This window comes from Trichogramma pretiosum, unplaced genomic scaffold (genome assembly GCF_000599845.2).
Source record: "Trichogramma pretiosum strain Unisexual culture from Peru unplaced genomic scaffold, Tpre_2.0 scaffold48, whole genome shotgun sequence".
Classification (NCBI taxonomy): Eukaryota; Metazoa; Arthropoda; class Insecta; order Hymenoptera; family Trichogrammatidae; genus Trichogramma; species Trichogramma pretiosum.
The window spans coordinates 596,478-668,566 of NW_019641228.1; the positions used below are offsets into that span (position 1 = coordinate 596,478).

General features: G+C 41.3%; 2 protein-coding genes across 2 annotated transcripts; both read right to left on the bottom strand.

Annotated features, from left to right (window-relative positions):
• Window positions 1–1,076: 1,076 nt before the first annotated feature.
• Window positions 1,077–6,447, bottom strand: LOC106648297 (pro-resilin-like). The gene is made up of 4 exons (XM_014365066.1): window positions 6,360–6,447; window positions 5,765–6,133; window positions 2,535–2,805; window positions 1,077–1,861 (listed from the first exon to the last, which is right to left on the bottom strand). The coding sequence occupies exons 1-4, from the start codon at window positions 6,372–6,374 to the stop codon at window positions 1,758–1,760; spliced, it is 759 nt and encodes a 252-aa protein (XP_014220552.1). The 5' UTR covers window positions 6,375–6,447; the 3' UTR covers window positions 1,077–1,757.
• Window positions 6,448–19,933: 13,486 nt separating this feature from the next.
• Window positions 19,934–28,508, bottom strand: LOC106648125 (pro-resilin-like). The gene is made up of 4 exons (XM_023458323.1): window positions 28,423–28,508; window positions 23,972–24,241; window positions 20,206–20,590; window positions 19,934–20,097 (listed from the first exon to the last, which is right to left on the bottom strand). The coding sequence occupies exons 1-4, from the start codon at window positions 28,441–28,443 to the stop codon at window positions 19,934–19,936; spliced, it is 840 nt and encodes a 279-aa protein (XP_023314091.1). The 5' UTR covers window positions 28,444–28,508.
• Between the last annotated feature and the right edge of the window lie 43,581 nt (window positions 28,509–72,089).

The following is a 72,089-nucleotide window of genomic DNA, read 5'->3' on the forward strand; positions in this document are numbered from 1 at the left end:
TGCTTTTCTTTACTCGCCAACATATTATTTATACTCGCGCTTTACTCTCTTTACAAGGCGCTCGTCGCTTGTTACCTTGTTATTTCATCTTAAATATTCTTCTAAAATGTTTTCTCTTCAATAAAGCTATTAACATGAATTACAGCATCGATGTTTAATGAGTACTTTAATATTTTTCCTCTCAGGAGCGAGCTTTTAAAAGAAGCCGAACAAATACTTGAATTATTCGTGGGTTATACTTTTGAATCGCGAGCGAAGCTCGAGCAACTGTCGAGCGACCTCATCTACGAAAGGTCTCGATGAATCCGAGTAAAAGAAATTATTTTTTTTTATCACCGAGTTCATTTCATTCCTCGAGTCGAATGCAATCTGGCGCGTTCGGGCATTTTGCCGGGAGATAGGCTTAAGTGCGTTCATTGCAGACAGCCCGTATTATGTATAGTCTTTATATACGTACTCCGTACAAGGGATAAAAGAAAGAAGTAGAGCGAGAGGTTGGTGAGATTCCCTTCGGGATCGTCGAGTGGCCGATTTCCTGCGCAGACCAGAAAAGCTCGAAGCTTCGCCGTCGATGGCTTCGGGTGTACGTGCACGTGTTTGTGCGAGCAGCCGTATTGAGCTTTCCACCTTGCTCCTTACTCTTGAGGGAGTGCACGAAACACGGTCCCTCGGGGGGCGGGCGCGCGGGGGACGAAGCCGGCTGAGGTAGGAAACGAAAAATGCTGCGACGTCCTCGGCTTTTTGCAGGCCGCGGGTCCGAGGAAGCGAGCATAAGTCCGACGTGTTTTCGAGAGCTCGCGTGTGCCAACACTCGTGAGCCGCTCGCAGCTATTATACAGTGTATAAAGAATTGCGCATAAAAAGAATCGATACAGAGGCATCCTATATAAGCAGCATCCAGTAGATACGTCGTAAACCATCGGAAGAATCGATTCGGTGTACCTCTGCTATCTCAACGGCGTAAACATACACGCATCCCTTCGATCCATATAAGAAATAAAAAGGATCAGAGAGATTTGGAAGGAAATAATAAAGATCGTGAACATTCATGAAGAGTCTTCTTCCTTGGAATTTTATTATCTATATCAATTTTAAAATTATGTAAGCATATAATTGAGAGTACATCGAATACAGATAGGTAATGTGTTACATAACTGCAGTATTTTACGTAAACTTATAATCTTAGCGCACGAAACTCTTCACAGCGACGTGTATCGATCGAACTAAATCTTGTACTACTAATTTATTTGGTTATAGACACATAAAGGCAGAGGACAGCATGTTCCAGTGGCGCAACAAGGATAGAAAGAGAGAGGAGAGAGAGAGAGAGGGGGGGGGGCGAGAGGAAGACGAGTTCTCTAATATGCATGGCAGGTCGCGTGTAGTTTGATACAACTGCAGCGCTCGTGGCTAAAATGGTAGTGGCTGCATCTGCAAAGCTTGTGTGGTATTGTCTTGGGATTTCCTTCGGGTGGGAGAGAGATGAAGAGAGAGTGGGAGAGAGAGAGAGAGATAGAAGCTGATGCTGCACACACTCACGTAATACTGCATCAAAGCAAAGCTGGTCAGCAACAGAAAGGGAGGAAGGCTTGACATTCGTGGCTGCAAACGAAGTCTCGATGGGGTTACTCTCTCTCTCTCTCTGTTCATCCTCTCTCTCCATCTCTCTGTCTACTGGTGTCTCTATACCGTATGTATGAGCGGCAACGTCCTTGTGTCAGGATCATCGTGCGCCTCCAATGAGTGTCTTATACCAATCACTTGCCGTACGTACCAGCGGGAGGCAGGTATTGATTAGCCGCCTGGAAGCCGACTCTGTTGACGTTTCCTGTGCCAGATGCTGCTACTGCCCCGTTGAAACCTGTCAACAGCGATAACCTCGTGTTTTTCATTATTTCTCGTTATTTTTTTTTCGCGTACGATGACACCAGCTCGGCAGCTTAGTCTCGTCTGCATCATCGACTTGAATGAAAGAAGAATTTGAAGAAGCCGCCTCCGCCAGCACCGCCACCGAGCTCAGCCGAGACACATTGAGATAAGACATGCAATTATGCCAGACGTGATGATATCAAACGCGACGCGGCTTTGAACTCGACGTATCGTCAAAGCAAGTACGCTACATATACTATTTTACACTTTGAATTTGGTACTGCAGGCAGTGCCGGCTTTATATACAAATGATAGCGCGCGTAGCGTTGGCAGCTGTGCCTGCTGGTCGGCAATGTTCCGTGCAAAACTGAATATTTATCGCGTAGCCGCCCTCCCCAAGTAGACGTCAGGACGTGTACGTGTTTACATGTATGCCCAAACATTTTTTCCTTACTCTTTTTTGCTGCGGTATACGTTGACATTTGACTTTTTGATAGCTCGAGTACCCTCTTCCGAGCACGATGTGTGTCAATGGTACTCATTCTTTACGAGGCAGAAAAAAGCAAAAAAAGATACGTGCATAATACAGCGTGGTGGCGCAAGGTAAAAATTTTCTTGTCTCATAGTTTCGGAGCGTTTTAAATTTCCAAAAAGTTGAGTCTTACCTTGCCGATAAGCAGAGCCAAAATCTCCAAGGAATCTGCCGCCGTTGCTGTACTGATTGGGGAAAAATTGAGCCTGGCCCTCGTATCTGACATCGGCGACGTAGCCATTAGCGTCGTCGGCCGTGTAACGGACGATCTGCGTGCGTGAATCGGGCAATAGGACTCTGTACTCGCCCCTGACGTTGCCGTTGCCGTCGCCGGATTCCTGCTGGCCGTAGTCGTTGCCCGACGCTCCATCTTTCACCTCGTACTGGAAACTGTAGGGCATCGGCTGCGCGATATATGCAACAAAAAATTATGCAAGCTTCATTTCGGGCGCAACGACCAACCTCACGTGGAGCGTTAATAATTGAAGCAAGCCTTTATGCTTTCGTTCAATTTGTTTCAATGAAAGAGAGACTCAAGACTGCGGTATGGCACTGCAGGCAAAAAGTTCAAGAGTAGGCGTTGGCCAGCGAGGATAATTAATTCTACACAGCCGCGTCATAATATAATGCCACGGCACTCTGGTCGGTCAGTCTGCTCGATCGACTGGGCGATCTCGAACAATGAGATACGAGAGCGCAATTATCTCGCGAGACTTATTGTCTCTCTCGAGTCCCTTATGTATAAGCTCTCGCTCAACTACGCAACACAGGCAATTTTAACTGTTTGATTAGCTTTCAATTCGAAGCGCTGCATTATACACAGTCACGGGAACGCACATAATAAGCAGAGGACAAATTACGTTTTTATTATTTTTTTTTTTTTCCATATAATACCCCGTCACACGACAAAAGTAAATCAGCTGACGAGATACTTTGGCCGAGCAATCGAATGAGGTTGACCCTGTGTCAATACTGCACAGATTGAGCCACGCATTCATCGGTGAAATTTTATTTTGTTCTTTAAGCTGCGACTAAAATAAATATTGCTGCTGTATGTCGAGCTGCGGATATTGCATACATCTTGTTTGCTTTATAATATGAAGCAGAAAATGAATATGTTGTATATATAGTTGGGCTAATTTGCTTCGTTTGACTCTGCAGCTTTTAAAAGGGTACAAAATCAGAAGATAAAATCATTCGAACGATTTTCATAGCTCAAAGCTCACGCAAAGACCTAATTATAATGCTTTATTACATTTTCCTATTAGTAAATTAATGCTCGAGTCGAGAAATTTCGATAAGCCTTATTATAAAATTCTTTGTTATCCCTTATATTAAAATGAGGTTAAACTCCTACTCTGACGTCCATCAGGGTATGCTAAAAAGCCCCACTTTTTAACGCACTGTTGACTGTGAGTAATATAGCCCCGATATACTATCGAAATATCGCAAGTGTCATTTGCTTTCAAAGCATTAGTTTTCAAGTTGTACCGTACGCAGGAATCGCTACCTCGCGCAAGAGCTTCTTCTGATATGACTTTACAGAGAAGCGCTGCTGACGTTTGAGCCTTACTTTGAGTCACTGCTGGGTGAATATTTGCCGTGAGCAAAGTTATATACCTCAACCGTAAGATAATTACATGTCAAAAATATGCCAGTAGCTAATTACTCATAAAGTGACCCACTAAACGTTTGTCAGCATATTTGAAGCTTCAAGTTTATGAATAAGGACAGCATGAAAATTGACGAAGTTTTGAAAAACAAATATATAACATGAATTGATTTTTCGTTCGAGGGGACTCTTAAACGCGATAACAAACGTGAGTATATGAGGTAGGTTCAAGAGGCTGAAAAAGATACAGTCATATTGGCAAGAAAGCCATAAAATCCAACAACACGCGCGCCACAAAGTGGAACTCGGATGATCAGATTAGATCGTTGGACGTCGTAGGATGTATGGGTTGTCCGGTGGCGACGTTTAGGAAGGGCTAATTTCGCGAAAAAGCCGAGCCCGAGCACAGAAGCAGCAGCAGCAGCAGCAGCAGCAGCAGCAGCAGCAGTACATACACTGTCCCAAAAAGGAGCAAAGCGAAGCTCGTAAAAAGGAGTCTACGGCTAGTGTGCGCGAGCTATACGTACAGTAACGGACGCGGAAGTTGTTAATCTTTAGGCAAGTATGCAATTAGTCGAGCTTCCCTTTCAACCCTACCCCCCGCCCATCAGCTCGACTTCATCCATCCGAGAAAATTCTCCTATGCGCTATATATAATATAGACGACGATGTGAGGGAGGAGCACTTTCGAGTGGAGTTCACGCAAAGCTGTTGGCTTTAATGGTCTCTCTCTCTCTCTCTCTCTATTTCTTGTGCACGAGCTCTATAGCATGCCTCAGTTTTTCGACTAAGTTTATTACCGTCACACAGAGACTTCTAAGATGCTCGGCTCGATTTTAGAGGCAACGAAAGCCACCGAGATACAGAGAGAAAGAGAAAGAGGGAAAAATTAGACGGGTTAAAATGTGTCTGCGGGCGGCAAGAGCTGCGCAGAATTTGAAATTGCGGTTAGCTTGTATACACAAAGTTCAAGAACACGATAAGATGATAATGACGGCATTGCCGGAGAAATTTTTGTATAATGATGCAAGCATTTTAGACTAATTCAAAGTTTGCTTATAACATTATTAGAGCGCTACTTCATTCCTGCCCAGCCGAGTGCGAGACTACACGTATAGCATCTGCCATGTATAAATATATTGAAAACCGCAACCCATGGCAACGTCGGAGTATCTCATACACCAAATTAGACTTGATGAAGATAACAGTACCTCCTTACCCTCTGTTACATTTTTTAAAATAATTATGAAAAAAACGAACATCGAAAAAACTCAGAAAAGTGCGTGAACTCTTTGAAATTAGATAACTTTTATTACTAGCAAGATTAAAATTACCATGGATCGAGAAGAGGCAGGCGTAGGAAAATTTGAATTTCGCAGTGATTTATTGAACTAATTGAGTTCAGACGTTGCACGATGTCTATTCTAGGGGTAAGCTGTTTGAAATGATCTTCGTTAACGAGATTTTCTCGAAAATGTTTTTATTTCAATTTAAAAAAAAAGTTTTTAATAAATGACACAATAATAGAATTGCAACGTCGAGACAACTAAAAAATTACCCAAAAAGAGTTTCTAAATTAATCGACAACGGCTAATTTTTGATAACAAACAAACAATTTAAAACTGTCAATAAAAACTACTCGAAGCTACGAGGAGGACTAATCTCTTTCATGCCCATGGAAAAAGAGAATTGACGTCAGTTTTAATTTTCAGCCGATAAAAATGAAAAATGAAAGAGAAAATATAACGAACCCTTGTGCCCTCGTTAGTGTTGTAACCTCGATAGGCGCCAAACCTCCCATCGTCTCTATAAGCCTGATAGCCCCGATAATTTCCTTGATAGTTTCCTCGATAGTCCGGATACTCTTGATAAGGCGATTGCTGACCCGTTGGGTAAGCAAAGCCGTTATTAATACTCGTGCCTCGAGAAAATCCAGCTCGTCCGTAATTGTTGTTGCCAGCCAAGGCATCTGGATAGTCCGGGTTGATGCGACGGCCGAAATCATTGCCGGGGAGGATTGCGGGCTTGTCGTAGATATAGCCGTTGTCGCCAGGCAATTGAGCCCCAAAAATGCCGTAATCCGACAGGACTATCAAAGATGCGATTAAACACGTCTTCACCTGCGATGGGAAATATATAAGGCATATTTGATAGAGAAAAAATGTCGAGCACAATAGTCGTTGTTTGCACAATAGCGCGCGCGGTTCGTTTCGGATATGCACTGTAGCGCGAATGAGTTTAAGCACTAAATGGTAGCTTTGTCGAGTGGAAATGAGGCTTGCTCGGGAGCGCACCTCGATACTCGCACCGAAAGACAATAAGTAGCCACTGAATAGCCTCTCTCACCTGGAGCCAATTCATATCTGAATCGTGTATGAGCTATATTGTTATGTACTGCGCAGCGGCTAGAGTTGGCTTCGCAGATTGAGAATTGCGCTACGGACAATTGGCAACTCAGGCAAAGTCGTTTGCAGCCAGTGGCTTATATATAAGCGCGACAAGTTGAGATGCGCCTTGCGCTGCAATCATCCTCGCGCATTATATTGGGGGAGAGATTATTACCGCGCGCGCGTCGGCTTCGTATGTATCCTCTCGTAGCTCCTCCGACAAGTCGACTTTACGAAAGGCCCCTCGTTATGTATAGCGATTTAATAATAGATATATTATCGTAGATGCAAATTTCTACTCTATGATCTCGCGTGTATACGAGCCGATAATCCGCGAATGCGCACTGACATAATTTTTGCACCGTACCCCCGGCAAATCCTACTTCTGCTCCCGAGAAAAGATTCGATCCATGCGCAATTACCCTTTACCGGAGATGACGATGATTGAATGCTCTTGCATATTCCCTGCATCGTACTTTCAAGGAGAGAATCTCGATTCCACGACGATATTCATCAATTTCCACGAGTTCTGCACCCTGCATTTATCTGCAAGTTCGCAATTTGCAAATATTATTTACAGAATGACACTCGGGAGCTCGCATTCTGATAATTAGGCCTACTCGGCATTGCTCGATCTCGTTCGTTTCACTTTAAATCACGTTACGTGTGAGCCTCGAAGCACGCAATTTTCTCATAACACACACGTGCGATGTTTACGCGTGCGCAGGCTAATAAAGATGATGAGTTTGAAATCGATGATCGGTGGCTCGATAGCTCATTGCCGAGGCTTATTATTACATTTGTCTTGAGCATTAGCCTTTTTCGTGCCTCGACTCGTCGTTTACTCTCCTATGATCCTGCGAGACAAACATGTATTTTCAGTAAAGTATAATGATCATTGTACCTGCATTTGCATAAACAAGATGTGGAAAGTCAAAAAGTCGCTCTTCAACGAGATTTCAATGCAGAGATGGGATTTGGATGACCATATATTTCACGAGGAGTAACGCTGATATTGTCAGCCACCCATGTGCGTAAATCTAGTACGTTTATAATGTCGATGTAACGAGCCAATGCAATAACTTACTGTTATTATTCCCCGGTACGTGTCCCAGTACAAGCTTTATGGGGGTAGTAAATGTATGTGTTTTTCAAGTTTTCAATAGCGCTCAAGCTTTGTATTGTTTAAACTCGATGGTATGTAAATAATTTTACTCATATATTTGAAAACTTACCGCGCTATTATTTTTTTTTTCAGTGTATATAGTCGAAGAAAAAGAATAAAGAAAACATTATAGATGTGAAAAATAAAAGACAAGATAATCAAACTGGAATAGGTAAAAAATTGCTGTCTTGCGATTATTAAGTAAATTTTTGATAATTCGACTTTCATAATTTACTTTGAACCAAAAACCATTCAACTGAAAATTCGTCAGAATTATTGCATACGTATTTGCACATCGTGCATCTGCCAATGAGTAATTTTACATCAAGCTATTTTTATATCCACGAACATTACATTTATAAACAGATTTGCGTGACTCAGTGACAAACAGCGATATTATCGAGCAAACTGACTCTTGCGCCAATATAGAAGAGAAAATTCATAAAGTCGACGATATTTTATCATCCTTGTCAATCACTCAATCATCATTCACATCTTGTGAATGGACACACTTAATTACTTGCGAGTTCTTGAAGTAATTGTTTTTTCATACTCGATCTATCGTGCGTGCAATTAACTATTTTTCTGTGGCACAATTCAAATCAGCAGTTATTATTGAAAAATGTTCTATTATATAATTCACGTATATTAATATTATCAATTTTACCAAATTGATATAACAAAAATATTTATTTGAATAAATGTAAAATATAAATTGCTGCAAAGTTGCTTACAAAATTGCATGTGTGTGAACTCAAGAACCCAAGAACACTGTAATAAAGATCAAGAATACGTAATAACGTGCAGAGAAAACGGAAAATTGTTCGTGATTCTTAGAGCGTAGTGCACCGTCGTCGCAATAATGCTTATACTATTTCCACTCGTTTCGATCCTGCGAGTCCTGGAAAGTGGATAATTACAATTAGCCATTTTACAGTTCATTAGCAAAAATGTCCGATGGTAATTGCACGCCATGTCGTATATCTATGTATATCCCGTAAAATGTATATGCAGAAGGAGGAATTTAATTTGATCGGAGCTTTTACGTCTTTTTACTTGCGAACGGATCGCGAAAAGTAAACCCTGTTTTCAGCGCACACGGAGGAAAAAATATTGCGCTAAAAGAGGAAAGGCCCAAGACAGCAGCGACACCTGGATGAATGATTAATCGCTTAGCGATATCATAAACCTATAGATGAGTTCGGGCAAATTAGTATTGGTGGCTAAGAGGAGCGCGTTCACGCACAAAGTTAGATCCTAATTAACGCGGCATTGTGTCGATAAGGCAGTCGAAATTACGCGCAATAATTCTCTTTTTCGCGAGCGGCTGATGATGGTTTATTCACGCTCGCTCGCTCGCTCGCGCAGAGACGAAATTGCGGCGCATTATCGTTTATGTGTGCACACGTATACACGCACACATAGACGTATGCTAGTACTTTTGACGCGAACCGCTGCTCGGTATGCGCGAGTTATAAGGGCTGACTGACTGAAAGCTTGCAGTATATACGTAAGCGCTGCAGCAATAGCGCTGCATGCATACAGCAGCAGCAGCAGCAGCCCTGGCAATAATAACAAAGCCAAAGTGTCGTGGTATGCGAGTCGCGTTCGCTCCAGCTATTGTATATACGTATACGCACACACAATAGATATTTCAGTAACATCTATTATAACAACTATCGCAGCTAGATAACTGCTCGAATCTACAATGTGCCCAAGCGTTGCGTTTATCCGAGTATTTACGTGTGTATATTTGTCTATATTACCATGAGAGGCTTCTCTGTGTGTGAATAGGCTTGTAATTGTACTTGTAGTACAACACTTTGCATTGCGAGTATCTGCAGATGTATGTTTGCACATATATAGCCATCAATGCCTCCACTGCTATTTCTGTTTCTCCTGTTGCAGCTTCTGCTGCGTTACAAATTGCTCGTAATCGACGTTACGCTCTACGACGAGACGCTTTCACGCATTTTTGTATATGCTTTTGTTGATTTACCGGGAATATTAAAAAAATAAGAATATTTTTACGCACTTTGCCAAGCTTGAAAATTTAATAAATACACGCTGAAACTTGGGCTCGAGGAAACGGATGATTATCCGCTCGGCTTTTACGCCGGATCGTTTTATATATCTGCTCGCATAAATATAGAAAGCGATCAACAACAAGAAGAACCATCAAAGACGATCGCGATGACGATAAAGTTATATATGTATATATATATATGGCCCATCCGAGCCGAGTAAGAAACTTTACGTTAGCTACACATGAGTTACGAAAATCATTTCGTCGTGTAACTACGCCTGAAGGCTTCTTAATGTAGCAGTAAATAGGCAACTATAAGTATCAATTTCCGAAGCGAGCCGAGTAACGGCCACATCTCTTTCTATCTTCGGCTTGAGCTTGCAGAAAATTCATGAGATATCGTAGAGTCGTCAAGCCAAAAAGCTCCTTACCACTTGTGCTTTATCATACTTATATAGCCGAACTTGGAAGCCTTTTTGGGTTTCACCAAGGTACATCTCTTATACTATGTATAACGGGGCTCTGATCGATTGACCTGTTTATCGCACCCACGCGTATATATATGAAATGTATATAGTAAAACGCATATAACTGGGCATAAAAACGCGCGCTTTCGTGCGAATTCTCGCGTCGCCGCACGACGAAAAAAAAAGAGCGAATCGAGCTGGGAGATAGGAAAAAATTGACGATCGTATCTTCATCGTCAGAGGCGGCGAGACCCCGAGTTACTCGTACAGCTCTTGGCTACGTTAGCCTACTTCCTTTCTCTCCGTTTTTCGATCTTATGTCGGCCTCGTTGCATTGCATTTCTTTTTTACGTCTAGATATATACGTGCTTTGGCGTTGATGGGGAATCGAAAAGCAGCAAAGGCAAAAAAAAGTCATTTGCAGTTCACAACTATGACGTCGAACGAGTATCTATCTATCTTATGATAGATGGTGAAGCATTGCAAAGATGAAAATAGTAACTTAAATTTTTTTTGCAAAAATCTTAATTTACCTCGTGACAATGTTCATTATGCAAGTGAGGGAATTGAGGAGAATTCTGATTTCCTTAAAATCTTTGGTACTGATTTTATTGACGGTGAAACAGTCATAATCCTAGCGACGTATTACCCTCAGTCAATGAGAACAGAAATAATTGAATTAATGTGAATGCAACAAAATACGGCAAGTTTAAGAAAAAGAATATTAGATGTTTAATGCCTTTTACTGCAGAGCCATTTCATCTCCGTAAAGCAATACGCAATGAGAGATTCGCGTATAGTGCAGCAAACTAAATTACAAATGATAAATCATCGGTAAGCTCGCGTTAGCAAAAAACGGCCAATAGCACTCGATGTAGATGTATGTAAGCACGCAAGTGGTACACGGCGATACTCGCAAACAAAAATGTCGCAATAGCTCATAATTCTTTGTATTGAGCCTCTCTTTCGGAGCGCACCCACGCAGTTTTTACGACTTTCGTCTGCGAAAAATCCGCGAGACAAGCACTTTCGTTCGCAGCAGCGGCTATTGCATTCGGCGCATTTCCTCTCCTACCATTCGTATATACAGTGGTGGCGCGCGGCATCACACCCCGCTTGATTTACACGTTTATGCTAATTTCCAGTCGGGACGCGTATACGTACACACGCGAGTTGAAAGAATAAATCACCCTATAAGGCAAAATATAGAATCGCTTTAGCGAGAGCAAGCCGCAAAGTACTTTTTTCGATTAATATGAAATCTATCGAGTGAAAAGTCATCTCCATAGATCCGGAGAGAAAATCTGATGGCATCATAAACATATAGATCATCGGTGAATCGGATAGCATGCTTATAGCTTAACTAAAAGGAACCTAAAAAACACAATTTTGTTTATTTGACTTTTTAGTAGGATTTTTCCTAGCCTTTTCATTGCATTTTTCAAAACTCTAAACTTTTGCGTTTTGTGGCTAAGTCATGTTTTTGGTCACTTGGTGCAAGATTCAGAGCCGACTCTTTGAGCTATAACACCAATCTTCGGAACATCAATACTTACGGACCTCACTCACTTCGCAATCACTTCGGGAGTGATCGAACTTGTAGGTTGCTCTGTACGTATGAGTGAACATGCATTTTTTAATTTTACCTAATTTGCCGAAATTTAAATCATAAATATATTGTTTGAAAGTGACGAATGAGCTCTGCTAAATCAAATAAAAACATTTTTATTTTTAGGTACCTTTTCCCCCTTAAAGATACATAAGGATTTATACGCTATTTTAGCGTCTGGAAGATCAAAGTAGTGGGTGAACTAATAATTACGAATTCACGAATTTTCGTTATGTGTTCTCGCCTGCACGGAAATTAATGAAATCAATTGATCTTGAAGTGCACGCACAAACGATGACATTTATCACGTATCCATATATTACGCCAGTGTAGCGTAATCAACACATTCTATGAGCACGTACAAGCTCTGAAGCATAATTTCAATTAAATTTTAATTCTATCCTTCGTTATATCATCGATATCTCTGATTGATTTTACGGTCATGAATCGTTTGCTTCGCAGTGCTATTTAGTTACATCGATACGAGCGTAAAGTTGAATTACAAAAAAAATAAATGAACTCGAGGATAATGACCCAGAGTTAAATGTCTCGAGTGCAGGATAGTTTTCGCCAGTAACAAAAATCTAGGCCGTCCGCAAAGAATTAAGTAAAAGAGGCCACACGAAATTTTCATTAAAGACTTCGGCCACACTAAACGTAGATATACATTCCGTGCGAATTAGCTATTAATTCATGGATGAAGCAAGCGCAGCAGCAGCAGCTGAAGTTCTGATTACAAGATAAAGCTACCAAGCCGACGGCTGCCTCGTGTGTTGTGGGTGTCGTGGCTCGAAGAAAGTGTAAGAGAGATCATTTGCAGTATGTGTCTGCATGTATTTGTGTGCAGGTACGTATGAATGTGCGGTGGCTCGATGGGCCTCAAACGTTCAATTTGCTGATCGATCGATCATCCGCTTGCGAGAGAACATTTCGACTTGGGTTATAAAAGCTCAGCTCTTTTTCGCTCCGGCAACCCTCGCAAACATACTCACACACCCACACACATACATATATGTATACATGCATACTAGTGGTGCAAGTAGCAGGAAATATGTGTGCGAGCACTAGTCGCGTTGGTGGGTATATGGAGTGTCGAGGCGCGAAAGCGTGAAATCGATTTGCTCGTGCGCAAGAGAGCCTTTTTTGCTCTCTCTCTCTCTCCGCATACGAATATATACGTCTATATACATAACAATATTTAATATTAACGCAAGTGCTACCAATATTATTTTTCGATCATTACATTGTTGACGAAGTATCTATAGAATAGAAAATACACTACGTATTTTATATATTTTTAAAAAGCTTCTTGAATTTGAACTTGTATTTTGTAGTTATTATTCAAGTTTTATTCTGTCCCTTGATTCATATTGCTGAAAAGCTATGATAAATCATTCTCAATATTTCAATATCTTTGAATTTTGTAAGACATCACAAGACAAACAGAGAAATAACTGCGGATATTTTTTTTTCGTCGTTCGTGTATATTAATATGAGGTCGAGTCAGCTATCATCATCAAGGTCCACTTTGACATAATAGGCATTCGGCATAATCGAGATTCGAGACCCCTTTTTCTTCATTCTCTCTCAGTCTTTGCCTTTCACAATTTTTCAAAAAGCCAAGAAGTCCATAGTTCTTTCGTCTTTCTCCGCAGCCCGGCTCATCATTTTACGCTTTAAGGAGCTCAGACAACAAAAAAACCATGATATATATAAATATATAAATGTGTACAGCAGGACGAGCGTGGTATAAGAAAAACGTCTTTATTCTCGTAATCAAGCCACGCTGAGTTGATGTACATAAGTTCGAAAGAAAGAGAGGCAAAAAAGGTGCCAAAGCTTTGTGTACGCGCGCGTACGAGTGAGTATTGTAATGCAGAGAGATTGAGAGACATAACATATATAGGGGGAGAGAGTGGGAGCTTTTGAGCACGGCATCGACGTTCTATAACGTGTATATACTCAGGTACATTTAACGAGAGGAAACGAAAGAAAATTAAAAGAAAAAAACGATCCGTGTGAAAACCAAGGGAGATTCGCGTCATTATATTCGCGGGGAATAGTGTATATAGAGAGAGATGGCGGGTGTACCACGCGTATACAACGCTAAATACACGGGGGTACATAATTAAAAACCTTTGAGTTTTTGACGCGCGAGAAATTATTGTTTCTTCGAGGGATAATGAAAGAGGCGCTGTAGTTTCAACGTTTTTCACTCTCCGCAGACGCGCGCGTTATTAACCGCTACCGCAACTCGACGCAGTACGCGCAGCTTGACATAAAAGCGCTGCACATAAACATAATGGCTACACGAGCCCCGCAACATTGTTTGACGTATCGTGAAAGCTCAACTGAGCGAGATAAGCTTTGATTTTTCCATAATTGCGTGTGTTTGTGTTTTCTTTCTCTCAAGATTTCATTTTCCAATTTGTGACTCTCCTTTTCGCGATAAATTAAATGCTGTCATTTTTGCGAGCGCGAATAAAGAAGACTTTTCATTTCTAGCATAAGTCGCTCTGTCGATAAACATTCAAGCCTTTCTTAACTCTCGCAAGCACTAAGAGCTTAATTAAAGTCGCTGCAGTTAGTTATATTCAATTTAGCCCAAAATTATACCGATTCGTTAACTTTTTTCATTACAAACTCGAACTGGTTATTTTTTTCCAAGAAAAATAACGTTTCACTCGTGAAGTATATACACGGATTTAGGATAATGCATGGAAACTTTATATTGCCGCGATGAAAGCTCGACCTTATCCTCCGGCTATATTTAGACTATGCAACACTTGCAACGAGGGGGAAAAAAGGTCAGACTCGAGCTGAGGTGAGACGCGATCGCGCGAAATTCTAATTTCTAGATTTTATTCGTGATCTAACACGCACGCGCTCAACATAAAATAGTCGATTTTTTAATGACTTCATTTTTTCACGTAAAGCCCCTTTGCTCGCGCAAAACGTTCATTATGTTGCTCGGATTAATATATGGCGCACGATCGGCAATTAAGTAGTTATGTATTATGCAGGTCCCCGAGCTTAAATACGCCCTCGCAGATTGGCTTGCTGTATATTTAGAGCGATTTTGCGAGATTTTTTTAGAAAAAATCGTAATAGCTTGCACGTACGGCTTTAATGATATAATGGCGCTGCTGCAAGAATAGTTTTGGGTTCGTATGATGTACATGGAATAGCGATGCATTGTGTGCATAGGTGTATTTTTTGCATGGGAAAATGTCTAAACACAAGGAAAAGTCTTGGCGAAAATTTTCTTCGACCTTAAATTCTCATATTTTTGTATAATGCGATTTTTCCAGCTGACCTTCGGTTGTAATTGGACGCAGGCAATCAGAAATGGTGATTTTGATAAATAGACTTTGGAAATGTATGCACTGATTTTACAAAAATTGTATGAGCCACAATGGTTATCTCCATTTTACGTACTCATTTACACTTACAGTTTGTAAGTTTATTACAGTTTGTAATTTTACTTATTCGAATATATTCTATTCAGAGAGCTTAGTACTGGCTAGTGAATCTTTAGCACTTATACTGAAAGTATTGGTTTACAATACTGTGAGAAATATGCAGTATGTATGAGTAACGTAAGATGCTTTTATTTATATAGAAACGATAGAGATGCCTCAACAGCGAGCGTTTGTATATGCTGTATACATTATATATCTGTACGTGCTCTGTGCGAGTGTGCAGCCAATGTCTGTGGAGCTATGTACTAATAACGGACCGTCTCTCTTGCTGCATTGTTTACTACATATCCATCTTATATGCATCAAACTCGAAACGTCTCTTGCGCATAATGCTCAAAGAGGATATCCTAAGCATATAGATATGGAATATTTCTGCGATAGCTCGCTTGTGCATGAATATAATGTCCATTTCGGTTCGATGCTGTGGCTGGCTGCTGCTGTTGCATCGTGAAAGCTGCGTATGTAGGAGCGACTCTATAGTAGGGCATCCGTAATCGGCTCTACAGCCTCTATACATACTCACATGCACGAGGCTTTGAGCGCAGCATACAAAGCGCGTGTGTAGGCTATGCGGATTAAATGCTTGGATTATCATTTCCTCTTTTATGAAATCAGAGCCAAGGATATTACTTGCTCTTGAGCCTCCGTCATACTGTCATTAGTGGGCCTTTCTTCGTTTTTTTTTGTTGTTTCTTTTTTGCTCGCTCTGATGATGGCACCGAAAAATGCTTGATTAGGTGGTTCGCTACAGTTAATTATTCAGAGACTATTTGCGAGAGTTCAAAGAGTTAATTTGGATTTATATGCTTCCTCGTTCTTTCCCAAGTAAAATTTCAACTTCCAAAGTCTCTTCGACGAAATACTGTAACGCGAGCGCTTTTCAAGACCATCCCTTTGTCCTTTTTGCCCGAATAATTCGAATCGTTAAAACTAGTTAAATCGAATTCAGCCAAGCCTCCTACCTCCTGCGAAGCCCGTGTCAAATATAATTATGCTCTTCGTTTTGCAATGGAATAATAACAATTCGGCATATTCATTGATATTCATTGAGATTTTAATATTTGGAATCGATCCAAACCGCAATTTAGACGGTTGTATGTGCGAGAGTAAGTGTGTAATATAGTTCAACAAGTGCTGCAAGAAATTTATAACACTTTACACGCACATACAACTGCGCTTGGTTTTTCTTACTTTGATTAATATATAAGATCCATTTGTCGAAAGTCACGGTTGCTGCAGAGGATTTACGGACACACGTTTGTACATGAATATTGTGTATGTGAAGCACGTTAAACATCATCCCACGATCAGTCAAGCTTTGTGCCCGAGCGTGTGGCGATGATGGCGATGATGATGTAATCCAGCTCACACCATCAAATGTTAATTTTCCTCGGTTGCAGTTGCGCGAGAAAATCATAATCCGACGTTTTTTTCCTCCTTTATATGTACGATCCTCGTAATTGCGCGATGTCTGCCGCCTTACTGGGTGCTTCGTTTTTTTCTTGCCTCGTCTCAGCTTTAAAGTTAAAAAATATCTCTTTGAGGCCAAGTTATTTTTGCAAGTTTAAGGAACTAAATAGCTTTATGAAACCGCCCAAATCTTTTCCCACGCAAGAGGCATCCATCGACAGGCATAACCAGACCTCATCCATTTGTGCTCTATGCGCGTGTGTATACGTGGCCGCACACACACACACACACACACACACACACACACACACACACACACACACACACAAATATACGTGCATATAATCTCGAATAACACGGCTATTCGGCACGCGCATCGTTCACCATTGCCGCGCGAGCAGCGGGAGAAAGTATTATATCCTAGTTACCTGTGTGCACGCGTGCCGTACCTTGAGCTGGAGATGAAGTACAAAACTCAAACTCTCGAGCAATTGATGTGAATTACTGTTACTACCGCGTAGATCGCGCGCGAGCGCAGTTATATTTATGGCTCTCAGCTTCTGTACTTTTTTCCCATTCGATATTTTTTTTCGTCGATGAATCGTTTTTTTCTTTATTTACCTAATGATAAGTTAATGATCTCTTGAGATTGATGTTATAGAAATACAAAGGAGAAGCCTCAGCTATAAGATAAAGTAAAAATATTTAATATGAAACCCCAAAGAACAGAGCTTAGAAAGACTAACTCCGGTTCTTTTATAACAAATTATGATATCTGATTTGAATTTTTCTTCAAACGTGATGATGAAAAATCTTGAAAGGTTACTAGACTCCCAAAAATTATTGTAATGTATCATGAACAAGTCATAGACCTTTTTTTCGTCTAAGCCACATTTTTCCTATCAAAACACTCAATATTATATTTAAAGTTTTCCCAGCGATTTTCCCGGGTAAAGCAGAAAATTTCGGAAAATCTGACCTCACCATCGGAAAGCTGAGGCGATTTCCCATCAAAATCATGGGTTAGTTTTTTTCTCTAGGTGCATTTTAGTACTTTTACAGCGATTCACAAATTTAGTGATTTGACTTAATACTGCCGCGCCGCGCGGCACTGGGAGAGTTGACGTGAAATACCACATATAAGATAATGCATAGCAGAAGAGAAATGATGATGCATTATCGACAAAACCGCGAGCAGTAGCACATTTTCGACGGTTTATAACACACTTTGATGGAGTTCTATCTGAGTATTTTTATTTTTAAGGAAGAATTGCGGAAAAAATCAATTAATCAATTCATTATTTTACTTAATTTTTCTTAATTCGCTGATTTGACGCACATTTGTTGCTCCCCGATTAACATAGTGATTAAGCTTTATGTTAATTCAGGTATATTGACAAAGAAAACCAATGAAAAGTATGAATAATGGTATTGAGGAAGCTATTCTTGAAGATGATCAAGCAGCTCTTATAAATTGTGTAACGATGGGTCATACATGAGGAACAGAAGGAATGTGTATATTATCACGAACAGGAAAATGCTCAACGCGTAAAACGTTTTCGTTAAAGAGCGGCCTCTACATATTATAGGAGCGCGAGTCGTGCTCCCGACGTTAAGACTCTCATAAAGTTGTCTTGCCACTGCTACAGGCCTATGATTTGGCGAATTTTCTTCGACTGATGCGTGTATCATGGAGCAGCACCCGGAATAAGTCGATATGGCTGCTCACGCCTGCTCCCCTTCTATATGTATATACCTGGTGCATTTTTAACGCCTTGTCGCGTGCGCAGGAAGAATTACTCTCTCTCTCTCTCTTTCCATTTTATCTCTCTCTATCTCTATCTCTATTCTCTCTTTCTCTCTCTTGCTTACTCTTACTCTTACTTCATTGACTTAGATTACCAAATTGCCATCTGTTGTTTCTCTGTAGAAGTGCAATAAAGACCGCAGTACCGAGAGCTCACGCGGGAGCGAGAGAGAAAGAGAGATGGGGGGAGGGGGGAAATCTCATGTCGATGCGATAATACACGGGAATTACGTGCTTAGTTCGGCGTGTGCGAGTGCAGCAGGCCGGACGTTTTTATACCTGCAACTAACTGCTGTGCCTAGCTGTATTATACACTCGAGTGCTGCTGCTACTACTACTACTACTACCGTGTACATTAAGAACACGCGTCTACCGTACTGTATTCGTGTGTGGGCATGTATAAACGTTGCTTATTTTGCCGCACTCGTGCGCGCTTCGCTTTTTTCTGCTTTTGTTCCATCAGATTTATTAATGCACATTTCGCCCCTCCAGGATTCCGTGCGACTGCAAGCCACAAATATGAAAATTAAATTAATAAACATTCAAGCTCTTCTAGGATTTAGTTGTAAATTTTTCATTTTATTCAAATCGTACAAAAATATTTTATAAAAAATACACTCTCCTGCTACTGCCGCTGCTGTTGCCACTGTTTTTTTTCTTTTTTCTTTTTTCCGTTAAAACTTACACGTTATTCTAAAATCCCATTTTCCCGATAAGCTCGATGAAAAAAAAGCATTTACTCTTGAAATCGTTCGTACACAATATAAATATTCCACGCGCAATTTTTCCCGACTGTGGAGAATTATGAATCCTTTTCAAGTCGGAAAGATTTTCGTGGAATTGCAATCACACGTCTGCGAGCAAATGTGAACGAAAATCCATTAGCACATCATCATTGTCATGGTCAAGTAGAAAGTTATACACACTGGAGTTTATCTAGACACATACACATATTATATATATGAGAATGATGCATTATCGTGCGGTTAAAAAACATGATGCACTCGCGCAGACTCTCAGGCACACTCACGCACATATCAGGCGCACTCGATTGAAGAAAGTAATCTATTGTAGAATCTTGTATGGTACACAGGTGAAGGAGTTCGTTTTTAAAAGGCAAACCACTAGGCAAATTCAATGTCACTACGGGAACAGTATATACATGCGCGCGCGATATATATGTACCGTTAATTCCGTTTCAGCTCAATGACGTAAGTGCGATGCCAAGGCTCGAAAAGAAATGATCATCAGCAAATGGAATTACTCGCGATATGGTAAAATTGCTATTTTCAGCAGAGAGAGTCAATCATCACGTCTTACAAAGATATACACAGGCATTCGTACTCAGGCACAAACAACGCAGAGAGGCAAACACGCTCGCAACGTCACACCTATAGTAGTGGCAATACTACGTATATAGACTCGATTGAGCAGACTGGCCATGTATATATAATATATACACACGTACGCGTATATGTATATATGCAAAGTATAGTTAGTTAGGATAGATATATGTATGAGCTGAGTTGAGCTTGGCAGGACGTCGTTGTACGAGAGGGCTCGAGGCTCATTTCCTGCGGTAGGGCACGCCGTAGGTCGACTGCGGCGCCGAGGGCGGCGGAGGAGGCACTGCGTCCGCGTAGCTGCTCGTGTCCAGGGAGTTGCCCCCGTTGTATCCCGATTGGTAATTGTTGTAGCCGGAATTATAATTGTTGTACGCTCCTTGATTACCTGCAAAAGACCGTTGGAGATCATCCTGCTCTTTTGTCCACGTATTATATATGCAAGCTTGTGTATATCTTAGATATGTGCGTGAGTAATCATGAGCGTTTTGCTTACCGGCGTTGTTATATCCCGAGTCGATGTTGTTGCTCGGCGGATTGTAGTCGTATCCTCCGTTGCTGCCCTGCTGCTGATTATAGTTGTATTTGTTGTTGTTATTGTAGTTGTTATTGTTGTTGTAGTTGTTGGCGTTGAGATCGTATCCTTGATTAGCTCCTCGGCCGTATCCCTGCTCGGGGTACTGGGCGACTCCTTCGTACCTGACGTCGGCGTGGAATCCGGTGCGCCAGTCGGCCGTGTAGGTGACGATCTGGGTGCGACCGTCGGGCAGCTGAACTCGGTACTCGCCCCGCACGGTCTCACCGTCGCTCGTTTCTTTGCGTCCAAAGTCGTTGCCGGACTGGGCGTCCTTCACCGCGTACCCGAACTCGTACGATTTTGGCTGTAAAGCAACACAATGATCAAAGTTCAACCCATACAACGATGACTGTGACGAAGTACTTCGTGATGAGCTAATAAAAGTTATTATTTGAAACTAAGCCGTAGGTTGGAAGAGTGTATTATATATTATTGTGTGGATGAGTTTGGAGCACGGGCTCGTCATCGTCCTCGTCGCGCGAGCTGATACGGAAAAAAGAAAAATAGACTCTGGGTGCACTGGGCCGCGTGAGCTATCAATCATCGGTGGCCATAAATTTAAAGCACAGATTAGCATGCATATTCGTTCGTAGGAGTACCTATACATATCTGTGTGCGAGAGTATATGGGTATACTTGTATGTAGTTCGCTTCTATTTCGTGAAGTCAATCTAGTACATGTGCGGTTGTATAAACACACAGAGAGGCTGGCGTCGTTGAGCCGAGGAGGTAATTACTCTCTCGCTCTGAGCCTTTGCAAAGAAAAAGGAGCAGTGTGCATTCGGCTTTTAAACCTTTACAGCTCGCAACTAGCGATGACGTAGCCTTGGCAAATTTCAACCGCCTCCTCTCGCGCAACAAGATCTCTCTCTCTCTCTCTCTCTCTCTCGCTCGCTCGCTCACTAGCAAGAAAAGGAACAAAAAGTCTCTCGACGCAAAGTCCGCTTTTGTGCCTATGCGATTTACCTTTTTGTCTCTCAATTTTTTTACGAGTACATGTGGGTGTGTGTGTATTCTATGAGGACGTCGGCGCTGATGATCGATCGCGTGCATCCTATGAGCTCTATTTCGCCACCGAGAGTCCATAATATAATGTATACGCGCAGGCCACCCTCGGCTATGTATAAACACACGATTACATTGTCATTAAAGGTGTATATGAATAAAAGTGCTGATTCGTGACTCGAAAATATTCATCTTCGTGTGGCACGCGCCGCGGCACGAGTAAAGTCATCCCTCACTTTGGGCTCATGGGCTCTGACGTAAGCGCGCAGCTGCACGTATTATATTTGTAAGACACCGAGCTATTGTAATATACGATGCACATTTACTCGCTAGACTTTCCTCGATCTTTATGTCCCACTAAAATATCAAATCAATTCTGTTTTTTGATTTATATTGTCCGCACATTGAGAACCGAGAGATGAAATATATTAAAGTTGCCAGAGTATATCGTTGAGTATATCGGGTGAGCGTAAAAAAGAAGATCGAGCAAGAAACGCGAAAGAAAAAGAGAATTACAAAATAATCAAGCGATAGAGTGAGAGAGAAAGGGAGGTATAACAGCTCTGATCAGAGATGAGTAGATAACCGTCTGTTTGCCCATAAGTACGGTCCGTTTTATTCGCATTTGACGATGTATATAACGAACAAGGAAAAAGATAGATATACATTGGAGCAGCAGCAGTGCTAGCAACCGTAGCTTGGGCTGACGCCAATTCACATACATCGAGAGATCTATATATATTTCGTGCTCCTGATTCTAGGCAGACCCTTTTTTTTCTTTTTGTTACTTCCTGGCGTTTCCACTGCTTCTTCATTAAAAGTTCGAGAGAGAGAAAGATCGACTCGGCCCATACACCGATAGTAATTGAAATTGTTTGTTCATACATCGAACCTTTAATACATTTCCGATTTTTCCCTGGCTGCAATACCGGCTGCGTTGCAATAATTAAGTAAAAAAAGTCTGCTCTTCGCATATCGCGAAATATATATTATTATTACGTGCGACGCATACATGCATGCGTCGCGCGAGGGAATTCCCATCAACGAGATATAAAACGCAACAAGAGAAGGTGCTCAGTCTGGGGCACGAGGCGCAACAATATAAGCGTATGTTTTCATCTAAATTCGGTAAACAATGCGCCGCGCGTCGCAGTTCAGCGCGCAGTGTGCTGCTCGTGCGGCGGGAATATGGGTTAAGTGACGATGAGGCTTGTGCCGTCGTGAGTACTCGTGTTCGCTTCAGCGCCCGTCCATGGATGTGTGCTGTGCGTCTGTGTATGTGTAACAAGTCGCGAAAAGCGTGAAAAACTCATGCCACAAATGGCCGATTCCCATCGTATAATACCCATGGCAATCTGCGCTACACGTGTATACTTTATACGTTATATATACGCGAGAGAGAGAGAGCACGCGCAAAACGAATGTTAATGACTCGCGCCTCTGCGATCGAGTTGCTTGCTCAACAGGACTATATGTGCGACTCTTTCGACATATCTTCGCAACTCCTTTCTCTCTCTCACGCGCGCGCATATACAGCCCGAAAATGTACATCGTGCGCTCTTAGAATCCTACCCACGCATAAATCCGAAAGAATTTTGGTCCTTTTCGCTGCCAAATAATTTACTTTTGTAATATACGCAAGCACTCGCAGCTTCCATAATTCTATTTGGTTTTGAGTAACCGATCAGCGATATAACTTTCTTCACTATTCGCGTATAATGTACCAACGTTTGTTTACAGCCGAGTATAATACGTTCGTAGAAATTGAGTTGTACGCAATGCTATTTACTCGTTTGTAAAGTTTTGCACGTGAACTCTACACACGTACAATACATATTCAATTGCTTGATGTTTTAGCGTATATACGAACTTTTGTGCAACATTATTGTCTATCAAAAATAACTACGGCAAACATGAGTGAGTAAACAAAATTTTATTTTCCGTTAATATTCGCGCACCATCTTCTTTTTTTCATGCGTTCGCGTTTACCGAGAATTAAATCAAGAGCAAGAGCGAACAAAGAGGCAACAATGCGCATTAAAGCATCAAGGACGCATGGGGCAAAAAAAACGCGTGCGTGTATGGAAGTCATTCCGCCGGATGCAGAGCACAAAACGCACAACGGGCCGAGGTGTGCGAGCTTGCGATGCTTGCGCGCCACGACGACGACGACTCGATTGTTCGTAGCCCCGCTCGTTATGAGCGCACAAACACACGCGGCGCAAGACTCGGCGCTTGCTGAATGCGCGGCTGAATGTGCTATATACGTACAAGCAAATCAACAAATGCCTCGAAACTTGGAAGGAACTTTTGCTAATTCTCATGGCGTCGCGCAGCCCCTAGAGCAAAGCACTTATTTAGGCGAGAAACCCATAATTTTCTTAACGAACAACCGTGAAAGTAAGCTCCCTTTTTTCTCTCGCGCCTCTTTTTTTTTCTACCCCGGCGCAGCTGATGCTTTCGCGAGTACGTGCAGCGACGATCATCTCGACGACGCTGGGAAATAATTACTCTTTTGCAAGTTACGTACGTATGCCGAGCCGCACAACACATGTGCCTCGAGTCGACTTTTATTTCTCATTTTCCCGCTTAAAAAAATCTCGTTAAGCCACCCAATCAATGCCAATTTAGGCCCTTATCCAGCTCCGCAACGTCATTATAACGTAGCAAAAGGAACAAACCTGACTGTCGATGTAATCTTGATGCTCGTCGTGTCCGCTGCCTCCGTGGCCGCCACCTCCGTGACCGCCGCCATGACCTTCGTCCCCGAGGGGCACCCCGTAGCTGTTAGTCAGCGAAGCTTGCGACTGTCCGTATCCCGCGTTGCCGCCGCCTAAGCTCGGAGGCCCGTAGGAATTGCTCGGTGTCACCGCTGGTACGCCGTACTGACTGCTCAAGATCGGGGGCTCGGCCAATGACAAGCCGCACATCAGGCCAAACGTCACTATGACCTGCGCAAAATCAGACGTGCATGATTGTTCATCGAATATGTATGCAGATTTAACGCCGATCATCGCGCTCCAGGCAATCCGTCACTGTGCGTATTCAGAGTCGCGCTCTAACTTCTCCTCCTTCTATAACCAAGGACGATGATATTCGATCGATTCTCGGGCGGTCGAATAATTTACGATCGTTATAAGTACAGATAAAAAACAAAATGAAACCGGAGCTTTTTGCGCCCAGCTGCATATTTATTTATTATATACATTTTTGTTAAAATAAAATGATGATTTATGCAGTTTATGTTCACTTTTATGGGTGTAAATGTAAGCCCGGTTTCACAATTCGAGGCCTATGGCTTCATCATTTCAGCCATATTGTGTCGGTAATAACACGATCCACAAACTACGGATATATTCTATATTCCATCGCGCGGCAAGAATGTAATAAAAACATCGGAGCCCGCGCAGAGATGGCACTCATTTATTTATTTATTTTCATTTTTTTTTGCAACACCTCGCACGAAAAATTTATGCAACTTTATCACGCATTCAAATTAGCCTTATTGAGTATCGATTAAATAAACATTGACGCTGCAGAAGCGCGCGCGCGACTTACATCGACAAATATGCACCATATTTCAAAATGCATAGTGCACTTCACATCTCTCGCGCAATACTTTCGAAGCGTAGAGCAAATAATAATATAACGCGCAGCCGTTACGAGAGCAAATATAGCATCGAGATCTATCGAATTGCTTTCAGACATTAGCATTCGCGTGCATAATATTACAATACGCATCGATTCGTTCGGGCTATATAATTCATATCTTCTTCAAACTCATTCGATATTACGCCACTCGAGGCTCTCTCTCTCTTGAAAGAGCAAAAAAAGGCGATATCGTCAATAGGATACAGCTGCTGTATAGAGTGCGCGAAGCGAGCTAATTAGAAAATAAATTGCTCGCTACGTAGCGGCAAATAATGTTTATTATACGTGGCATGCAGCTCGAGATATGCATTCGTTGCAATACAGGCCCGTGTAACGTGTCACACGCGTCTGCTTTCACGATTGTACGTATGTGTGACTGCTGAGCTTATATACATTATATTTGTATCGTTATAATATATAATATTCTATGCGAAGAAATCCTCCCGCTCTCGAGATTGGGATGCGAACGCGTAACCCTGTGTGCTGAATAGAACTTAATATCCCGCGCGATTCGCTAGGCGGAAACGTCGTTGTTTGCCGTGCGTGCGATATGCTCCTTTATGAATCAAGCATTTATAGCTTTTTTCCAATTCAACCGGCTGCGTGATCTCCGCAACGCATCTGATCGCTGCGCCGGAGTATCACGCGAAAAAAGTGCATCATCTTTCACCGGTGCTATATGTAATTCGCCTGGTTTTTGTTACGATTCGTTGTGTTACACATGTATAACGCGCGCGAGCTCGTTGCGCAACCTCGCAGCGATTTACTTTTCATTCTTGTACGAGCGAATTGCTTCTTTTCTCTGTCTCCCGTTCAGAGGCGAGCGATACACACGCGCATAACTAGCCATACTCGCGCTTACGATCGAGACACTGGTAATTACGGATCGCGCGCTATACAGCTATTTAATCGCTGCAAAGACACGGAGATAAAATCGATTATTTGCCATTGAATCGCGCCGCTGTCTCTGTTTGCTCTACAATATTATATTTTCTATTTCCGATGATTCTCGTGTTTCTTTATTGCGCGCGGCCAGATCGCGTTGCTGTTTAACTCCCTCCGCGCGTACAATACAGCTTGTTTATATATACGTAAAGATTAGCCAGCAGCGGCGGTAATTACTCATTTTTTTTTATCGGGCAAAGAAAAGCAATTGGCTGTTTCGGAGCCGCGGCCAAATCCGAAAAGTTAAGCCATCGCATCTATAAAATGTATGAATTCAGTCAACTATATAACGATGAGATTAAACGTGCACGCTGCTGCACTCGTATCCTACGCGCGCATGCATATACATACATATACATGCATATCGGGGGGCATTCATGCACGCGCGTGTATATAGGTACTCGCAGCTATAGAGTGGAGCTCGCTCGCTAGTGGCAGCCCCGACGAATTCGAATCAAAGGCTCCGTTCGACTGAAAACACCTCACTTTCTGACTCTATTCGACTATATGAGCAGGAACAATAAGCCCAGCTCTGGCGCACTGCAATATACACAAGCTCGACCGTACTAATCTACGTGTCACACGTCGCGTCAGCTCAAGAAATTTTACATTTATTTTTTATTCGCCCACGTCAAAATTATTTAATGAATTTATCAATATCAGCCGGGCACTCGATGAAAAATTATTACCGCCCCATGCATGTAGGTCAATTTTCGATAATCCACCTCTCTATATATCTCACTCTCTCTCTCTCTAACGGGGCGCGCTTTAATACACGCGCGTTTATGGGAGCTTGCAAATCCCATTGAACATTAGATCTTGTCTATTTAAATGCACGCCCGTGCGTACGTTTACGAATTTCAATGTGCAATCATTACGCCTGCCTCTCGACTCTGTGATTAAAGACTAGTTTCCATTGAATTTCATATAGTATAGCGACGTAGCAGCGAATTGATTAAAAAAAAAACGGAATAGCTCGTGCGTGCGACGAGAGCATCATTGGTGTCGGTTTATTGGGAAATGAAAAGGAATCGATGCTTTCCGTGTCTTTAAATTCATATTATTTCCGTGCTAGCTCTTTGGCTCTCGGTCTTTCTCTGCATATACAATACAATAGACACAAGAGCAGAAGGATTCCAATGTCTTTCTTTTCCCGATAGACAGACAGACAGACAGAGACAGAAAGAAAGAGCTACAGGCTCGAAAACAGTCCAGCCACGCGGATATTGAAATTCGCGCGCGTGTATGTGTGTGTGTGCTCGCGCTCGGGGAGTACCGACTGACTGTGTACCCATAAGAAAGAAAACAAAAGCTTGAGAGTCATTTTTTTACGAATGCAGTGCGTGCGATAATGAAAAAACAGCTTAAGCTCGAATCTTGGGTACACGTGTTTGTTTGGCCAGCTACTAGATATCTCGCGCAGAACGAAAGCTCATCAAATAGATACGAGCAAAAACGATCAGCCGTGCGCGTCTGTTACACCTTGCATTGCGGATATGAAAGATCCCACAGTAGCCCACGCGGATATTAAGTCGAGACAATAATGAAACCGAATGTTTCGCTCGATCGTACCTGGATATTAAAGTCCGGCAAAGTTTCATCCCAAAGAGAGGGAGAGAAAACTTTTCCGAGTAAGTTTCGAGGAGCAAAGACAAAGCCCGAACAATTTATGCGTATTTAAATATAAAACCCATCTCGAGCTTATGAGTTTCACCAGTATATTTATAAAATATTAAACAGGCCACGCGGCAGTCGATGCGTTGTGAGACATGTTACGATTACGCGCGTGCATTTGCAGGATACGAAACTGAATGCATGAATAGATGGAATTTAGATACTATCCGCACGTGATGCTACAGCCAGTAACGCGTTGCTGTATGCGTGTGTGTATGATACTGGGCCACTACATATCACGTCTGGCAGCGAGAGAAAGCGAGAGATTTAGAAAGATACAGGTAATCCGCCCTATATGCTTGAACATCCCTGACTGGCTCCGACTGGGGCCCTGCCTGCAGCCGCCGGTACGCTCGCAGATTAAGCTGGCATACTCAATGACTTAAGCTTGCTGGCTGTACGAGCTACCCGGCTGCTGCCGCTGCTGCTGCTGCTGCGCCGTATACTCGATCTGCCATTGTGCGCAGCCCCCTGTACTTTATAGCCTGGCCAGCTTTCGTAGTAATTAATTTTGCAATTTCGAATGTAGAATTTACGCCGGAATAATTGAACGCTCGGAAAATTAATTTGTTAATCAACGACACAATCGATGCTGGCCCAAGCAAAGGTGCAGCGTAGCTTTTTGGCACAACTTATACACATTGTACGATACCTTGTCTGATGTACGAACTAGCGATGCTTGATTTAAACGCTGCGATACTTAGCCGACTTTCCGCAGAGGCGAAAAAGCTCGAGACGAATTTCTGATACACACAGTACTCGATGCCAAGATTCTTGATGCTGGACGAATAAAACAGAGCACTCGCGAGAAAAAAAAACTGAACAGCGCGTCGACCACATTATTTCGTTTTTCGAATTTTACCTTTGCTATAGCCTTGTCCATAGCTGCGGACGATTAGATCTCTGCTGAATGTACAAACGGCAGCTGCTGCTGGCGATCTATAATCTGAGATACTACTCGGGGCGAGAGCGAGACTCGACAAGAAGAGAGAGAGAAGAGGAGAAAAAAAAGAGCGAAAAAATCCGTTGAACTGTGCTCTCTGGTCAGGTTGAACTGTTCAAGTGCAGTGATGCCCGAGGCACTGATGTACTAGTCTTATATATGCTCGAGAGTCGCTTTGAGCAGCAGCAGCAGCGGAGGCAAGCAGCAGTCGAGTCGCGGTGTGGTGGTGTGCGCGCTCACTTCCTGTGGTTTCGCATAAGCGCGTATATACCTCCAGCAGCAGCAGCAGCAGGAGAAAGAAAAGTGGAGGAAAGCATACAAATAGATTATTCGCTATCGGATGATCGATCTCTCGTGCTCCTCTCTCAAAGATTATGATGGTAGGGGGAGGTACCGTGTATTAACTTTCGACACGTTCGGTTTCAGCAAATCGACCATTTGTCCCTCTCGCTGAAGCAACACTTTTTTCGAGCCTTTTGTTCCATGTGTGTTTGTTGTGGGCTTTGTTGTCTCAAGGCGGTCGAGGTATACAATACAACGAAGTTCAATCGACTAGTTTCGCGTATCGATCATAAGGTGTTGATTAGTCACAAACAAAAAAGAAGAAGAATTCGACGCACGTGTCATGCAAATATTTTGTTCTTCAATAGTATTACGCAAGGATCGATGATCGTTACGCGTCCTATTAAAACGTTTTGACAATATAACGAGTTCAGATGAAAAGTGGACCCGGAAAAATTATTTGCTTCACTCGAAAATTGAAAGTCCGTCGGTTAGTCTGATTTAATTTAATATTCTTTAAGCATTTTCATCTACGCAAAACTGAATTATATCAAAGCAGCATCAATCAAAAAATCATTAGTATTTAAGAGGCAAATTGGACGCTGTGCGAAATACCAGCGCATTAAAATCGTATTCGAAAAAATATATGCACGCATATATTCGCGCCTACACTCGAGCCGTTAGACATTAAGCAGAGCGGCTAGCTGACAGCGCAATCGTTCATTTGCAAAATCGCAGGTAAACCTTAGCATCATCATCGCGGAGCGAGCTGCGCCAGTTGACGCACTGCTCTGGCATGGCGAAATCGTTACGACTGCGAAAAATTTTGACTGCCTAGCCCCCCCCGTTGTATACGCGTCGGGATGCCAATTTTTCCTCGCACGTCTTTCGGAAAAAATGCGCGCGCGGCCCCCGTTACCGCTGCTCGAGTGTGCATCGATTTCTCCTGCAGCTTTGATGTGCGTGAGTTCGTGCGATGTGAGGCAACGCTCACCCGGGGCACGTGCGAGCTAGGCGCAAAAAAAGAAGCTCTCGAGCGCGCATACCTCGCGGTGTTTCCGGCTCTGCGCCGTTTGATGCTCGCACCCGCGTGATATGATTCGATCCCGCGCGAGCATGACTATAGCAGTAGCTTCGTACGGCGGTGGCAGCGGCTCGAGCAGGAGCGCGCGAGAGATAGAGAGAAAGCATAGCGAGAGGCTAGCCTGGCGCAAAGCAAGCGATTACCTCATCTCGTGGGATAATCCAGGCTACTCGCGTTCAACGCTTGGCTGCTCACTGACGCTGCGCCGCCACTGCCGCCGACGCTTGGCTAATTAGGTAATTGAGACTTTGTTAGCCACGCGCAAGCAGCCTTTGTATGCGTAAATTTGGGCCTGCCTGTCTTTTTTCGCACTCGCCGCGAGTCCTTTTTTTCGTAGCTCTGCCGGGCACGGCTATGAACCAGATGAATTTTTACGAGAAAAATTCCGAGTGTCAGTGTATGCCTTTTATTTCGCGCGCGCAGAAAGTAGGTCGCGCGCGACTGCACGATGCAAATCATGTAGGTCCATTGCACGCTTATGTACTTATAGGTATATAGGTTGCTCAGCTGCTCTTACCGATGCTGTTACATTTGCATTGGGAAATTAATGATTATAGGGCTGCGATGACCCATGTTATTATGTTAAGCTATTATATAGTTTATCTCGTCCATGCAACTATGGAAAAAGATCGTGTGAAATTCGACATCGAGATTTTTATTCGTGCATGCCTTGTCTTGTATAGTTATTTTACATAAAACGAGGAGAAAAAATGCATTACTTATAGCTCGTGCGGCTGCGTCCATATTTCGTGTTAATTTATTGTTGGACACGTTTTTCTTTTCATTTGCAACGCGAACAACTATAAAGCGCGATGTTGTACGCACCAGCGTAAGAAACAATAGCTGTGAAATAAATAATTATGATGATCAAAAGTTCTCTCTGTCGCACGCGAGCTTCATTATTCTAATTTTCACGCAACATTTTGTCGGGAAATTATAACGCGCTGCTTGCCTGTGGAGCGAGTGACAATTATAACTTACATTATGAGATGCGAGCACAATTCTCATTGATGCCCAATACATTTTAATGGCTGCGCGAAACATTTCATCATGTTGATTGGACTTTTGTGAAAAATTTCATTTTTATCACTTTGAGAAAATTTCAAAATTAAATTGACAGAGATGACTGGTTGTTAGCAGACAGCTTAACCTTTTCTTCTAGAAATGATGCATCAAGGTCGCGTCACTTTCTCACCGATCATCTCGTTGTATTGTAAAGCATCGAAACAAAATCAACGGGTTTTGTGACAAACAAAGCAAACAGTCGTGACCATTGTAAATCTATATTGGGCATAAAAACACGTCAAGTCACACGCTCGGTGTGAGTTTCATACCTATACATGTGCGGATCGTCGCAGTGCATCATAGCTCAGTCGAAGACCATAACCTTGAGGAAAAAAATTCCTATGTGCCTAGAAAGCAGTCTCGAGATAATAAAAAATATTCACTGCCCTGGTTTTTTTGTCCTCGTTGTGAGATTCATTGTAAGACGAAACCCGCTGACGTTGCGAGGAAATAAAAAAAATTTCTCGCGCAGGGCTCGAAGTTATGTAGCAATGGAAGGACAATTTGCTTCTTGATTTTTAACGCGCTCGTGAAGTTGCGTATCATTCGTGTACTCCTACGGGCGGCTAGTCGTTTGTCAAAACGCATCAACGACTTGGTTTACTTGGGTATAACAGCGGCAGCGCAAGCAACAACTACAACGTCAGCTGCAACAAGCAGTGCGAACAAACAAGCAGCAGTGCGAAGCGCCGCGCGCAATTATCAAGCAAATAGGGCCAAATTTAAATGAGATCGTTATCGCACTCGTTCGTTGCGGGCCTTCTTGAAGACGCATACCTTACGCGCGCGCATGTGAAATAAGGCACACACTCGCTTGCTCGAGTGCGCGAGCAAGCAAGCTTCTTTTTCCTCTTAATTAGAGAGACAAAAGGCTTTCACTTTTTTCGACTCGTCGTTGCACTGCTCTCGAGCCCGTGTGGTTTGTGCCTCGTGTGCTTGTACGTCTATGCGGATGCACACGGCTACGCTCTTGCTGCTGCTGCTGCTGCTGCTGCTCTCTTATGAGCGAATAGTAGTGCCAGCTATTACGTGCCGTGAGGTAATAATTAAATTCGCAATCGGCCGAACGGGCCTCGCGCTGAGGGCTGTGCAAGATTTTCGCCCGACGATATCAAGGGGCCGTGAAGACGAAAAAATTCGAGTGCAGTTGCGGAGCGCCAAAGCAAATTTTGACGTTGCGCAAAATTTTTACACAAACTAGAGCTGGGTGTGCGATCTCAATTAATTGCCAACGATCGCTGCACGCATACACGGAGTGAGAGCGAGAGATGTGCAATAATAATCGATCGAGTGCCACAGAGAGTCTCGCGTTCCTTACTGTAATCTGCTTGATTATTTTTAAATTTTACATAAATTATATTTTATTATCACTTTAACATTTTTTGTCCTGAACAAAGTTGCGTGAAAATTGTTTTTGAACGAACAGGTCGAATGGCGCAATGTATGCATAAAAAAGATTTTCATAAAAGGGCTATTTCAATCTTGCTACGAATAGAACAAAATGATTGATACTGCCGTGTAATTATTATTCCAGTAGATTGAAAAGCAGTTAAGTAACTAGAAATTTCGTAATGAATATTTTTTGCATTTACTCTAGAATTTGAAAAAAATAATCGAGATTCCCTTTGAAACCTGAAGAAACTAACCAACCCCTGAAGAAACTAAAAACAATGACTGCACTATAGGTCGTTTTTAGCGTTATCTAATTGATTATATCACTCGTTACATCTTGTCTCAATGAAAATACTCGACAATCAAATGCCTGAACGTCTCGAAATGTAAAGAATCCGGTTTTCTCGTTGTCAGCCAATTCAACTATGTGATTCTAGTATAGAACTAAACAAAGATTTTAATAAGTAACCAGTGCAAATGACGAGGTTTCGGAGTACTAGCGTCCAAACGCAGTTGGGTACTCGAGCACAAAGATTTCAACGAGATTGCAGGCGAAATTGCAGTCGGTTACAGAGGCACAAATCGACCACTCGTACAACATACGTATGAGTAGTTGGAACTGCTGTACGCGCTAGTTCTTATTAATATTCGTCCTATCGGTCTCGTACAAGCTCATACAGACTCGCCTTTTCAATCAAGTCAGTTGTTTCGTCTGTCAATAAATAAAACTCAATTGTGCACACACATACGCACGTGCTAGTATACAAGGTAGTTCACAAAAGTCCGGCATAGTTAACAAAGGCCTCGCGCGCACTCGGTAATACACGAGCTCACCTTTTGTTTTCCAATTCATGTCAGTATGTGTGTAGGGTTACATGATACATAAGACTCAATAGCAAATCCCGGCTCGGCGAGTCGCGAAAATCTGTTATATCCCGGAGGAAAACTAGCCTCAGCAGGGTTATGCCGAGTAAACCTTTAAGCGCAAGTTTCCCGTCAATTAAAACTTTGTCCAGGTGTGGCAGTTCCCCGCGACCTTTTACAAATCGCGCGCGCTCGCGCAAGTTTGTGCGCGAGAGTCTGTAAATGCACTCACACGTATAGAGACGCGTAAAGAGCCAACCGAGCCGGGGCTACCTCGTGAGAGTTGAAAGCCCCGACGAAAGAGGAGCTGCAGCAGCTAGAAGGCAAGAGTGTCTACTTAACGAACAATAATTAACTTGGACGCTTAAGCTTTAATTAATCTTTCTTGTTGCTTCTGGCGCTAGGCGTTAGATCAAATCCTCGCTTTCCAGCCCCGCGTCGATCCCCCCACCTGCTGTTGGCCGTCCTCTTTCAGCTTCACCACCCGATAACGCGGATAAACTTCTTCTTGGGCGAGCGTGCGAGAAGCTGCACTGCAGTTCAGAAGTCAATATATAGCGATTAAATTGTGTGCCCAGGCGCACAGCGGCTATATTCCCTCACTATACCTATAGATATATTTATTTATTACAAGTTGAGTCAATTTCGCTTCGTCAAGTTGCATTATTTTGTCGGCCAAAGTTTCAGGCTTTATCTTCTTGTCGGGAGACACGTGTTGTTGTTTTTTCTCATCAAGATTTTTCATGAACTCACGTACGCATCGCCGATGACATTTTTCAATACTTTTCGAAACTTTCTTAGTCGCCAAATTATTAAATATATTAACGTTTGTATTTTTCAATAACACGCGAAACAAATTTTCTGCTATCAAATGTATATTCAGAAGTCAGTATGAAACGAATGACTTAAAAAAAATACCAATATCGATGTGTAATACTCCAAAACTCAATAACATAACGTGTCTACTTCGTTTAGAATTTTCTGTTACAGAGCAATATTCTACACTCTTCAATTGTCATATTTTGATGAATTTTTACTGTTAGAACAATCGCTTTTTCCTTCCTACCATGGATGCCGAGGTGGACGCGCTTGTGTGCTGACTGCTAATTACGCGCGAGAATATGACTCTACTTCAGTTTTTTTAATGGCCGCTCGGGTAGTGTGCCTGAAACTTTTCTCCGGCTCGCAAGCGGTTTTGCATCCAACGAAAGATCGAAATAAAGCCTCGCGCGGAGTGTGATAAATTCTATTCGCGTGAGAGCAATTTTATTTACTTTCGTGGGTTGCAGCGATATGTTCGTACAGTATAGATGCTTGACTTTCGCGCGGTTTACCTTAGCAGCATGCATGCTGAGAAATTTCGTAAAATCACTTGAGCTGTACAGAAATATATATGACTTATGGTGGCGAGCGCTAAGCCTTGAAAAATAAATAATTTTACACAAAACTACTTTCTCGCTTTGACAAAATAATTAAAGTGAGAGTGTTATTTTTTTCCTTTTGTAGTTTAGATGAAAAATTGTTCTCCATAATCTTTAATTGTGTGTCTGACACTGTGTCCTTCATCGCGATCTTTATAGAAAAAAAACAGAAACATTCGCAGACGCAGAATCATTCCTCACAGCTGCGACTCACAACAATGCAAGTCGAGAAATTATTCATCGAAAAAAATTTTTGATAATGCTTGCACACTTGAATTCGTTTAGCAATCTCATTTAGGAATAAGATAGGCCAAAAGCTTACGTGTTGGATCAGGGTCGTTTGAGCATGACATTCCTATAATAGTCGTCGGGCCATCTATGGCGCATCTATCGCTAGTCTATAGCGAGTCTATAGCGCAGATGGTATCGACCTTGGATGGGTCATTTGTCCGCGGTGAGTCGCTTCGTGACCCGAGTCAGTAAAGTTGCGTGATCGATTACTCTTACACACGGGTTTGAGCTAGCTGCACATACATCCCACTGCACACTCTAGCTAGCTCGCTCTCACTCTACGTTTTAGTTAATTATCCGTGGAGCGAGCTTTCGGCTTTATGTTTTTCATGGCCTGTTCGTAAGCTATACAGACTCCCGCACACACACATAAGGCCACCAAGAGAGTTTTGCAGCCGATATTAATGATGTCTCGTCGATCTCACGCTTCTCCAGCCCAATGTCAGCTTGGCTGATCTATCGTTCGTTTGTTATGAACCTTCAGCATTTGTTGCAAAAGTTCAGAATTTAAAGGGAGCTCTGAACATTTTTCAACCTACTTTATGGTTAATTTTATGCACACAATTTTTTTTACAAGATTGCTTAATAAAATATTTGTTTCGAAAAGATTTTCTTTGCTCCTCTTCAAAATCATGTTAAATAAATGTAAAACTCACGATAAGTCATCTTTTTACCTTAATAAGACGGGTTTTATCTCCTTTTGAAAATTAAATTCATAAAGCCTGTATCAAAGATTCATAAAAGCGCCCCCCTTCCTCTCCGACTTTAGCTGAAGCAGGTTATCAAGAATTTTTTACCCCGCGAACATACTCTTTTCAACGCTCCGCTCTTTTGTGTTACTGAAAAAAAAAGAAACACGCGTTTTTCATTTGAAAATGTTTTGTAAAATTTTGATAATGTATTGTAAGATGCTAATAAATTGTAAATCATGTAAACTCAAAAAGAGGCCATCTTTTGTGCGCTAGCAGCGCCAGCTCAACTGTATTGAATGATCGAAATAAACCGAGCAAGTGAGTTGTAGGTACAAGTGGTGAAACATATGTATGTATAGAAGAGTACTTCCGCATGCGAAATAATTCTCAAGGACAAACAGAAGAAGAGAGAAAAAAAATTGGCAAGTAATACCGTCAAGATATTACTCGTGTTATTACATATCTTTGATACGTTATTTTGCTATGCAAAGCTTCTGTTCACTTTCTTTTCGCTAACGTTTACTCTAAATGGCTCCGGTGGTCTCCGCTTCTTTCTTCTTATTATTTTTTATCACTCTACTGCGAGAATAAATATTCTCGAGAATAAAATCACTCTTTATTCATTTACTTCTTTCTCGATACGACACTTCAGAATTTGGCCAGTAATTAGTCAATTTTAATCGCAAACTTTCAAGGTCGTTTGTTTTAGTTCGAATGTCGTTTTTTCCATGTCTGAAATTAACAATTACAGTAATAGTGTGCACTCACTCGCTAATAGTAATTTTACGGACGCCCATTTAGCATTTACACTGGTAATTGATTTAATGGCCAACTATAATCGCCTGTTCAAATCTGTATTCAATTAATTAATGCCAATGATATCTAGGTCTGTTCAGCCTGATTATTTTTGCGATGATCAACTTCATTAACCGCTAAAAGTTTTATCCAACTGCGAAGGTTCTGTGTAAGGTCTTGGCGCAATGCAATTTCACGAGCTTCGTTATCCTCCCCATTAGTTTTGTGAACATTACACTGAAATGTCGATGCCAGTTCGGAGGAATTGAAGCGAGCGGTATAAACGCCAAAAGTCCTGTCTGTAAACAAGCAGCGCATTGCGTTCCCATGATGCTTTAGATGGAGCATCGAGTGTTAGCGCGTTTATTGGACTCGGGGTTGGAATTCTTTCCTTGGGAATTAATTTTTTTTTTGCTCACCCAGGAAACTCGCAAAAATGTATTCGCTATTGGATGCGTATTTAACAAGCCTTGAGGTTTCATTGAAACTCCCGTGAAGATTACGTAATTCTGAAGATTCGCATCCACCGGCACCTTATAATCTTCCGTTATATCAGCCCCTGACTCGCTAGTAAGACAAGTGCTTTCAATTTGTTTCAATAGATTTATATACATTTTTTCACATCGCGCAGGAACTGCAGTACGAGCAAAAAAGAGAAAAGAAAAATACTACTCCAACGACATAATAATATTCTTCGTTATTCTTTTCGCGTGGAAAAAAAGAAAAACGATACGGCGCGTCCTCGTCGTTGCTTGCTATTTGTGTGTAATAACCTCGGTAACGAAGTATGTATATATCCCAGCAGTTCCGCAGGCACACTCACACCAAGAGAGACACATACACAGAGAGCTACAGAAGGCTCGTACAAAAAAAAAGGAGAAAAGAAAACGTAAAAGTGGCGAAGCTGACAAAGAAATTAAGATAGTAATTGGTCGTTGGCCGAAACTCGACGATGACTTCCAATTAAATCGCTGCAAGTACAGCACACAGGATTTTCCGCGTCGAGCGGTCGGGCACGAGCGCTGGAGGTATAAAAAAAACAGCGCAGCTACTGGTACTACACGACACTCAAGTTTCCTATACATGTAAACCATCAAGTCTCGCTTCTCTCGCTCTCTCCCTTTCTCGTTTTATCCCCAAAATCACTGTGCTTTGAACGGGAGAGAGAAAAAGTGAGAAAGACGGAGAAGAAAAACGACTATGGGAGAGGACAAACATGGGTAAGTGTAAAAATTAAAAAAGGGACTATACAGTGTCTTTCTCTCGTCATGACCTCGTTAAGGTGCTTGCCTAGAAGCGGCGACGGCGCCTGCTATGCTCTTGTATGTAAGTGAGCAAAGAGACGTGGAGTGGGAGCCGGGAGGACTTGAACTCTCGTTGCCAGGGGAAGATAATGGAGATACCCGTGCGCGCACCTACGAGCTTTTAATAGGCGCTGGACAATGCCAGACGTCGTTATACAAGTTGAGCGCAAGCTCCCTCCCCCCGAGCAACGAAAGCTCGATAATAAGCTGAATCGGCTAAAAACCACGAAAGATCAAGCTTTCGAATAAGAGAGCCCAAGTGAATCCTTTCTTTACTTTTCCACGCGCAGCCTTTCACATGGACACTGGCTCTGTACTGCTATAGGGCTTGTAAATGCATAGCAACGACGATACGAGCGCGCGAGCTTTTTTCACAATCGGAGCATTTTAATAACCGACTTTTGGCTAAAAAATTTTTTTTAACGAGCCCACCGAAAATGAATGGCACTTCGTTTATATCAGGCATCCGAGTAGATGCGCTTTTTTTAAATGAATTTTTCAAATGTTTGCCATTGGATTTCTTTTTTTTTGTGCTGACTATTTTCTTTATCGACTTTTCAACGAGATTAAAGAGGTCTTGTCTCATATAATGTTATACCCACAAATTCATGAATATATTATATTCTTTCTTTATATGCTTTAATTGGATTTTTATTTTTTTTTGCGACCAAAAGAGCGGAAATTTACCCGGAAACCATACATATGATTCGAAAGGCAGTAAGTTAATTTTATTTTCCAATAAATGTTAAAATGCACCTTTTGATAGGAAAAAAAATATCGTGAGCTTTTTGTACAAAGCAACGACTTCGTTACCACCACTCGAGAGACATCAATAGAGCAAAACACCAATATTTATTTCAAAGAAATCCTCGTGCGCTTTTCTGGAATGCTGCAACGTAACGTCACAATGCAAACGATTAATATTTTCGATACGCGACCCGAGATTACCCATCGTGTCAACAGGCGCGCAAAACTCGAGCTTATATACTCGCAACTAACTTTTCGATTCGGAAAATCTGGAAAGTTAATAAATAGTAAATAAAAGAGTGACAAAAAAGGTCAATTCTTCGGCGATACACAAAAACGTAATAGAGTTATACATGTAAATAAGCGCGGGATAGGCTCTGCGGTTTGCTCGGGCTTCACTGCGTATATAATCTCTCTGTACGTAAGCGCATATGTTCATGGTTAAAAATGACCTTTTGCATGCAAATCCCGGGATGCACGGGGCAAAAATTTATACGCTTCCGTGCGCCTCCGCGCAGTACGCGACAATTCACAAATTCACCATAGGAGAATGTGTAACAGGATACGCGCATGTGTGTGTGTGTGTGTATATACTGCTGACCCGATACTAGGCGGGTAGTAAACTATGCGACATACGGAAGCTTCGAGCGACTACAACATGGATTATTTTTTTAGCTTTGAAAGCTCGAGCGCAGTGGTAGCCTATTTTTTCGATCAGCTGTGCGCTTATTTCTCGTCATCTATACGCTTATGCGGAATTTGTCGAGAGCAGGTTGTTCCATAAGAATCCTTTGACACACTGGCGCACTGAATTTTTTTCGTCATATTTTATAGCTGTTCGCGTCTGAGTTATTGTTCCATACACAGACGTTGCAAAATGGATCGATTCAATGGGTGGCAAAGTGCAGTTTTGCTTTGGCATGGCAACCATATAACTCGAAAATCCTGAGGCCGTAATGGCTTATGCGGATGATGCATCGTGGAGGTATGTATAGAGCATAGGTACACGTGACCCGTTCTGTCTGTCAGTCCCTCTCCCTCTCTGCCAAGCGGTGCTACTGGGGGCTATTACCTTATACCTTATAGTGCACAGGAGTGTACCCGATGTATCAGCTCGGCTGCCCGATCCTTTGTGTTGGCGACTCCAAACAGGGACATAATCGCTTTATCGCATATCCAGGATGGCCTCTCCCTCTCTCGGTTAATCTCTATATAGCTCGGCCTAAATTGAGCCTTACACTGCGCGGTGTTTTCAGCTCTCTGCGTGTACCCTAGATGCTGCGTATGGCTGTGTAGGTGTAAATTGATCAATTATCGGTATTATACATCGAGCACTTACAATAAATACGATGGGACAATAGCAGAGATCGCGACGACCGACAGTCAATTCAGAGAGTATTAGCCAATACACGCATCGATTGAAAAATAATGGCGATTCTAAACGATCAGCGAAAGGGGCACCTGTACGATAGATAAAATATTAAGGGGGTGGCAATCAATCAAGCGTATATTCATTTTAAAATACACATTTGCACGCATTCCGTCATTTTTCATAAAGAATAGACGCATCAATTATTACTCGGAGAAGTTCATCAATTGCCGATTCACGAGTGTCACTCGAGTGTAGAAAAAATACTGATTTTTTAATGGCGTCATGATCAATCGTAGTTTTTTGCCGTCGATCGATCAGGCTCGCGTCACGGGGCGATATCGCGCGAAATCTTTTACTCGAGTACATCGATCAGAGCCACCCCGTGTAAACGCACAAACGCGCCGCAGATTATTTTGTGCATTTATGCACGTGCGCATATTCCGAGGCGATCCGAGTTCCGTTTCGACGCGCCGGAGATCATACAACGCTGGTACAGAGAGCGCAGGGTCCGCTCCAAATGTAGGGAATCCGCAGATCGTCTGCTTGTATATATTTGCACGTACACAGAATCTCGCAGTGCGGCGTGGCACAGCTCTCGCGCGTTATACCATTGGTATACGCATGCATAGGAAGCGGCTCAGGCGGTTAATCATTGTTGAGCAGATGTAATCGGAAAACAATACACTTCATTACCGGCTTGAGCCCGTGTATTGGTAGCCGCGCGCGCGGGCGCAGGACTGCCGATTCGATTCGAGGGCTTTGTGTTTTAATGGCCTTTTGCTGATCGATTCTCACCCTACACTCTATCGCTATGTGTGTATAGTTAAATACGAGTTTCCTCGCTCCTCGTGTGTGTGTGTGTGTGTGTGTGGGTGTACGGGTGTGTTACCGCAAACGTACACGGGCGCGCAAACGGCGGAGGGCTTTTATTTCGCGATTGTGAGCGCGGGGGGCTCTCGATGCGAACCGAAAATCCACTGGTTTATGAATAGTCATGATGTTAGATAATACCCAACTCATTTGTGAATAATAATTGTTCGTGGCCGTTGGAGTTTGCCCGGATAATCCGCGTGGAAACGAGATGGAGGAAAAGCGCGAGAAAGAAAAAGATCCAGAGTTCGGAAAATTTTATCGAAGCGATTGAAAACTAAACGATTTTCTTTCAAACTTGTATCTGCAAATACATTCGCGCCGGGGAAATTCTGCTGGCAAACACACGGCAAAAGGTATAATGCTGGATATATATATATACATGTATATATCCAAAGTTAATCAATGAAGAAGTGCAACAAGGTTCACTGAAACGTCAGACGGGTTGGCATGTTTCACGGGGCCGAGCTAGGAGTCAGCTCTCTCGGCATCGCGAAGAAGAATCTTTCCCTCGCTGCTGCTGCCGGCGCTGCCTCAGCACTCGCTCGCTCACTCGGGCGTTCACCAAGTGGGTTGTGATTAAAGGAAATAGCTTCAATTTCTCAGCGCGAATCGACGTTTCCTGTTTTCGACGTCGACTTGCCATCAGGAGTAACTCTCGCTTCAGTTTCTCTCTTTCTCTCTCTCTCTCTCTCGCCCTCTCTCTTTCTCGCTCCGACTCGACTACTGTCGGTGCGCATGTATGCAAGCACTTGCTCACTCGCGCTATGTAGTACACATACACACAAGAGGGATGATGATGCACTACACCAATACACACGCACGCAGCCGGCGCGTAAGCTTTTTCAGGAAACTTCTGCCCTCACCCTTACATAAATCCAATACGCGTGCCTGGGAGAAAGTTAACTCGCTTTCGCACTTTTCTCGCCCTTTTGATTCGATCTCTCACAATGCGAGTGTGTGTTTGATTCGATTGGCAGACCACATGATTTTGTACTTCGATAAGATTAGAGATTGAAGATTTGTACAAATGCAAGCTCGAGAGCTTGAGAAATTACGATGGATGATCAGATTGTGCGTATGGACTCTCTTTATATCCTCATTGTGCACTTGAGCTTTTATATATTTTTCGACCTAATGCTTCAACATTTAACCGGTATAAAAGTGCTCCATCATCCGAAGAAAAATTAAGAAATTTTACTTCTCACGAACGTACAAAAGGGAGAACATTTTTCAAATCAATCTTGCACTCTCCTAGAAATCTTACATCATGCCAAACTCGCTCATTAAACATTTGTAAGCAACGCAACAAGCTCATAATAATACAAAAGTTTACGGTTCTTTTGACACAAGTTGAACTTGCTTCGCCGAGAGGGAAAAATAAACAGAGGGGTCTAAAAAATCACATGAATATAGTACGAAGAGAGTTGGAATTCGAGCGGTGGTGGCAGCAGCAAGGCAGTACTACGATGCACTTGGTAATTTATAGCTTTCGAAAGGCTTGGGTGCTTGCAGCTCGGCGCACACAATTCCACTATGGCAAGCAATCGAATTAGTGTTTCATAACAAATTACAGCGGTCTGAGTGAGTCTTAGCGGCTATGGCGCAGAGCGCTTATACCTATATACATTTATATGAGAATAGACGAGTGTGTGTGTGTGTGTGTGTGTATGTGTATATAGAGCGAGGCAAGCGAGAGCCTGGCAAAGCTCTCGCCACCTTGCGAGCTTGGTGGTAAAAGCTCGGGAGTGCGCGCGCGCGTGGCGAGTCCATCGTACCCTAGCTGCAAGACTGCAGCGCGCGCCAGCATCGCTCGAGCTCCGTGTATAGTGGCAAAGAGAAAAACGAGACTTATATAAGGTAAGGCGAGCTCTGAGAATCTTCAAGAGGTAACAGACCTTCATTAATATTTATACACACCCTCTCTGTGTGTGGTGTTCTTCGTCCTCCTCCTCCTTCTCCGCCACCTTATCCCTCCCCTGTCGTCGCCGCTGCTGCTGCTGCTTATTTCATTTGCAATGCTAATGACAGAGCGTTGGAATATCCATGCATATACGCCCGCTCGCGAGCTTTGTGAGCCGCGCTACTGTCTCCCCCGTAATAATACGCTTGTATGTTGTACGTATGTGGATATGTATACGTCGTGGCGTGCGCAGCAATATACAAGAATAAATGCAGATCTACATAAGTCGGGCGGCGTCGAAAAGAAAAAAACGTGCTCGTGCGTGGCCCTGCTATTCGCCGACCCAAGCATTGTTCCTTCGACTCGGCTCGCATGATTTTTATATTACTGCGGCACAATGGTGGGGGATCGCGTAACAATTCCATGAGCGATGCGGCCGTCACGATCGCGCCATCCTGAAAGCCCGCCGTTAATGAGTCATTGAAGATATTCTGGCATTAAAATTGAATTTGCTTTTATTCGATTGCAATTATTCATCCCACTTTTTATATCTCTTATTTACTTGTGAAATCGTGCATTTGACTCTGAATTTTCGTGCGCCGTACTTAAGATTAAACGAATCGATCGATCAAGTCGAACCATCCACAGGAAGCCTCTCCATCTGACTTTTCTCTCTTTATTCCTCTTATCCTTTCACTATTTCAGTTTCAATCTGATCTAGGGAGAATAGTCAACAAAATTTAGCAGTTCTTGAATGCGTAAAGGGCGCGAGGAGCGCTCGAACCTGCGAAGGAAAAGACGCGGGGGAAGGTTCGACTTAATTTTGCAAGAAGAGCTTTTCGGCAAAATTATCATAAATTCTACGTCAACTTGCTTTTGCACTTACCTTTCTCTTACTTGTTCTCTCTTTAACCTTGCCAGTTCGAAACCAGGAACCTAGATCAGATATAAATTTCATCCGACTTAGATTGCAGCTTTTTGAACGGATACTTTTCTCAACCACACTTTATTCACTTCTATTCAGATATTTTCAATCATCACATTCATTTAGTTTTACTATTATAATACTTCGTCCTTTCTTCTTGGAACAATAACTTCTAAAACAAAATCTTTTTACGCATGCAATGAAAAATAACTGCAGTATTTTTAATAGTTTTTGAAATAATTGCATCCATACATCGAAATGAAAAATTTTTTATTTGACTTCTTCAAAAATCAATTGCAAACCTTGCTTGCCCTCCATATTTTTTCATGATTAATTATACGCCCGTTATCACGACAGAATTAATTGAATGTGAAGAGTGAATATCATATTAACGGGCCAGTAAATTGTTGAATTCTTAATGATATCATTCTGGGATGAAAAGTAGATTTTTTATCTCAATACATACGACTTTAAAAAGGGTTGCAAACAATAGATTTCTCACCTTTTTTCACTTCGATTCTCGCATACTTTTCTTTCCATTTTACTTTCTAGCCAACCTCATTTCTGTCGCGAAGTGAGCTAATAAGAACTGAAAGATCTATCTGTATATCAAGCGCCATTGGACTAGACAGGAGAGAAAAATATAAGAGGGGCACTTAAAGCCAAGAAATAACGTATCCCCACTAGAAACCGCAACGTGAAAAAAACGAGGAGAAAGAAAAAAGCGCTGGTGGGTAAGGTAAGGATAATGAAAAAAAGACAGTTGTTTTTTTTCAGCCTCACGACGTTAATTGTACCAAGAAAGAAGAATAAAAAGAAGTGCTGGACGACGCTAGAAGGAAGAAGCCAAGGAACGAGTGCACTATCTACGTGCGGCAAGTTTTGCATAGAATGTCGAGGCTTCTTGTCTGTAAAAAATGAAGCAATTTACACTCTCGCTAATTTCTCGTCGCCACTGCATGCTAAAGTGTCAAAATTCGCTTTTTTGAGCTCGCTAATTTATTCTCGTAAAACTTTTTGAACAACGATCCGAATTAATGAGCCTGATTATTTATATATTTCAAGATAAGAATTCTAGTTTCATTATAATTTAGACGTGTTGAATAAACTTAATGAAAGTGTCAAATTTAAATACTTTATCTGGAATAAATCTAATTATTAACGTAAATGTTAATGTTTTAAAAAGTATTTTCCACAAAATATTATATTATACATCTCCAAATTTAAAAAATCTACATCATCATATACGGATTTTGACCATTTATTGCAACTGTTAATGATAAAAAATGCTTCGTACAATGTCTATCAATAAAAATATTGAAAAAATGATGATTTTAACCTAAATTTTTAGGCACTTTCAAATTAATTTCATTGATTTGGGGAGAGAGAAAAACAATCATTTTCAAACAAAATTTTTTTCCGTAGTTTAAGAGCAATAATTTCATGTGAACATTTGTTGTACTGCAGATTTTTTCATATCACTTCGATGTTTCTAATTATTAGTGACATGGGGAATGAATGACACATTTTTAAGCTATTGTTTATAATTTTAATGTTTTGAAGACACGTGTGTTTTCTTTGCGATATTTCATTACGTTTTATAAGTATCAGTGAAGATTTGTATTAGCAATATGGTGGGAAATTACAAGAAGTAGTCAAATATACTTATATACATCGAAGGTCAAAAAAAGATTTTCTCGTAACATTCGTGCTCCATAGGCTAGGCAAAAGCAGATGTCATTTTACTTCTCTATTCTTTTCTAATTAAATTTTTTATACCATAGATGTTCATTAATTAACGAAGACAGTTGATTCTCATCAGCATTGAGATTATAAATATATTTTCTAATAATTTTTTCACATTTTGGAATCAATAATTACAATTTTAGTTTACTAAATTACTACCCCAACTTCCCCTACATCGAATAATTTATTGAATTTCATAAAAGTCTATTTTTGTGTACATTTTTAAAACTTATAATATACATATTATAGAATACATTATTATATCAGGTGCATAATTAATTATATATATATATATACATATACGTATTAAATCCGTATAGATCAATATTTATACAATCGTGAATGGATTTAAATCATTATACGCAAAAATACATACTATTTAGTTAATAATATCAGTCCTTCGATTGATTTGTCTCTAGTGCAAAATGATTATTTTTTCGTTTTCTTATATGGTTGTTAAATTAAATAGATATACTTCTAAATTTTATTTTTGGAGCGTACGTTAAGATAAATTCCTAATTTAATTTCTAATCAAAGTATAGTTATTATTATATAGTAACACAGAGATCTACACCAGGGACTGACTCACTGCCGAGGAATTTTTCTCATCGAGAAAAATGCACCATTTCTAATGTAAACATCTGAGTAGTTTCTAATCGACGTTGATCTTAACTTTCGACTTTGGACGCCGTCTCTTCGTCGTACTGCACCGACGGTATCATAGGTGGTTTAAAGCCATATTCTATTTTAGATTGTCTGAAATTGCCTTGGTAAGGATACCTCGTCGGTTCTTGATTCCGAGCCTTTCTAGCCGGAGCCGTGCCTGGGAATAATTTTGACTGAAATCCAAATTGCCTTTGTGCATGGTAAAAAGGTGGTACTGGTCCTGCGTAATCGTCTCTTTCTGGTTTGCTCAGCCGATTGACAGCTGCGTGCCTTCTGATAAGTAGTGAATTTGAAATCGGATAGTTACGGGACGCATAGGAAATTTGTTGTTGCTTTTTGCCGGTCACAGTGTTTAAATAGCCACTGTTATCAATACGTAATTTATCTGCAACGAAGCTTGGCGTTGCTTCGTTGAATGCATAACCGTTGAAAGGTTTACTGTTGTTCTGATTGACATTAATTCCGGTTATGAGCTTATTCATGTAGGGTGAAAATAATCCAGGATTCTGAGGCTTCATAATTTGTTGGTAACTAACACCATATTTGACTCCATAAACTGGACTTTGTTCAGCAGCTTTCTCATGTTTTGAAATCTGATACGAAGTGATATGCACTGTATTAGGTACTTTGCGATCAACTCCCTTGTCCAGGGGAATTGGAATAGGCTTATACAAAGAAGTAGGATATTGAGATAATTTGTGTACTTTTTGATCCACATATTTCTTCATCGAATAAATATTCGGATTGATTAGGGTATTAACAGGATTCGTGGCGAACTTGTAGGGATTACTTTTCTGCGGTGGTAAGGGTTCGATGATGTAAGTCGCTGGTGGAACGATATAAACAGGCTGATTAGAACCAAGATTACTGTTAGACACAGTATCACTGCGGGTATGAATCGTCTGTTTCAAGCTCAAGTCATTCGAAGGAGGATACAGTGGCTTCGGCTGATCGGTTTTAAGAATTTGAGTCATGTCAGGGTGTCTTTCTACCAATTTCGTTCCAACTTTGGCAGCAGGCAAATTCTGGTAAACTTCGACCGATTTCTGGATCTGCACGTCTGGATTGGTTTGAGATTTGACTACGCCTCCAAAGGCTGGATTAATGGAAACGTAATTGCCATCCTGTGGACCGATGCTATTCAATAAGTGTATCGATGTCTGTTCAGCCTGCGGTGTATCATCGACCTCCTCGATGACCGGAGCCGGCCTCTCGGTGTTCCCAATCACATGATTACTCTCGCCCGAGTTCACGAGCGATACTCCAGCTTGAATGGAGTTGAGTATTTGTGAGGCCGTTGTGTCGGCAAACTGATTCTTGATAGAGGCTAAAGGATCAGGTGTGCTGGAGTACACCACGTCATCTTCACACTTGAAAGTCGTGCTATACTGGAATGGGATTTCTTTCGAAGGCTTGGCAGCGGTGTCCGGCACAACAATGGGCTTAGCGAACACGTATTCGGTCTTCTTTTGGAAAGAAGGCAGCGTCGTGATCCTCGAAACGGTCGACAAAACACCTTGCGAGGCATAATTAATAAGAAGTGGATTCGGCGTCGTCACGTAGACGCTGCCCGATACGGTATTTTCCGAGCTGGAATAAGCCTGAGAGCCGGAGCTGACAAGGACGCCGGTGCGCGCGCGATGCTCTGCTCCGCTGGCCTCGAATTCGATCGAATTGCCGGTGACGCCTTGAGCGGGAGCCGGGCTCGACGAGTAGACTAGCCCCAATCCCGGTTTTGTGCCTCGTAAGTACGTCTTAAGAAGTTTTGGACGCGCCGAGTATTGCTTGTCTCGAGAGGTGCTCGACGAGTAAGTCAACGATTGTTGTTGACCATTGCGAATCGGCAGTATCGCGCGAGAAGTCGTGCTGACCGTCGTTGCGTAGGCCGCTGTGTCGTCGTTCTCGTCGTCGCTTTGGCCGCCGAGTCGCTGACCGAAGCTTCCCGAGTTTTCGACGATCAGCTGATCATCGTTGTTTGTCCCACTCACCGATGAGTCGTCCTCGTCGTCGTCGTTGGCGTAGTTTTCATCGTCGCCATTGCCGACAACGACCAAAGAAGAAGCAGCTACTTCAAAATCTGATTCCTTTATCGAGGGCGAGGACTCGTATTGCTTTTGCTCGTCCGAGATTTCTTTGTTCGAAGCCGGTATAGCTTCGACGATACGTTGATCCGGTGGAAGCGTCACGTAATTCACGTTTAAAGAGTTTGCCGTATTCAATTTAGCTCTGTGCAATGAGATCTTTGAGCTCGACGTTCTATTGCTATCGAGTTCACGATCGATGTTTTTTTCAGCAACATTTAGCTGCCGCTGCTGCTGTTGCTGCTTCTGCTGTCGAGATGCATCTTGCGTTTGGATTATTTGCACGGACTTTGTCTTCTCCTTTCCCTGTGAGTAATTTGAAATTGATTGTCCAACCTGCGACAAGAGATAATCGAGTAAATCAAATCGAATCAAATTGTGTAAAATGTCGAGAGCGAAAAAAAGGGAATATTTTTAGGAAAACTAAGCACTCACGTTGAAATCGTCGATTGCCTTGCCAACTGCGAGAAGACCCGCCGAAAGGCTGCTTGGCTCGTCCGACGCATCGTGCTTGACGAGCGACTGATATCCTTGTTTGTCGACTATGTAATTGACATCCGTTGAAGCCTGCTTGGATTTCACGAAATATCGATCACGAGTGTCCTCGCCGTCGTCGCGCGATTCGATTTTACTATAATTGTTGTCAGTCTTGTCATCGACCTCATATTTGTACTGATATGTTCCATTCTGCAAAGAAAAAAATATTCACTGAAAAGCGCATACGTAGAGAGAGAGAAAAATTCCTGAGTGTACTAAAAATTATGTTTTTTAAACGAGTTTTATGGACAAACCACAGTTCTACGGCAATGACGAAAAAAAAAGTTACAAAATATAATTCGTGGCGAGGATCGAATAAACAGAGAAATTCTATAACGGGTTATCGACGACCAATTACGCTCGAAAAACACGCTCCCGCATTCAAGAGTCAAGAAGAAATATTTTACTGACGGTGAAAATATCAAGAGCGAGGGGATAAAAAAAAAAGAAAAAAAACCAGTCGTTTCGAGTGATATACGTATACATCTGTACATATGTATGCTACTAAGCCACGGCCGACAGATTTCTCGTAAAAATACTCGATACGAGTTTCTCATACGTAAAATCAATTGTGAAAATTCGTGAAAATATCGATATTTAGTTACAAAAGAGCACCTGGCGCTCGTTCGTCTAATTTTGACACTACTGCAGCGGGATGGACTGCGATGCTCAGTTGCACGCACGCAGTCGATCAAAAAGCCTCGCTAAAACTCGTGAAAGTGCGCGACAAGCCGTAGGCGCGCGTTAGCTGGTACATATTATACGGGGCAGCTATATGTGTGTGGCCGCATGTCGTCGTCCACGCACGCATCGACGCTGTATATGCAGCGGCGGGAGCGCGTGTATCGGATGCGCCAAGCGCAGCAACGCCCGTGCCTCGGGCTCGTTATTTCTAGGGCAACGCGTCTCCGAACTGCGAGATGAATGGAAAGTCGGCTGGCGCTGATGCTGCTACATATAATATACGACGAGCAGGTCCACGTGCGGTGCGCTTACAAGCGAGCGCAAAAAGAGATATCGCGATGTCGTTCGCTCGCTCGTTCGTTTACTTAATGGATTCTGCTGTTGGTGGCGTCGATGTTTTCGCTGATATATTTAAGCACCTATACGTATGTGCCGTGCGCAGGTGAGGCCTATTAGAGACGCGTGAAATCAAAAACTTATTAGTCGTCGCGTGTTTAACATTACAGACAATCTTGTACGTACGAGCTGATTTGCGTTAAAAAACTTTTTTCTTATCTTCAGGAAATTTATCAGTTTGAAAGTACGCTTTCGTGCAGCCGATTCACACGAGGCTCAGTGGTGGCGCGCTTCACTTTTTTCTCACTTGGTAAAGCTCGCCCCTCGCAATTAGCGCCGATTACAGCATTCCGATCCCAAGTTTCAAGCATAAGTATTAAATCGATAAAATCGCAAAAATCATAAATTGACTGTCTTGGACGTAACAAAGGGCACACAACAGTTTGTCACTCGATTCTTTATGGGCGCGAGAAAAGGATAAAACAAGGAAAAACGTTTTGTCTCGGATCACTTATCACGGCGATACTTTTTCCTCGAAGAAAATTAGGATGAGCTCAGCTTCTACGGTAATGTCTGTAGAGAGGAAGTTGTGCGAGCCGAGGCAACCGCGGCGACTCGAGCAAAAGCAAAAGCCATTCTGTACGTATGTGCGTGGTTATGGATACATATAAGGATGGCTGCGCACGAGGTATACACATACTCGCGCATTATATAGGTATTATATATGTAGGTAGAGCCATTGCAGGCGCACACACGAAGACGGCGGCGCGGGGCAGGATCGAGGCAGTGGCAGATAGTAAGCGAGGCCCGTTAATAATATCTCATAAGTGTGCTATTAATCCTGAGGCGCGCGCGCCAGTGTCGCTATAAATTTTCACAGCCACTGCGATGCTTCATAAATGCGGTCTATATCCTCGTCTGCTCCGTTATTTCGTTCTCTCCCTCCGCCTCTCCTGCTCTCCTTTCCTTCGGGGCTCGCTTGCATAGTCGCTTCTTCTTCACTCCGCGCTACCAAAGTGTGATTCTTGACCTCATCTTCCTACTCTTTATACCCATCAGGTCGTTGCCTCTCCTCCTGCTCCTCCTTTTCTTGCGCGCGCGCGCCCGCTCGCTCGCTCCGTAATAAAAGCCTCGATATAATAAAAGTTCGCCGAACTTTCTAATAGATAAAATTCAATGAGCTTTTTTGGAAGCTCCAATGCAGAACTGCCAGCTAGTAGCGCCGCAGCGTGCTTGCGAGGCGACCGAGTGCACGCTCCATTTAACGATTTTAACGTCGTCGTCACTGTTGCACACATACCCACATATTTGGCCGAGGGTCCTTGGATTTTGGCGGTATTATCAGGGTGACTTCGCCTAAAGACTTACTACATATACGTATGTACAATATAGGATAATCTCTATAAATTTCAACGGCAACGGCCCTGGGAAATAAAAGAGGATTAAACGCGTGGTAGCGCGCGAAAATGTCGTTTACTTGACTGAGCTGTGTGCATGTGCGTATGCTCGTCTGTGTGTGTGTGTGTGTGTGTGTGGCTTCTTTCGAAGCTCAAAACCGAACGATATTGACGCAAATTTATGCGAGCTTCGCATTTCTCAATTAATGAGATGTACTCATGAAAATTGATTCGTTATTTACTGCCGCGCTTTAATCGAGAGCCGTGTAAGAATGTAACTTATATACAGGCAAAAGTTTCCAAGCGATTTAACATTCGCTTGAAGCTAATGATCAAAAGCACGTATACAGCTGCATGTTGCCCATACATGAGCGTAAAATCGCTCTAAAAGCCTGCCGCCGCTCGTCAGAAGAATTATTTTCGTATACAAACTTTCTCGATAAACTAAATTAGTATTTTCCCATTTCACCGTCTCACGCAAAATATCACTGTGCCTAATTGGTCCCGAAAAATTCATTCGATGTTTGATATGTATCCTTCAACACTCACGCGTGACTCAGGGATCAACTTTCAAACTGCCACTCGTCGTATTAAATCAGTACTCTGCCAAAAGCTACCAACAATATGTAACAGTAATTTTTTCGACGATCAAAAAAGAAAATATGTCCGCTCGCCTTAGAACTTATTTGATCTTGACAGTGCAATTAGCCAAATGCCTGTTGGCTAGGAATCATTATTCATATAGAACCGAATGAATGCACTGTTGTTGTTGAGAAAATAATTTTGTACCGAAAACTCCGGGTAAAATGCCGAAGCAGTGTCGTTAAATAAGCCCGAGTATTTCAAGAATTGAACCGAGGAAAAAAAACAAAATCGGAGGGTCATTGATGTTTTGAATCTTAATACAAGCTTTCGGGAATATATCCTCGAAAAAGTTTTTTGTCCAAGTCTAGACGATGGTGCATATAAACTAAAGTCTTTCATTTTTTTACTCAATATTTTGCTTGTGCCTTTTTGTAAATAGCCTTTGTAAGCCAAATAATGGTAATAAAAAACATGTGAAATGAGTGAAAAAACAAATGAAATCACAAGAATGCCACAACAAGGTAAATTAAGGTTCCATCTTTCAAAATACAAACAAAAAACCCGTTACCTAATAACATGCACATGTTATGCCCAGAAATTAGTCAGAACTACACCTAAAAAGATCTTTATTTTGTGTTTAAAGACTCATAGATACCTAAAAAATTGTTATCAGATACCTATAAGTTCTTTATATATGGGTAAGGCTCAGAATTTTTTAAATAAACCTGCGCTCGTATGTCACCGATCTTGACGCGCTTTTGGTATGTTATAGTACATGGTAAAAAAGACCCAAAACCAAAATTTTAGACCCCCTCCCCCCTCCTACCCCCCACTTCCGGTATAAACGTCCATTTTCTATCTATATTTTTTCTGAAGGCCTGAAGCAATTAAAAAATCTGAAAAAATTCACAAAAATACTTTTCAACAATCCAAACAACCTTGAATTTTTTCAGATTTTTTGAGTGCTTCAGGCCTTCAGAAAAAATTATTGAAAATTTTGAAAATTCATATACGGCGCTACGATGCAATACAAAGCCCGATCTTTTTTTCCACTTATTTTTGACATCAAAATACATAACCTCAAATTTTTTCAGATTTTTTCAGACAGAGCGCTGGCGGTTTTTAGCCGAAAAACGCCCTTTTTTTACGAAAATAATTTTTTTAGGGCGATATGAAGCTTTAAAAAATCTGGAAAAATTTTTTTCTTGTTTTTCAGGTCAAAATACATAACCTTGAATTTTTTCAAATTTTTTAATTGAAGGCGATAGCATCTATGGCTAAAAAACGCTATTTTTATGAAAAACGGTTCCTGGAACCCAGAGGTTCCGGTAAAAAAATTTGAAAAAATTTTTTTCGAATTCCTTGTCAAATTTTAATAAATTTTGACCGTCGCAAAATTTCGATTGGAGCTTCCTAGCTCATTCTAGAGCATAACAAAGATTCGAGCGAAATTCTGAAGAAATTTGAAAAATAATGTAATTGTGATGAACGTCTTCAGAATTTCGCTCGAATCTTTGTTATGCTCTAGAATGAGCTAGGAAGCTCCAATCGAAATTTTGCGACGGTCAAAATTTATTAAAATTTGACAAGGAATTCGAAAAAAATTTTTTCAAATTTTTTTACCGGAACCTCTGGGTTCCAGGAACCGTTTTTCATAAAAATAGCGTTTTTTAGCCATAGATGCTATCGCCTTCAATTAAAAAATTTGAAAAAATTCAAGGTTATGTATTTTGACCTGAAAAACAAGAAAAAAATTTTTCCAGATTTTTTAAAGCTTCATATCGCCCTAAAAAAATTATTTTCGTAAAAAAAGGGCGTTTTTCGGCTAAAAACCGCCAGCGCTCTGTCTGAAAAAATCTGAAAAAATTTGAGGTTATGTATTTTGATGTCAAAAATAAGTGGAAAAAAAGATCGGGCTTTGTATTGCATCGTAGCGCCGTATATGAATTTTCAAAATTTTCAATAATTTTTTCTGAAGGCCTGAAGCACTCAAAAAATCTGAAAAAATTCAAGGTTGTTTGGATTGTTGAAAAGTATTTTTGTGAATTTTTTCAGATTTTTTAATTGCTTCAGGCCTTCAGAAAAAATATAGATAGAAAATGGACGTTTATACCGGAAGTGGGGGGTAGGAGGGGGGAGGGGGTCTAAAATTTTGGTTTTGGGTCTTTTTTACCATGTACTATAACATACCAAAAGCGCGTCAAGATCGGTGACATACGAGCGCAGGTTTATTTAAAAAATTCTGAGCCTTACCCATATATATTTTTCTAATATTGCATTCAAATCCAAGTACACTACTATAATATGTCTTAATTACACCTTGCCGCTTAAATAGTTAGTATTGAACTTGTCGCAAAGTTTATTGTATAAGGAAGTATAAAACAATTTTTTTCAATAGACCCAAGCGGTTACTTCAAGTTTTTAAAAATGATTTGTTACACATCTGCAATCTTTTTTTATAAAAAAATATTCAAGAGGGAAAGATCAAAAACGAAATTAAATTAAAATCAATTAAAAAACACCGCAGAATAATGTGTACTAAATATTCATCCGTATAAGGACGCGTTTATATGTGAGCCAGTTTACGTTTCAACATAGTTTAATACCATTACAAGTTAAAAACTTTTAGTTATTTTTTACCCGCAAAAAAGTAGTGGTGAAATTACCCGCTCTACGCTGTTATTTTTCTGAGTTGGTTTTTTTTGTGCACTAATGAAACTGGAATATTAGATCCACCTCGCGTCTACAGTCAAGACAGAATATTCTATGCAAAAAGCTAAAATAGCACTTTTCATCTGCGTATTTGCTGTAATCAAATTTATTTAATGCCGTCCCTGCAGAGCGACGAAAATTTCATAAAGTAAATATTTTAATATTTTGCAGCTGAAGATCGACGCTACCCGTGGTCGAGACGTCACTCGAGTGCTATATGCATTTGTGTATCTGTTCAGTACGTGAAAGAAGCGAAGCACGAAATAAAAAAATTGTACACTTTCTCCCCGCTCGCACTGAAGTTTTAAAAATATGGAGCAACAAATTGCGAGTATTAAATTTATGTTGTCTGCCTGAATTATATCGCATATTTTCGAAGCATTGCCCATGTGTTCATAATATATGCATTATTGCAGTGAAAATGCAGATCAGCTCGTACATACAATATACGCGAGCTCGTGCGTTAGTTATGGCTATTATAGAAAGCTACACTGGGCCATTACGGCTCACGCGCGTGCGTATTATACGTCTCATTGGTTATGCATGTACGTGTATATTAGGATGTCCCTTATTTACCGATTTGAAATTTTTTGGTATAGGAAAACTAAGATTATTAGTATGTTATAAAAAATAAAGTCAAGGACGCCCTTGTATAGAGTAAAAATAAATATCAAACTGTCAAACAATAAATTCATGATTTGAAAAATCCTATGAAAATTCTTGAAAAATTCACACGTTACTTTTGACTTATTATTTTATTCATTGTTTGTCTAAAATTTTTTCTTTTTGAGATATAGACTTACAAAGCTTAAAAAACTAGCTGTTTTAAATTTTTTACCATTGAGTTTATTTATTTTTCGGAAATTTTTATTCGATCGGTTTTTCTAAGGATTGAATTGGTTTTTTGGAATACTTTTTTACGTAAAGTTTAACTAGGAATTCAATTTTTGGTTTGTAACCTGTCTTTGAATATGAGTAAATAATATAAAAGTTCAAAATAAAGTTGTTCAACTCTTTTGGATAGGCCAATATTGTAATATACTTTTTCAAATACCTGAATTAAACATTGTCTTATTTACTCTCATAAAAACCATGTATTTTTCTTTTGAGTGCAGTATGATTTTGGTATAAAATTTGAAATTCTCATCTAATTTTACATCAAACTTTTATTATTTAAATATTTTTTCGCAGACAACTCATTAATAACAATTAGAATGGAAATCCAAGTTTAAGCCTTTATGAATCCACAAGAAATGAACTCTCAATGTATTCTTTTCAGCAACTTCTTACTTTCAATATCATTTTTTGAAGTATTACGTTTGATATAGCTTAGCTCATATGCACACAGCGCGGCAGAAGAATAAAACGCTTGATCCGATAATGCCGTAAAACGTGACGAAAGCATATAGTTCGGCGATGCATCATCAATCAGTATGTTAGAAGCGTATCGATTATTGCATCGATAATAATCGCAAAAACGAAGTGTCTAATTTTTCCTTTCGCTTTTCTTTCTCACTGCCATCGTTTTTTCCGTAAACAACACGTGTTTAACGTCGTGATAAATGGACTCGCAGATCTGGTGAGTAACGTTGATCTGTACCAAACATTGCGACATTTATAACATGTATAAACACGAACACACACCTACATACTCGCAGGTGCGTATACACAAGACTGCAAGACAGCTCGATTAACGTCGAGCATCGCGCGCTCACTCGCGGCGAACATTGTTATGTACACAGACATACATAATAGGAGGTACGACAGGCGATCGACATCCGTCCCAAGCCCATTGAAAATAAATTGAACTTCTCTCCTGGCAGCATCCATTTTTCTCATATACCCGTGCTCACGAGTACACTGTGCGTAGTGAGTGCTAGTGCACGTACTGCGCTATCTCTCTCGCTCCTAGTATCTCTTTACAAGTGTAAGCGCGCTTCGATTTATACTAGTTTACTCGGCAGAAAAGAGCGTGATCGACGCTAAAAAGACTAGATAGATAAGAGTAAATAAATGTAAGCAAGAAAATACGATTGCTTGTAAAATTGACAGATTCTCGGCTGGATGACAATTATATTTATTTGTATCAAGAATTAATATTATTTAATTATTTCATGCATCATCTTTGTTTAAATGAACCCTTGATTAACAAACCGTTTCCTTAATAAAAAGGTAGTTACTTGAAATATTGATAAAAAAGTTCAAAATATATGAACGTGGATTTTCAATATCTTACGCGTAACCGCGGGAATTTCAAACTGAGATCTACGAATAAATTCGAATTTTTCAACAAAAGTAATGAGCGCTCATTTCATCGGAACAAAACAGGTTGACTTCCTTCAAATTTCTTGATTCATCCACGAGATCGATCTGTACAAAGGCTTGAGAACGAGGTAGCTTATCGCTTACTGTTTCATGAATTTTTTCGCGTGATCCCGTTACACTTAAAGTGTACAGCTTATGCAAACTCGGCACAAGAAATGGCATTATAAAACGGCAGGAAGCTTATAAATATGAAAATTTCGTGTCCGTCATAAAGCCGCTGCAAATACGTAGGTATTGTACAAAGTCGGTGGATCGATTATAAAAGTTGCATGTACGATTGTGCGCTGGAGCTGGTATGGAACTCGTGTGGGGGCCGCGACGAGTGGTCGGCTGCACACGATGCCGCGGTGCATCGAGGCGATTGTGTACCTACACAGACGAGCTCGCACTCGCAGACACACAAGTGCTTTCGCGCTGACACTTGATTGGCATTCCGTGCACTTTTTTTGCCCGTTCGCATACATACATATATATTTTCTCGCTCTTCTATTTTCGTCGGCTCCTCGCGCTGGATATTCACGCAAGCTCAAATCCGCGTACAGCAGAAACGTTGGATATTTTTATACAGTGTGCAGTGGCACACGAGGTTTTGGCTTTGGCTCGCGCGCGCGCGCGCCTTTTCTCTTATTTCCAGTAGGAAACGTCGCTCGTTCTGGACGATGGCAATGCTATGATAAAGAGTAGAAAACAAGTTTGCGCTCGACCCGATATTCCGTAAGACTCGCGCGCTCTGCGAGAGCAGCACCAAGATTGCTAATCTTGCGGCTCGCTTAATGCGAAAAGCTTTTGCTCGCTCGGGCTGCGCCACAGCCGCCGCCGACGATGACATGCATTTGCCCGCGGTATAGAGATGTGAACGATGAAAGAGACGAGGAAATTATAAGCTTTTTCTTTGGCGGTGGCTGCTGTTGTATTGTCGCGCCGCGCGAAGACGAAGAACGCGAAGTCGGACGTCGCAAAAGCGCCGACCTCAAATTCATCTATTATTATTCGGTAATCACGCTCCAAGTCCATTCTGATAGGCTTTTTCCTCCGGTGGTCTATTTCAATTTCGTCGTTCAACTAACTTCAAATGAGAATGAAAAAATGCAATATGAAACTTCGGTGGTGTTTAAATTGCATGTGTTTGCCCAACGCTATTAAATATCTTAATGATCGATAAGACCTGAAAAAATCAATGAATGATTCTATATTTTGGATCGTAATCATTTACGATCTTCAAAGTAATTGATTTATTTGTCACTGTTCTTCTCTTTAATTAAGATGCATAGCGAAAACACATTAATATTATATTAAGTCATTGTACGAACTACTTTCAACAGCTTGCATTAATATATAATTTCAGCTTATTGTGCATAAGTTAATAACACATTCTGTGCACTTTCACATTGACGTCTTGGATAATCAATTAAAATAATTATGATAGAACAGGGTAAGAAATTTAATCAAAAGCGTTGATGGTACCGATGTTTCATGCATAAACGTAATCAATGCACTCGACTATAGTAAGCTGAGATAAGCCCCCATGAAAAATTTAAGCATCATTTTTCCGATCGAAACTTCATAAAATAAGAAAAATGTAGAAACTTTTTCAATGATTACAGTTAGTAAAGATCGTTAAAATCTCGATGAGAATTCTTTTATGCCACGAGTAAGATGTAAATTATTTTTAAGCTTGAACTCACCTCGTTATCGAGTTTTAGTACGTGATCAGGAGCTGGAGTTGCAGTGGTCAGTACCAGCACTACAGTTGCAACCACCTGGAAAAGAAAAAAAGACGTGATATTTATGAAAATAAATTAATTCAAGAGTAACGCCCGATCATTAAATTGTCATTGTGCGATACCAAATAATATGAAAAACAAGAGCAATTAATTCGAAACAGAGAAAAAGCCGCCGAGGCGAGAGTCATGAAATATAGTAAGACGAAGCGAGGGATCAAGTTTTATTGTGACTCGGATAAACAGGGTGCGTAAAATCTTTAGCTTCCCTCGAGTTTTTGCCCACACATTATGCATCGCGCTGAAAGCCCGACGTTAAAGTCGTCGTCACCGTCTTATACAGCCAAATAGTACTCGGCGCGACGACGACGACGACGACGAAAGGAACGAATGATATCGCCCAGCCTTAATGCCGCTGTGCGTGCATAAACCCACTCAGCGTGAAGCAGTCGCGTATACATTATAAACAAGCTCACCCCGAGTTTGGCTGGGGCTCTCCTTAATTAGAGTCACGCTGTGTGCGGCACCTCCCACGTTTCCGTGGTTAAATTCCTTAATCGTCGTCTTATCTCGAAGGAGCACGCACGTGGTGGCAGCGGCGGCGGCGGCGGCCTTTGGAGCTCGGCGACCGACCCTCTCGCTCTCGAGCCGGCTGATGATGATTGGAGCGGGTCCGACCTAATCATCCGCTCGCGAAACATCTTCATAAGTGCGTTTAACATATAAACAACTTAGAAACATATAGACTCGAGTCGGCCCCTCCCTGTCGTTTGCCTCGAGATGCTAAGCAAAAGAAAGTTTTCGGGGCAGGAAAACGAAAGCCGCGTCGGGATGGAGGCGAGATGAGCAGCGCTCGACGAAGTAGAGCCGTTTCCCAGCGCGTAGACTAGAACGACTTTTTCTCGGTGATGACCCAACTCTCTATATCGCAAGCAAGTGGCCACGACCTAACTTTTTTAATGCGATATACTCGCTCTCGTGCGCCGATGACAAAAGTTATATCTTCCATGCGCGCCTCTCGCATATACACGCCCGTACACACATACACGTGTACGAGGCTGGCCGCACTTCATTTCTCTCTGTCTCTCTTTCTCATGCGCTTGTCAGCGGCTTGATGGAGCTGTCACTCTCGCTTTTTTTTACCTGCCTTCGCATTTAATTTCACACTTTTTTATTCCAGGGGGTTGGGCGAGTTGCCTACTCTGCCTCTGCCGCCGCCACCGACAGCCTTCGCGTGCAATGAGCTCTTTTTTCATCATCGTCGTCGTCATCAACATTTTGTTGTTTATCCTAGACTACAAGCCGAGTGCCACAGGGGAGCACTCGTGCAAGCTCGACTCAGTGGCTCTCACTTTTAGCTCTCCTCGCCTATATAGACCTTATAATAAGAAACTTTCATACGGCAGATCTTCGTATATATTTCACACACACACGTATATATAAAATTGAGCTCTAAAACTCATATGAGGTTTTTCGACTTGTTACATTTTTTATGGCTCTGTACATGCCAACTGGCCACATTTATTGCAATAATACCGCGTACAGCGAGCTGAATTTACTTTCCAAAAATATTGAAAAGTCTCCTGGAGTTTCTATGTCGCTCGTAAGTACACGGGAGTTAATCAAATGCTGCAATTATCGTAATTCTTACTCGTTCAGCTGCTAGACCTTGTTAATAATCCTGGGCCATTTGGTAAAATGCACAATGCATCGATGTATTATCGACGTTGAGGACACGCAATTACGCTGACACGTATTAGCAAGATACCATTCATCCGTTAAAATAATTAACGAATGATTTCATAATGTACTTGTAGGCGGGTTATGTAGATTTTTAGGTGTTGCGCCTGAAAGTGCAAGGCTCTTAACCGGAATCTTTGTTCGACGAATTATTGGCGATGTGAAAGGATTTAGAGTGCCATTATTATCACTCTCAGTTCGGAGGGATTAAGTTCGTTTCTCTCGCATTTATTAAGATTCATATGGTCTTTGATCCGGTAAAAAAATCACTCGAAACATTTGCTAAAAATCTCGAATGGAGAAATTTTCTCCCCCCAATTAAAATAAACGTACATGGAAAGAGTAGGTTGATGATTCGACCGGTGATCTTGGCCCCTCGTATCAAAGCTTGTGTTATATAGCTAAGAGTTACTCCGAAAGGCACGGTGGCATTATTAACGCATCAATTATCACACAATCGAAATCTCAAGTACCTGGGTGAACTAATTAGTTACTCGTCGAGCTCTTCATCAAACTTACTCTCTGTTTTCCCATCGGCGACGTGCATAGTGCGGCGGAGCCTTTTCCATTGGCCCTCGCTCTCTGCCATCGAATCCTCAAAGCACAATCATCGCGTCATCGCGTGTATAGGCATCAAAGTTGAGCAAAGAAGAGACTCGAATTCTCGTATATAGGTATGAAGTTATAGCGTTGGGCGGCGCATTCACCTACATCGGCGCGCACACCACTCGAAATAACCACTCGTCTTCTTATCCCACGGCTTTATCTCGCTTTTAGAAATATACACACACGCGCGAAATTCCAGACGGGATAAAGCTCGACAAGCGCGCTAATTTATCCGCGCGAAGAAAATCTCTCAAAGCGCTTCGCTCTCCACAGACTGCATCAAAGAATCAAGCCCTCCTCTCTCCCTCCCCGGCCCTCCTTATCTCTGTATCTGGCTCCCTCCGTCGAGTTAGATCGCAAACGTGCAAGCTTCGTCCTGCAACTCTGGCTCTCTGCGCCGCTTCTTCTGCTCTCCCAGATGCGCAGCTTTCTCAGATTCAAAGACAAAGAAAGCGAGGGTAGCCAGCACCGCTGCGTCACATATCGTGGACCGAAGGAAATTGACATTCCCCACGAATACGGAACAGCGAGGCTCGATTTGCATAAGGCGGTCGCCATTACATCCCTCTTTCGCCTATTCCACCCTCCCTTCCCCTCCCTACCTTTAGCTCTTTTCCTTTTCCTTCTCTGCAAGTTAGAGTAAAATCTCTCCGCTCTCCATATACGCGATCGCGTACAAAAGGAGGCCGCTGCACGATCCGCTCGTGCGCTCGGTGTGTGTGTCTGTGTGGGTGGGTGCGTAATCCTACGAAGCTAGCTCAGTCGCGCATTGCTTTGTACGAGAAAAGCTAGCTCACGTACATCGGATATGATATTAGGCGCTCACCCCCTCGTTCTCTTTCTTAGACTCGCAGATCTCGGGCGCCCAACGCGCTCAAGGAGCGACGCACTGTTATGGAAATCTCGAAGCTATGCACCACGCTCGAAACATGGGATATTCCGCTGGTTGGATCGTTCTTTGGAATTTCGTCTGCGGGCGGCTTTTTCGAGACGCCTGCCAAGAGATTTACCTTCCGTCCCTCGCCAGTTTCTCTTGCGCTGACTCGCTTCTCTCTCCCTCTCTCGCTCCCTCGCTCCTTTTCTCTGTGTACGTTAGGACGTACCCATCCTCGCGCATACATCTATGTGCAGTATGTAATATTTTTCCTTCTTTTCCAAAGCATATACATGCATAAGTAAGCCGACATTTTCTTCGAATAAGAGTAAGAGCCGAGAGTAAGAGAGCGAGACAGAGAAACGGATATACGCGACAAGTGGTCCGATTTTCTCCCTTTTGCCTTTTTTTCGGGCTTGTTGCGAGCTCTTTATGGTACTTATAATTGGATATGGCCGTTTAGATGCTGCTTGGAATTCCAACCGAAGGTTGACGATGGATAGTGATATCACCGTATCAGTTATTCACGCTAAGACAATTTTTTATTTCAATTTGGTTTACATCATTTTGCTCGGGTCAGATTCTTTTTCATTAAATTAACTTGATATTTTCAGTATCTGCGTTCTATTTTCTCGGCTCCTACTGTACGCCTGTTGAATAACTATGGACATTGAGAAGAAAAAAATGTAATAGCAATCGAGAAAAAGAACATCGAATACGTTTTATCCGACGCGATAATAATGACAATTACCGATCGTTGCGGTGTATATAATGTCTCGCCGCGTATACATCGTTAGAAATCCGAGCCAGTGCTGAGTGCTAATCTAACTTTGTTGCTGCCAGCTAGCTAGAGCACGCGTATATAAAGAAACAAACTGTCCCTCCGTATACGTATACACGTACATAGACTTGCACGACGTTTCCGAAGCGGCATTGAGAACAAGAATAAGACGATGAAGAAAAAGAGAAGAAGCAGAGACGTCGAAAAGAAAGGCGCGTGCAGGGGCCGTATCAGAGGTAGCAGATAAACTAAGCTTCGAATTGTGCACGTAGGATAGAGCGCGCGTAGGGTTGCTTGTCGAGGTATTGCGCCTTACGAGCGAGCGTCAGGAGTAGTAGACAAGCGCGCGAATTACGTTGCAAGTTGCACTCATTCTTCTCTCGGCGCGGCTTCTTATTCTCGGCTCTCATTGCTAATAGTACACGAACTGAGTAGATTGAGGGCTGAATAATTGAGACAAGCTGCAGTAGTGGAGGCGGCTCGAGTGATATGCCTCAGTTAATCTTGACTCACTGACTGAGAGGGTTAATATCACCGAAAAAAGGCTTTTTTACTCTCCCCCCCCCCTCCCCCTTCTCCCTTTCCTCCCTGTATACGTTCATTCTTTCTGTCTATCTATATACTCGACGTTCTTTCATGAAATATCCAGCAAAATTCAAGAAAGCTCTCGAGATCCGTTACTGCATCTGATGAATATACACGAGAACGTTCAAGAGTCGAAATGAAGATTTTTTAATTTTGACAAGTGTCCTATTTGAATTTATTACAATGCTTCTGTATATACTAGAAGCTCTATATACTATTTACTATGAGAATATTCTAACCGACGAATAAAATGTTTTCATTTAGGTACATAGAGTAGAATATGATTTGGCATTGCCTGCGTACCAATGAACAAACTCTCGCATACACTCACCCATATTTGTTTTATTTTCGATGCTTTCGTAGGAAATTGCATCGATTTATGAGTTTATCATGTGATTCAATAGGACGTATAATATTCTTAAACCAACACGTACGAGAAATTTTTTTAAGATGCCAATTTCGACTACTTTCTTCACAGTTATCTAGAGAAAGAACCTATTTTGTTTTAAAAGTTTGATCACGAAAGGTCCCGAAATGATATGTTTCAATTAAATGTCTTTTGTTACTGACTTCAAAAGCTACTTTGTAACTTGTCTTTGACTATCGATTTTCCCTATAAGATTATCCACCAAGTTATTTTTTGTGATCGAGTCTTTACGTTTTCTAAGTATATTTCTGATGTTGCCTCGGTTTTTTCTGTTAGAAGTAATAGGGTCGTAAAAGTAGACAGAGAGTTAACATTCATTGTTAATTGTTATTTTATATGTTCCTGAAACAGGATTGATTGATTTTCTCCGCTTTATGTACATAAGCACATAAAAATTTTTGCAGTTGTAAATATTATAGCATATTACTTTCTCAGTTTAGACGTTTGAACCAAGTGACGACATTTTCTAATTAATGAGATTTCAGCACAAGGAAGTTTTAACCTGTTGTGTACTCTTGAGACATTCACCTTCGTGACTCATCATGCGTTAAGAGTATGCAAATGTAACGTGAATGACTGTTATAGTCACTATATTTACATACATACATACATACATATATACGTTAAGCTGGGGTCGACAATTCATTTGCAGTAGCTTGTACAATTTCAAAAATTATATCTAGTATTACATATCAAATATTGAGCGAGGATTATATGCAAATTTCAATAAATTACTTATACATATTCAAATTGGATAGAGTTTAGATAGGCATCAATCTAATACTGCCATCTATTTTTATGATCTACTCTAAATGTCCAGCATAACGTAACAATTCGGTCGTCGATTGCATTTCTCTCGTCGCCGAGACAAAAATGTAGGAATTAGAACAGTGTTTCGCGCGCCGAGAGGGAATTAGCTAGGAATTATAGTACTAAATAATCCATAAAAATCGAAAACGTTGACGCTGCTAATTTTGTATATGAACGACCCTCTCGCGGTTTCGCAATCGAGCCTCGTTTAAGTGTGTGTGCATGCGCCACTGCCATCATCGCCAAGCTGCGACGCTTTGGCTTTTGTAATATCGGTTACTAGGGCAGTGAAAATTCCATCGGCCTCAATAATTTCAACTTCACCCGCGGCGTCGCTCGTAGAACAACGTGCAACACAGCCAGTAACTTGACAAGCGATGAAAGTTATACGCACTACTCGCTCATGCGAGCATTTCTAATGCAACTCGTTCGGGGCAAAATTGCGCAACATGAAAACACCGCTGCGTGTGTGTATTTGAAAGAGAGAGAGAGAAGAGGGAGCGAAAAAATCATTATGCTCGCTCATGCATATATACTATATCGATAGTAGTGCAAGTGAATTATCATATATTATTATTTATTCATCGTATGTTTTCATAAGATGCTCTTCAAGTGCAATCATCTTGTGGACTTTGAGATATATTAAAATAATGTTTTCCAAATGCAACTTATTTATTATTATTTAAGGAGTTAATTAAAAACTATTAATAATTTTTTTTTGAAGAAACAGTTGGAAGCCCCAATAAAAAATTATTTTTTTACCCGGTGAGTCAGTTGGTTGTGATTGCTATATTAATTTGATGTTTTGTTGTCTACTGCACCTGTTCTCTTGAAAAACTCCTTTGCACTAGTTTTAAATAGGGTAAAAAAGAAAAAATAATTCCACTTGGCTACGAAAGTAAAATATTTTGAGAGAATGAAAGATTGAAAATCGCGCTGTTTATTGTATTCGTAGTTTAGATATTAATATAGCTTTATTCAGATTCAATGAAATAAATTAAGTACTTGTCCCGTCGTATTACCAAGTAAATGAAAAACGTCTGTCTTTATCTCCTCGTCATTTTGAAAGTAAAAAAGGACAAGTAGGCAGTAGTAATAGTCGGAAGTTAATCTGTAGAACATTACTCGTCTTATCTTCTCGGTTTCATTTTCTACGAGACCAAGTAAAGCTTTATCAAGTTATTTTCGTCCATTACCTCTTCTACTTTTTCGCGTCCCACATGATTTTTTTTATATCGTGCGCGTCGTACTAAAATAAGGGATTGTTACTCATGTGGTAGAAATCAATGAACTTGTAGCAACAAAATAAAAAAAAGACGATGCGAAGGCATGGCAAAAACGGAAATGAAGAAGAATTCGGATCGATTTCAAACTTGTCAAGCTTCTGCTCTTCCACATGCTAGTGAAACATAACAGGAGTTCCAAAAGCAAGGCAAAGCTCGCTTGTAAGTATACAAGAAAACTTGGCTAACTGCTGAGTTAGCAAATGGAATATGTTTCTCTCTCTCTCTCTCTCTTTCTTTTATTTTCTGATACACAATCATTCACTTCGTCCTATTCTTCACGTTGTCAACTCATTCTTTGACTGTCTCTCGGTGCTTGACAGGCAGCTTACTTTTGTGCTCAGCTGAAAAGTTGAAGTAGTTTTCATTTCTGAAATACTTTTCTCTCATGCTCGGTTGCTTATCTTGTATCAGTTCTAGATGCAACTACTTGCGTCAGCCCTGCAGCGTATAAGAAAAAGTTTTCCGCGAGCTACATTGTAATAAATCATAAAAAAATCATTTTCCCTGCGCAGAAGTTGATCAAGTAACAGCTGCATGCGCATTGCTCTGTGGCTTAATCGACTTATAATATTCGTTTATGACGCGAAAGTGTGAATCATTCAAAATAACTCGTACCGGCACCTGACCCCAATACAGATAATCGTATATTGTAATATAGCTGCTTAAAAATGATTAGATACTTTCATTGTTGCGCACAGCAGTCAACTTAGCCCGTGACAAGGCACTAAAAATAAAATGTCCTATTGGAAATAAGTGCCGACGACGTTTATACTGTCAATTATATATTTAATTATGGTCCACGCTTAGTTAGTGAAAAGTATATACTGCTTTATCGCGCGAAGAACTTTAACGTGCGATCTTTATGATTGCATACGAACGTATACATGATAAATTAGTAGGAATGGATTTCCCAAAAAAAAAGTCTTGAAACGCGAGGAAAAGCGGACGCACGAAGCTGGTAGCTTAGACTGGGATGCTAGTGGACAAAAGGCCAAGGTAGAAAGAGAAATGAGGAGCATGAAAAACGACAGAGCCGTGTCTTTTCTCCGGTAGCTCTCTGTATAGTCATCGCCAAGGCGAATCGGGTTGGACAATAGCGGGGATGACTTTCTCTTGCGCCGAGAGATGCACTCGGCGACGACAGTTGGACGCGTAATGCTCGTAAATACACGATATATACTTGCCCGCGATTAACTAGCACGCGTGAGCACATTAAAAACAAGGTGTCTATAGCTCGACTATGGATGAAAGTATGACGACTCGTGCTGGCGCGCTCGCGAACCGACCGGTTTGATTTGACTTTTCAAGGTTGGACGTGCGCTGCGTACTGCAGGCGCGAGCGAGCCGAGCCCGTGTTCGACCACGAAGAGCGACTTTGAATCCAGAGAATTATCAATCCCCTCGAGGGATACGAGCTGCCGCCACCATAGCAGCCGCAGCAGCACACATGTGGGAAAAAAGGAAGATCTCATCCGGCAATTGTGTACTATGGTAAGCTGGGCTAATCGTTGTTGCGCGCGCGCGCGCAAGAGTGTGCCTCGCGATTGCGCGAAAAAAAGTACTTTCTCTATATAGATCGGCTGAAGGCATTTTTTTGATGAATATCAAGTTCTACCGCGCTGCACTGCCGCTGACTGCGATGCACGCGGGAACCGGATCACACTTTTTTTATCTTTCCAGAGTATATCCAAGCTAATAGCATTCTCGCTAGCGTTTGGCGCTCTGCCTCTAACGAGACTATTTGACTATTTACTCGAATCCAACTACTCATTAATCGACTTAATCGGTCATAATATTGTGGACGGAAGTTCCAGGCGTTGAAGTTAATTCCGTCACGAGGACTCTGATGGAATCAAATATGTAAATACCTTTTTTCCTATAGCTTATTGAAACAGATACTTGTAATTTGATGAATTAAATCGAGATTATCCTGCGGCGCCGAATTGATCCATGCAACTCAATTTAAATCTTATATTAAATTTAAGTGTGCGGTTTTATCGATCTCGCGTCTATGGTCGAATTTGAACTATCGATTATCGAATTGATTATAGAAAATTACGAAGCGTGCTTAATGTCTCTAGTTAATCATAAAAAATATCTACTGAAAATCCTCATTATAAAGCTCGATATATTTGGCACCTGAAAGCTTCAACTATAAGCAATCAGCAAAGGTTTCGGCAGTTCGGACAAAATTCCAAAGATTTTAATGGACAAAATAAAATTCTTGCAAATAATAAAAGTATTTCCTTAAAAAAAATAATTTCATGCGATACGATTCCCTAATATATTTATTTTAAAAAATAGTTCGTAAAAATCTGGTAATCGGGTTCAAAAAGTATTAATTTTTATATTCATTTCGATACCTTTGATGCACATGTTTACATTTATATTTTATACTCTGAACACGTAACTCGTGATAGCAGATTAATAAAATGATTGAAAGTAGCAAATAATTATCGAAATTCCATAAGTTTCTGTGTATGTAATATTTTCCGGTAAGTATACATCAATCAAGCTAATCACACGAGCTTCTTATAAGCAGTCAGATTAAGAAAAATCTATATAATATGATCTTTGCTTCATTGGTGAATATACAGATTTGCAGATAGTGCAATGCAACGGTTAATCTAGCTAATCACGCGGTATTACAGTGATCGGGACTCTGAGCAGGTGTACTTAAATTTCTATCCCGCGCGAGTTTTATCTCGAAATAACTCACAGCTCGAAGAATAATTCAAAGCTTAATAAAAATTAATTGGTAGCTAATGAGATAGAAAAGAATGTTCAAAACTCACCACTGCCCGGCGCAGAAGCAGCGTCATGTCCTTAAGATTAACGCATGAACTAGCTCTATCTTCTATTCTTCTTGTAACAAGAAGCTGATCCCTTAGCAACGCTCCTGCTCTTCTTCCTGCTTGTAGAATATAGTAACTGAGAAACAACTTGTGAATCTAAAAAGTCTTGAAACAGGTTAAAATGTTGCAGCTAAACGAAAACAATCGGAAACGACGAAATTTAAAAATAAATATTTGCACAGCTCTTGAGAAAAATTCGAGTAAAAGCGCGTAAAAAGCACACACGGAGAGCAATCTTCCGAATCGGATGATGCCGCGTCGAGTGTCTGGTGCAAAGTAATAGTGCACATGGAAGTCGGTTGCAAAAGCCGGTCGAAAAGAGTATCGCGCCTATATCTCGCTGGTGGACCCCCTCTGCAGCAGCAGCAGCAGCAGCAGCAGCAGCGGTAGCAGCAATCAGAGACTTTCTTCTCTCTCGCGCGCGCGTCCATGCACGTGTCTGAGGCCTCTCCGTAAGAACGTTTCTTTCTTTCTTCTCCTTCTTTTGGGTGCAAAACGAGTGCCGATTTATAGATATATACGTACACTCGGGCACAGGTACGTGCTCGAAAGGGGCGTTACTGAGCCCGGCACGCCGGTACCGCCGCGGAGAAAGGTAAATAAAGGAGAACGCATATGTGTCGTCGGCGGAGAGAGTGTGTACATGTACTTTTATATACCTGAGCCATACAAGCTTCATGTAAGTGTGTATTTATATTTACTCTTCACGAATAGCTATATCTCGTCGTATGCACGAGAGGAAGCGCCAAACTTTACGGGAAAAGCAAAACAGTACCGAACGATCAGCGAGCGGTTGTCAGCGAGGCGACGGAAACATTTTCTGAAGGCACAATTTTGTATTCCATGCGAATAGTGAAGACAAAGCCTTTAAGAACGTTGCCAGACGATTAGCTAATGCGATTCGTCGAAAAAATTTAGATCATTAGCTAATTGCTGGTAAGTCGGTCACACGTACACTCTACATCGCATTATGTATACATAATATTCTGTCTGGACGAATTATTTTGAGTAATTCCTAAAATACTGTATACTTCTCCACCGACAACTGTGAATGCATTGAAAATCGATAGTAATGAATACATTTATTTTTTTGTTTTTCATTTTTTTTAATGCAATTCGATTAACGTCACTCAGATGTACTTATGAGCGCTACGTGCTAGCTGCGAGGAAAAAAATTTTGGAGACAGGAATCTAGATGCTTCATTCGGTAGATGAAAGGTAAGGGAGGAAATTTTAATATTCAATTAAATAGCCGTGAAATGAAATTCACATTAAAATGAGTGATAAAACGCACTGGAGAGTGAGATGGAAAAAGGTTTAATACAAAGAGGTTGCTTGGAGAAGAGCGGCAAACAAAAGAGGATTTTATCGATAAAATATCAACATTTTCAACGGGCCAACAGTAGCGAAGAAATGAGATAGAAAGATAGGAACGGATCTTAAATGAGTGAAAGATGGAAAAAGAAACCAACGGGACGGTAACTGCTATACAGATATATACGTGAGCTCCAGCGGGCTTATAGAAAAGAGCAAGGACGAAAAAATGAGAAGCGAATGAAGCGTGCGTGACAACGACTTAAAAAGTCTCAGCCGAAGAAAATCAGCTTGTCTGTGTAAACTGGCTACACACCCACGCGCTCGCATCCGAATCCTTGATGAGAACAAAAAAGTCTCAATGCATAGTAAGAAAGCCAAGTGCACAGTAGCAATGGGTGTACGCGAAATTAATTCGAAATGTTCGCTAAAAAGAACTGCAGTACTTACACTCTCGGAACGTGTGTGTTTATTTTATTGTATGCGCGTGGTAATGATCGAAATTGACGAAATGTACTCACATATTCGCGAGCAGCGATAATTTACGATTTCGCTTTCGCTCGCCAAACTCACAAATGCACCGCGGGACTTTCTCCGACTTGGCGAAATTCTGCCTTTTACGTATTTTGGATCGACTCCCAAACAAGATCTTTGCCATATTCAAAATATTCGTAACTTGACGATTTTTGTACAGCGATAAAACTATACGAGTACACACCGCAAATTTCAGCATATTAAGAAAAGAGTATAAGCAGTTGCAGCTATTCGACTTCCTGAGATGTTGCTTTATATGTAGATAAATATATGTGCATCACACGCTCTTTTAATTATCCGTCGTCCGGATAGCCATAGAAATCGAAAATATTTTAGTTTCTCTGCGCTATGCAGCACTTGAATTGAGGCAGAAATATGTTTACGCGCAGAAAATAAGTACGTAGTTATCTCTAGCCCTGATCAAACTGGGTATATAGACTAACAGTTGAGCCTATCAATTATTCCGCGAAAAAAGGTTGAACATTTATTCAGAAAAGCTTAAAAAAAGGAAAAAAATTCGCGTTCGCATGTACTTACCGTAAGAGTCTATGTGTGTATATATAATGCATATGCACACAAGTGTATATCCAGAGTTTATCCAGAAAATATCTTTAGACACACGTGGAATCAGCTTGATCATATTGTCGAGTAGCGCTGCATTGGCGGTACGTAGCAAAAGAGGGAGGAAAAGACTCGTACCCTCGCTTCGAGGCAAAAGAGGCTCACCTTATCTGCTTGGCCCGATCTTGCCAGTATAGGGCTTTCTCACAGGCATGTATACACCTCGATACACATGCACGTTTATATGTGCATATACTCCCACAAACACACTCCTAAGAGGTGAATTGCTTTCCTTTAATGATCTGTCAATGCTAGATATTAATATACATTTGTATACAAATTGATTTTTCACGTCGACAATTGCCACCAAATTAAGTATGCATACATTTTTTATACAATAATGAGAATCATAATTGTGAGACCGCCATACATTTCAGGTCACACATTTCAAGGATCAGAAAATGTTTTAATTAACTTTTCATTTTTCAACTGTTCAAATAGTAGTTTATGTTTTTACATGATCGCCCTGAAAAAACAATGAAAAAAATTTGGGAAAAACCACGGGCTAAATTCATTTATAACACAATAATTGGTTTCAAGCTCAAAACTGAAATTGTCGATACTTTTTAATAGGCTTTTGTGAAACGTTGTTATAGTATTTTAAACTCAATAGTTGGTCTAAAAATCATTTTTTATGATGTGAAAATTACTACTGCTACCATTTTATTTTAAACCACTTATGTAAAACATTTCTTTTAAATATTTACAAAAAAGATTCAAGCAGAGAGTGACAGGTCTTTATGCAAATAATTACGTCTACACTTTTAATTTGATTTGACAATAAAATGCTTTAGTTAATTCATCTTGCTTTGAAATGTCGAGGTAAATCGCAGAGTTTTAAGCTAATCTTTTAGATTGATATTATGAAGGTTTACTCGACAATCCTAGTTCTCATTGGTGATGATTAAATTCGTGGCTCAACCTTTCATACATTGTAATATCATGGATACAACTGCAGCTCAATACCATCATGAGTATAATTTGAATTCATGAACTTGCATTCAAAGTACTTTTTTAGATACAGAATAACGAGTTTTAGAAAGGCTGTTTGAATGTGTCAACAAGTGACCGATTAAGTAGGTGAAATTTAGTACTAATATCTTCAGCCCATTTCAAATAATTAGTTTTAAATAACCTAATAAGTGTAAAATAATATTTAAAAATAAATAATCCAATTTTAAAACTGAATGCTGATGTGACCAATAGATTTTGTATTTAAATATTTTTTTAATTTCTCTTTTCTCTTTGTATGCATTCGATTGATATTTCATTTTTAGGCTGTATCACGGTTGTCAAGATGATAGCAGTATACATTATACGCGTGCAAATTAAGGAGGGCATGCAAAGGCCCCATTG

What these genes read in the sequence shown, in the direction of transcription:
- LOC106648297 (XM_014365066.1), bottom strand. An exon ending in ACACTAACGAGGGCACAAGG is followed by an intron (nt 2,806 to 5,764) that starts GTTCGTTATATT and finishes TATATCGCGCAG; the next exon opens with CCGATGCCCTACAGTTTCCA. An exon ending in TGGCTCTGCTTATCGGCAAG is followed by an intron (nt 1,862 to 2,534) that starts GTAAGACTCAAC and finishes CGCTGTTGACAG; the next exon opens with GTTTCAACGGGGCAGTAGCA.
- LOC106648125 (XM_023458323.1), bottom strand. Translation starts at nt 28,443, where the DNA reads ATGGACAAGGCTATAGCAAAG. An exon ending in TGGACAAGGCTATAGCAAAG is followed by an intron (nt 24,242 to 28,422) that starts GTAAAATTCGAA and finishes GATTTTGCGCAG; the next exon opens with GTCATAGTGACGTTTGGCCT. An exon ending in AAGATTACATCGACAGTCAG is followed by an intron (nt 20,591 to 23,971) that starts GTTTGTTCCTTT and finishes GTTGCTTTACAG; the next exon opens with CCAAAATCGTACGAGTTCGG.